Source organism: Terrapene carolina, unplaced genomic scaffold (assembly GCF_002925995.2).
Source record: "Terrapene carolina triunguis isolate 2854851 unplaced genomic scaffold, T_m_triunguis-2.0 Scaffold67, whole genome shotgun sequence".
NCBI lineage: Eukaryota > Metazoa > Chordata > Testudines > Emydidae > Terrapene > Terrapene triunguis.
In genome coordinates, this window is record NW_020664418.1 from 25,852,256 (window position 1) to 25,917,995 (window position 65,740).

The window sequence follows — 65,740 nt, forward strand, 5'->3', positions numbered from 1 at the left end:
CCAGCTGAGCAAGCTGGTGCTTGGGGCAGCAGATTGTTCGAGGCGGCGGTTTCTCTTGCTCCCGCGCTCCGGCCGCGCCGCAGGTTTGTTTGGTTTTTTTTGTTTTTTTGCTTGGGGCGACCAAAAAGCCAGAGCCGGCCCTGTTCACTCGCTCCGGGACCTGCCGCCGAAGTGCCCTGAAGACCGGGAGCGCGGAAGGACCCCCACCTAGGGCGCCAAAAACCCTGGCACCGCTCCTGCTGGGACTGAAACCCTTGGGCTTTGGCTTCAGTGCGGGCAGTGGGACTTGGGCAGGCTCAGGCTTCAATCCCCCCTCCTGGGGTCATGTAGTAATTTTTATTGTCAGAAGGGGGTCGCAGTGCAATGAAGTTTGAGAACCTCTGGTGTAAACACTACCTGTGCTGAGGGAGGGGTTCACTTGTCTGTGTAGGTAATCTATCGCCCTGAGAGGTGCTAGCTAAGTCGCTGGAAGAATTCTTCCATTGACCTAGCACTGTCTACACTGGGACTTAAGTTGGTTTAACTATACCGCTCGGGGTATGGATTTTTCACACCCCTAATCAATGTAATTAAACGGATCTAATTTTCTAGTGTAGACTAGGCCTAAGACTGATATACCTGCCCTTACCCACCCTTCCAGAACTGTCAGGTCACAGTTGCTTTTCACCACTATCTATTTATGTCACGTTCCACAGACAATGTTGTTTTCCTGAAGTGGCCAAACATTTATTATGTCTGCCTTGTGGCTGGCCTTCACATCTTGGTTTGTTTTGCCAACATTTGTGGATTTTCTGTACAGCACGTTTTCTTATTGCTTCTATAATGTTTGACCGAGATTCCTGAAATTCAAATTGCTTGCAAGCTCCCTAACTCTTGCTGACATCATGCCTAAAATGCAGATCATCATCTTAGCATCTACTTGCTTTTTTTACAGCCCCTTCTTTCGCTTCTGATAGGTTTAGGATATGATGCTGGGGGACGTTTGTCCCTCTAATATAAAACATAGGTTGAGAAGAAGCTGCTCAGATCATTCCATACTTTTTTTCTTATTTCTAATGATTAGATCTATTGAATGACTTTGTAGTTGTACAACTTCTATGATTCCTACCTGTCTAGATAGAGCCTCATACTGTGCCCCATCAAGATCGTATCTGAGCATCATGGTGTCCATTCTCAATCCTGGGCTCATGTCCTTTAAGGATGAGATTGTGCCATTAGTCACAGCCTGGAACATGCACCACCATCCCAGGAATACCCCTAGGAGGCACTGTCTCAGAGATGTCCCTCTGAGGCATAGTTCTTTACCTACTTTCCCTTGCTTTGGTGTGGGGTTAAGTAATTTAGCTGTTGGTCTAACTTACAACATCCTCTGCTCTAGCTCATCTATGCTGGCCAATACACTATGGTGGCAGAGCAAAGATTCCAGCCACTCCTTAGTCCTCCTCACACACTTCCCCACCTCCGAAACAGATGGGTGGAGAATAGTGTTTGCACAGCACTCCCTGATCCAAGGGCTGGATATCCTCTGCCAGGAAAGGATTTACGGGTTCTTATCCCCCGTATGCATCCTGCAGGGGGTATAGCCCAAGTCATAGTCTAAATCTAAAGCTGAAGCCTGTAGAAAATTGGGAGGGAAACCTAGCAGCACAGAAATCAGACCTCTTCTCCTTTCATTATAATGGGAAATTAAATTTCGCTTGAATCAATGGAAACATGCAGTCTTGCATTTTTATTGTGGGAAGGGGTAAAGGATCTTATTATTCTGTCTCTTACCTCACCCCACCCCAGATACAGCTGTATGCTTTCCAACAAACAGCAGAGGACACTTCATATTTATGATGCTCACCAGCAGGCCATCCGTATCACTCCATTTACAGTTATAAAGGCTTTCTCAAAGCCTTTAGGTGAGCTGTTGTGTAAGGTGACGTGTGCGCTGATTGGCTGACATTGTCGGTTTGCATTGCTAGTTTTTACACTGTCCACAATCATTCTTGTTACATAGGGGTGAAGGTGTGGGCCTTGAAATATAGTGTAAAACGGGGGGAAGGCTATATATTTGCAATTATGTAGTGTTTTGCTTTCATGATATTGCATTTTAGGTAGAGTGTAAACACTTGAAGGAAAAATATGGTTGAATTAGCAAAATGTAATACCGTTTTCCATCACTCTTTCCATAACAATAGGAGCCATCCCATTGCTGCTGTTTAGTAAACAATCTGTTTTTTCCGAATTGATATTTATCTTTGTTTTTATCTGACCTATGGCTGTTTCTTTCTACTGCTAAAGAGAATCCCTGCTTTGCTATCTATTATTAATGTCTTCGAAGCATTGCATTAATGATAAGGAATAGATTTTATGTTGTACTGTAGTCCTAGAATGAAAAGCCAATATAGACAAAAAGAAACAATGAGTCTCATTCTCCTCTGATTTACTTCACAGTAAATCCAGAGTATAACAGAGATCAGAATTTGGCTCAGTGTGTGCACCTAAATATGCATGCCATTGCAGTCCTCTAAGTGAAAAAATGCTACCATGAAATGTTCCAAATCACAATAGGTGTCTGGAGATGGTGGTGAATTATTGTACAAAAGATCTCCGAATTTAGCTCTCTTGTTGCATTATTTGCACACGGTATCTTTACTTTTAATTTAATTTTAAGAACAGTAAAATGCAGCTAAAAGGCATTTCTAATTCTTTAAAGCATATGAAAGAATGTTACTTGGTTGTGGTGTCCCGTGGATTAACTTGCCATTAATCTTTTCATAACTAGGTATTTTATCATGTGCAACACACTACCTACAAATACAGCATCCTTGGTCAGCCCTGAAAAAATTGGCCTGGGACTTACCAGACAGATTAACTCCTAACTGGGCTCTAGCTCTAGATCTGGGGGGAGGGATAGCTCAGTGGTTTGAGCATTGGCTTGCTAAACCCAGGGTTATAAATTCAATCCTTGAGGGGGCCACTTAGGGATCTGGGGCGAAATCAGTACTTGGTCCTGCTAGTAAAGGCAGGGGGCTGGACTTGATGACCTTTCAAGGTCCCTTCCAGTTCTAGGATATCTCCATTAATTTATTTATCTAAAGAACTCATCCTACAAACTAAAAGGCACCCTGCTTCCAAAACAAAACTAGTCATGCCCATGCACACTTCCTAACAGATTCTGAGATGTAGACATTCATTTCTGACTTCAGTACATACTAATTAATATAGGATGCTATCTTCAAAAGCATTCAACCTTGGCATAAGTCTGTTCCCAGTGAAGTCAGTGGGAGTTTTACAATTGATTTCAGGAGGAGCAGAGGTAGGGCCAGTGGTAGTACTTTTGAAAATTCCACTCTTAGTATAAACAGCCCACTATATGCTAGGGCATGAGCTACAGAAACAAAAAGGAAACCGATCAGTATGCATCTGTTGCCTTGACTGAGTGAAATGCAAAAGCAGAACAGCATAAACTGCAGTGTTGCCAACTCTTGAGATTTTTATCACGAGACTCATGATGATTGATTGTATTTTTTAATTAAAGCCCTGGTTCCTGGAGTCAGATGATGACATGAGAATCTCTGATTTCATTAAAACAAACAAGCAAAAATTTCTAGCCCTCATTATGAAGCAAAGATTGAAAATGTGGACCCCCTAAAGGTACAAAATCCAGAAGGCAAATAAAAAAGAAACCCACATTTATTATTTTTAAATCTCATGATTTTTAAACCAATCTCATGACTGGTTGGGGTTTGACTTTATGGTTTTTGAATGCTTGGGGTTGGAAATATGGAGACAGTGAGAAGTAAATCTGATTTGTACTCAGTTCAGGAGGGTGTTAGTTGCATACAGAAGAATAAGTTTTAATTGTTTTTTTTTCCTGATAACATCCCTTTAAGGAAGAAAAAGAGGAGGAATGAGGGAAAAACCCACACAAGGATAGTGTGCACAGCATCCTCTTTCACACCTATATAGGTTTCTTTAGTGTTCCATTTAGATACGCAGAGAACATATCAGTGGCTTAAAATCATTACCTACTGTTCATTCTTGGTTGATCAACAAACAGACGCTGTACACCTTAGGCTGACTAGAAAAGCAGAGACAGTAACAGTAGTAGTGCCATAGAAAGAAATAATTTTAACAAGATGCAGGTAAAAAAAAAAAATCTAAATACTGTTATGCACAGAAGATGTTTTTTCCTAAATACTCTTTTGTTACAGTTTAGCAACAGATTAAAACGTAGAAAAATTTTTAAAACTGTGGAGCCATGGAGCCAGTAATGCAATAACAATTGTACTGAACAGACAGAGAACAGCTGTTACTGCATCTTAGTCTGTTTACTTGTATTTTCCAGTGCAAGGTTGTTTGGTGGGAGAAAAAATGCAGGCAACTGCCAAAAAACAAGCATGTGAGGTAAAACTTGTAGTTGCTCTCATGAGAACATTCTCAGATTTGAAAGTAGCTGAAAAAAAATGCTGAATATAAATCTCTGGAGAGCCATTGTACTATATAGAGAAAGAGCAGAGAAAATAGAGATGGCTAAGGAAAGAGAGCAGAACATACACTACCAGAAAGACCATAAGCTGTAGGGAGGTAATACCTTGCAGGATGGATGAAGAATGAAATATCAGTTACAACTCTGAATCTCCTTGCTTGTGCTGATTTCTGTGACAAAGTGAAGAACCTCACTTAACCATTGTTTTGTTGGGTTATTTCCTTTGGTTATTGTAACCTGTACATCAAATTTTGTTATGTAAATTTAAATTAAAGAGTAAAATGCATCCCTGGTATAACTCTGTTAACCTCAATGGAGCTCCCCTGTGGATCCGTTGGCCTGGGAGTTTTTAAAGCACGGTAGGCCAAATTCTGACTATCTGTGCATGCCTTAAAATGGATTGCTGGAATGAGACTTATGTAGACAAAATTATTCCATCCTAATTCTGGCTTTAGTTCAGACCGGTGGGAAAGCTACTTCAAGAGTTTTTCCCCAAACAGAACTGCAAAGGGGAACAGGCTGAGATATAGGGGCTTGGTCCACTTTGTCTGTGCCTGGATGCCTCCTGACCCCACAATGGCCATTATTCATGCCCCAGCATTCCTGTGCTCCTGGCACAGCTTCTGACCCAAGTAATTTGCCACAGAGTTTATGTTCTGGGAATAGGATTAGTTAATGTGTTCGTGCAACACCAGCCTATAAAACACTGTATGTCATGATTAGTGGCTATTTATTTCTTAGTATTTTCTTCAGTGCCAAAGGGGAGGATTTTGATATAAATAAACATTGGTATTAGAATGTACTCATTATGGTTTAGATTATAACTCATTTGCAGTATAATCCAAATTTTTGAATCAAAACTACTTGAAAGTGCAGTTTCAGCTACATTAAGAGCCTGATCCTACAAACACTTACTACTGGCCACATTGCTTATTACTGTGAGTGGTGCCATTGACTTCTATGGAACAATAGCAGTAGTAAGCATTTGACCCAGTGTTGTTTGCAAGATCGGACTCTAAATTAGTAAAGTGATTAATTAGCTTTAAGACACTATTTAAATTGTCCAAAAGATAACCTGAACATCAAATAATGCTCTGAAAGTGACTTTTCTCCAGGAGCTGATATTTCAGATCCAAATTAGTACATTGAAGCCTGCTCAATGTCAACTCACTGACTGGAAAATCTCTCTTAATGGAAAACCTTTTCTTTGTACCTGACCATCTTATATTAACTCAGGCAATGGGCACATTTGCACTATCAATTGATAATAGACAACATCATGATTATCTAAACTAAAAATACTTTTATTCTGCACAAACTGAGCTTCATGAATTGAGGCCTGTAGCATGAGATGGAGTTCAAATTTTCAGCTGTGTTATGAAGATGCTGATTGTGACTCCAGAGTTAAGGTTGAGCTGAGTTGTGGACTCAAAGCAAGGATTCAGTCTCTTTGTTTGGCATGAAGAGAACATATGCTCTCAAAAACTATAGCACTAGTTTCTGGGTGAAATCCTGGCCCCACTGAAGTCAAAGAGAGCTCTCATTTGTACAGAGGGAATCTTCTGAGAATGTAGAAATAAACCCATTAATTAGAGTTAAAATTAATTTAAAAAATAGGTCCATGTGTAGAATTGATAACTTAATGATAGCAGGTTTTTGATTGGTGAAATTTGTGTTGCTTCTATTCATTTTTTTCAACTATGATAACTTTAAACAATGATTTAATGTTTGTGAATGATCTAGAGAGGAGATGCACCGTTGATTTCTCTTGTAGCAGTCTGGGCACCATGCAGAAAATGCAGCAGAGGAGCTTTGTGTACCACAGCTAATACACAGACACATGCTATAGGGTGTAGAACAGTTGTTCTATATCCTGTGCAAAATGTCCCACTCAGACGTTCCTGACCCATGCTTCCACGCTTTGTACCATGGTGCATAATCCAAAGGAAACAAAAGTGTGTGGTATGGGGGGCATGCTAACTGGCTGTGGCCTTCTTGTGGAAAATCCTGGCACAACAAACTTTAGTCTGCTGCAATCATTCCAGGCAAAACTTATTACTCTCGTCCAGTTGCATAACACATGCATATTTTTATCTTCTGCACAGATGCTTCCGGTAAGGCACCGACTTCAGTGGGAGTTAAGGGCACTCAGCAACTTGCAGGATCACACCCTATGTGATTTTGGACAAGCTACTTAACCTCTCAGTGCCTTGGAGTGTTCTGTAATTTAACAGACTGAGGTTTGTAGAGCAGATGTTTGGAGGAAGGGTGTTACTGATTTGTACTATAAGTGCAAGTTATTGTTAGAGTTTATAAATTCCATTTTCTGACAGCCTTGTATTTTACTGTATGATGTCACAAGCTATAACAGTACACTATATCAATATACAAGGCAGAGGAGGAAGCTGCCACAGCTGTAAACCCTGCATATAGATCTGTACAGTTAGCAATCACGTATATGCCATACACTTGCTTTTCCTGTATTCTTCTCTTCTCCAAAAGACATGGACCAGCTATGCCTGCCCTCCCATTTTGTTATGATGAATCTCCAAAAAGTGGTGCGATATGACAAGCAAATGGATCTAACTGAATATATGTTTTGAATACAGTAGTCCAAAGCAAGCTGGTTATAAGCAGATACAACATTTTTCTATGGTGACTTGGCAATGTGAGTGTTTTATGGTTGTGTATATTTTCTTAAAATGTTCATTGAAAATGGAGTTATGCTGGTTGGAAAACCATTCTCAGTAGTTCACAGTCAAGCTGGAAGGGCATATTGAGTGGGGTCCAGTAGGGATCAGTTCTGGGTGTGAGTCTGTTCAATATCTTCATTAATGGTTTAGATAATGGCATTGAGAGTACACTGTGACAAAGTTCCTCCTCTATCTTGGTGGGTCCGGCGCTTATTGGCGGATTTTCTTGCCTCAGAGATTCACCATGTGGGTTGGGGAACAGCCCAGAGACCTTCCCCTCTAGGAGAACCCACAGTCCAGGTCAATTGGGAGGTTTGGGGGGAACCCGGGCCCGCCCTCTACTCCAGGTTCCAGCCCAGGGCCCTGTGGACTGCAGCTGTCTATAGTGCCTCCTGTAACAGCTGCATGACAGCTACAACTCCCTGGGCTACTTCCCCATGGCCTCCTCCAAACACCTTCCTTATTCTCACCACAGGACCTTCCTCCTGGTGTCTGATAACGCTTGTGCTCCTCAGTCCTCCAGCAGCGCTCCCTCTCCCTCTCCCTCTCAGCTCCTTGCGCCTCTTGCTCCCAGCTCCTCACACTCCCACCACAAACAGAAGTGAGCTCCTTTTTAAAACCCAGGTGCCCTGATTAGCCTGCTTTAATTGATTGCAGAAGCATCTTCTTAATTGGCTCCAGGTGTCCTAATTAGCCTGCCTGCCTTAACTGGTTCTAGCAGGTTCCTGATTACTCTAGTACAGCCCCTGCTCTGGTCACTCAGGGAACAGAAAACTACTCATCCAGTGACCAGTATATTTGCCCTCTACCAGACTCCTGTACCCCACTGGTCTGGGTCTGTCACAACACGTATAAAGTTTGCAGATGATACCAAGCTGGGAGGGGTTGCAAGTGCTTTGGAGGATAGGATTGAAATTCAAAATGATCTGGACAAACTGGAGAAATGGTCTGAAGTAAACAGGATGAAATTCAATAAGTACAAATGGAAAGTACTCCACTTAGGAAGGATCAATCAGTTTGCACACAGACAAAATGGGAAATGACTGCCTAGGAAGGAGTACTGCAGAAAGGGACCTGGGGGTCATAATGGATCACAAACTAAACATGAGTCAGCAGTGTAATATTGTTGCAAAAAAAAAAAAGCAAACATCATTCTGGGATGTAATAGCAGGAGTGTTGTAAGCAAGACACAAGAAATAATTCTTCTGCTCTACTCTGCGCTGATTAGGCCTCAATTGGAGTATTGTGTCCAGTTCTGCGAAAGATGTGGACAAATTTTAAAGACCTGAGAAGAGCAACAAAAATGATTAAAGGTCTTGAAAACATGACCTATGGGGGAAGATTGAAAAAATTGGGTTTGTTTACTCTGGAAAAGAGAAGACTGAGAGGGGACATGATAACAGTTTTCAAGTACATAAAAGGTTTTTACAAGGAGGAGGGAGATAAATTGTTCTAGTTAACCTCTGAGAATAGGACAAGAAGCAATGATCTTAAATTGTAGCCAGGGCAGTTTAGGTTGGACATTAGGAAAAACTTCCTGACTGTCAGGGTGGTTAAGCACTGGAATAAATTGCCCAAGGAGGTTGTGCAATCTCCGTCATTGGAGATTTTTAAGAGCAGGTTAGACAAACACCTGTCAGGGATGGTCTAGATAATACTTAGTCCTGCCTTGCGTGCAGGGGACTGGACTAAATGACCTCTTGAGGTCCCTTCCAGTCCTATGATTCTATGCAGCTCCTCAGGTAAATGGTATCGTCAATGTCCAGTCAACAATGCAAATTCAAATAAAGCTTTTGTCTGAATTTTTACTGGCATATTACATCAAGGAAGGGGAGTAACAGACCTGCCCTCTGGAAATTGGGAGAAGGCTTCTGACCACATTATTCTCAAAACCACCTCTGTTTGTCATTTGTTGGAGTGGCTGGCCATAAAAACAGTTCTGCACTCCCCAGTGTAGATACTTTGGAGAAAATGCTGTGGGTTTTGAGGATGGATTGAGGTTAAATAGGGAACAATAATACCCTAAAATGAGTGAACAGAGCTGATAACCAGAGCTTTAGAACACAGCTTTTGAACATGAAGTCTCTTTATTCACAATCACAGTCATATAAAAATTAGAGATTGCTTTGAGCTAATTTGACACATTCCATTTACATTGATAAAACAGGAACCTGGATTTTCAAAGTGAGGACTTGATAACGATACTGACTAGCATAAGCTAAATAGTGTGGAAGTAGAATACATCTAACCATCTTCATTAGAGAAAGAGAGCCCACTCCTCAGAGCCTGTCTGGATTTGAACTCAGTCTGGATCTCAGAGCTCAGTGCAGTTTGAATCTGGGGTCTGGCTTTGGACCTATTTCTAATTTTAATGACTGTTTTTGTGAGATGACTTGAAGCCACCAAAACAAAAATTGCTCCCTATTAGAGGATGAAATTCATCCTGTGCAGAGTGCCCACACGAGGCCTCTTATGAGCTTAAGTAGTGCATAGGACATGTCTGCATTGCGTAAGCCTTGTGCTGCTGGCCCTCTGTGCAAGGATGAAATTCACCCAGAGAACACAGCAAGAGACATTTGGATGAATAATCTAGTTTAGGTTTTAAATAGATTCCATTAAGATTAATCAATTGGTTTGAAAACTTACTTGGAGCATTACAGCTATGAAGAAGCTGAGCAAAAGTATCAATATTATCTTTTTGGACTAGAGCTCAAGACAGAGATTTCTTACCTTTTGTCAACATGTTATCTATTATCAACCCTCACCACTTGCATATCCTTTCACAGCTGTCCAGTTAATACCCAGATTCAAAATTAGGTACAAACCACTTCAATTAACTTTCGGGCAATTCTGATATTGTTTTTCCTAATGCATAATCTTTTCAGCACATGCCTTTTTTTAATAAATGGCTGTAATGAGTGAAATCGTTTCTTTACATGGTAATGCAGCACTGGACCACTTAACTGTCTCTGTGCAGGCAGTTTTGTGACGTAGTGCCTCATCCATTAGTGGTTAGTTAGATCACTTGACTTATGGATTGTATGGATTGAATTAGCAAATCAGTGTATCATCCCATTACAATTTCATCTAGGAGAAAACTTGACCTGAAAACCACAGAAAAAAAGACAGCATTTTTTTCCCTGAAGCAAGTAAGTAATTTACGTCCCAGATTTTGGAATAATCAGCCTTCTGCTTCAGGGGAAGAAATCCTTTTTGGACTTGTTTTCTGTGCAGGTCACATGTAACTTATGAAGTGTGTACTTTTATTGAGGCACACAGTGTTTGCAGAATGGCCTATACAGTCATTCTGCTTTAAATCCGAACAGGGTGCTGATTGCAAATTCTTTCTTCTTTCTCCATATTGGTAAGTTCATATTTCTCATACATATCAGTGTCTTCTTCCAGCTGTGTATCTGAATGGTGAATTTCAATAAAAATAATATAGGTAACGGCTCCAATTACTCCTCCCATCATAGGTGCAACTGTAGGAACCCACCACCAGTTATTTCCAGCCCTGTAAGAAAGAAAAGCAGAATTACTATTCACTATGTTGCTAATACTGATCTATTGTTTGGAAGCCAAGTTATAAGCACTGTATGGTGGTATTGACTTTACTGCAATATTTCGTATAGCTAAAATGCCTATCACAGTGAGGTTTTTGTACCATATCTTACTGTGGTAAATGTTTACTTTGACCTAATGTTTCTGTAGATTGGTGACAACCATTATTTTCCTGTGCACGCTCTGGTTGAAATATGCTAACAACCACCTGGGCCTTAGGTCTGATTACTGTATATGTTCTTTAGAAAATAAGGCTTCCTAACTACCAGACCCTTAGGGGACAGGGAATTTGGGAAAGCTGGGATTTGTTGGCTTGTAGTGAAATTAAATGAAACACATTTTTTGCACTACGTTGTCAGATGATGAACACAGTAATGAGCAGCTGGCAACATCAAGTGTGATGATTGCACAGGTATGTCTTAATTTTTCTGCTTACATGAGGAATGGTTTGCAGGATCAGGCCCTATATTCACATAGTATACAATGTTTTGCTCGAGAAGTATAATATATTTTGTGTGTCTTGAAGAGTATAGTTTAACATACTAAAGTGTAAAGTATATTATGCTTGACTAGAGTGGTCAAGATTCAAGTTTCATAAGGCAGTTTATTATCTCTGTTTAAGGTGTGAGTTTTTTTCAGTAATAGTTAAAAAAAGATGCTGTCAAGTTTTATAGGCCTGAAACTGAACCTTCTTATAATGGCAATTCTCTGATGGAAAGTCTTGTAGAATCTAAGGGTGAAATTTTGGTTCCATTGAAGTCGATGGAAATTTTGCCATTGATTTCAATGGGGCTGGGACTGGTAGGTAATAGCTATTATATGTGTGTATCCTAGACATATACAATCAACAGCAGCAGTTAATTCTGAGCACTGGTCCCAGAGCTCTGATGATAATATAATGAGCTGTTTTGGCTTAATAACATGATATATCAATTAAAGATGTGATTCTCAAGCAGAAAAGAGTCACTTACATTTAATGCATACTGGAAATGAAGCATATTTTCCCCAAATACAAAAAGATAAATTAATTTGAGAAAGGATTTTATTGGAAGACGATTCTAGGAGATTATTACAAACAATGGCAAATCAAATTTTTAAATGATATAAATAATTACTCAATGCGTGACAGCATAATTTTATGTGGAAGTGAATTTACGTTTAGCCACATTACAAATACAGTGGTATTTGTTCAGTCTTCACAATGTCCATTTCATGAAATTATTCTTCTTTTACTCAGTCTTTATGCCATAGTCTGGAGCTTCTCCTTTGGAGTTGTTAAGATCTTGCTAGAGCAGAGGTGGGCAAACTATGGCCCGCGGGCCACATCCGGCCCGCGGGACCGTCCTGTCCGGCCCTTGAGATCCCGGCTGGAGAGGCTAGTCCTCGGCCTCTCCCCCGCTGTCCCCCCTTCCCCGCAGCCTCAGCTCGCTGTGCCACCAGCGCTGTGGGCGGTGGGGCTGCGAGCTCCTGCTGGGCAGCGCGGTGGCATGGCTGGCTCCGGACGGGTGGCGCGGCTCAGGGGTGGATTTACCAGCAAACATAGGGTGCCCTGGTACGGGGAGCCCCAACAACAGGGGGCCCCAGGGCTGGGCACTCGGGCAGCCCAGCACCGGCACACCCCCCGCGGGGTGGGGGGGGTGGCTGCACTGCGGGGGTAGGGAAGCAGGGAGGGAGCTCACCTGCAACCTCAGGGGAGCAGGCAGGAGGTGCAGGTGGCAGGAGTGCTGCAAAAGTGGGCCGGAGGATTCAGGAGGCGCACCTGGTGGCCGCGCAACCGGCCGGAGAGAAGCAGCACTTTGAAGGGGAAACCTCCGCTTCTCTCTGGCTGCGTGGCTGCCCCTGCTGCTTCTGAGTCCTCCGTCCATGTTCGCAGGGCCGCATTCTGAAAGGGGCTTTAGAGGGGGGGTTGGTTAGGTGGTGGGGTCCCGGGGCGGGTGGTCAGAGGACAAGGAGGAGGGGGGGTTAGATGGGTTGGGAGTTCTGAGGGGGGCAGTCAAGGGGCGGGAAGTGGGAGGGGGTGGATAGAGGACAGGGGCCAGGCTGTTTGGGGAGGCACAGCCTTCCCTACCTGGCCCTCCATACAGTTTTGCAACCCTGATATGGCCTTCAGGCCAAAAAGTTTGCCCACTCCTGTGCTAGAGTGTATAAAATAGTCCTTGACATTGTCCCACTGAGTTTGTAGCTCCATTCATTGCTCAGACTTGACTGGCCATCTGGGCTCTGAATTGCTGTGACAAGGTGTACTCAGTAGTCTTTGTTCTGTTGATCTACATGTGACGGGTTCGGTCACAGAGATCCCCTTGGGACTGTCACCTGATGTGCTGAAATTACCTCTGAGCTCGTTTTCCCTGCCAGCCTGGGACTCCAGAACCCTGTCTTGTTGATCCAGACACGCTAGCCTGCTGCAACCCAGACCCAGGGTATGGTCCACGCCCCCAAAGCTGCAGACTTAACGGAAAACAGCTCAGCAGGTACCTATCTCCAGCACCCAGACACCCAGCTCTGAATGGGATCCAAACCCCAAATAAATCCGTTTTACTCTGTATAAAGCTTATACAGGGTAAATTCTTAAATTGTCTTCCCTCTGTAACATTAATAGAGAGATATGCACAGCTGTTTTCTCCCCCAGGTATTAATCACTTACTCTGTGTTTTTTAATAAACAAAAGTGATTTTATTAAGTATAAAAAGTAGTATTTAAGTGGTTTCAAGTAATAACAGACAGAACAAAGTAAGTCACCAAGCAAAATAAAGCAAAAACATGCAAGTTTAAGCCTAATACATTAAGAAACTGATTACAGGTCATCTCTCACCCTCAGGGATGTTCCAATAAGCTTCTTTCACAGAGTAGACTCCTTCCTAGTCTGGGTCCAATCCTTTCCCCTGGTACAGTCCTTGTTAGTTCCAGCAGATATTTCAGGTGGTAAACAGGGAATTTCTCATGGCTGGCCTCTCCTTGTCCTGCTCCACCCCCTTTTATAGCTTTGGCACAAGGAGGGGAATCCTTTGTCTCTCTGGGTCCCCACCCCTCCTTCTAAATGGAAAAGCACCAGGTTTAAGATGGATTCCAGTATCAGGTGACCTGTTCACATGTCCTGTGAGACCCCAGCCTACATCCTTCCAGCCTGTCCCACGGGTACACAGGAAGGTTTGCAAGTAAACAGAGCCATTTACAGGTCATTGATTCTGAAGCACCCTTAATGGCTTCCACTTAATATGTTTACAATAGTAATACAAATTTATATTTTCTTCTCCTAACTCCAGACATAGAAATAATACATGCAAACAAATAGGATGAACACACTCAGTAGATCATAAGCTTTGTAATGATACAAGAGACCTTTTGCATGAAGCATATTCCAGTTACATCATATTCATACTCATAAGCATTATGGAGTGCAACGTCACACTACACATGCAAAACTTCATCTGCGTCTTGCATGTGTGTGCGTGTCCCTGTTCCAAACAAAGCCAGTGAAGACAGGGACATTCAGAGGATTCAGGGGGCCTTGGGCAAAGCAATTTTGGGGGCCCCTTCCATAAAAAAAGTTGCAATACTATAGAATACTATATTCTCGTGGGAGCCCCTGCAGCCCCGGGGCAAATTGCCCCACTTGCCCCCCCTTCCCCCCGCAGGGGGCCTTGGAAAAAATAAACATTTAAAAACCTTCTGCATCTCTGCACAAACCCAGTTTTGAGAAAACTTATTTTCAAGTCACCTTTACAAGGTATCACTGGTTCTCAGCATCAGCTAGTGCTAAAAGGCACTAAAGCTCATTAAAAGGGTTGGACAAATATTTTCCGTCAAAACTTTTTTTGGATTGAAAACAAGGGGTTTTAAAAAAGCAGAAAAAAAGCACGGACAATGTCTGCTTTCCTTCCAAATCTGTTGGGTTTTTTTAATTGAAAAGCTGAAATTAGTCTGCCAAAACCTGAACATGGTTTGGGGGTTCAGAAGTGTGTGGCCAAATATTTGCTGCTTGCTGTGTTTGATTGTTTAAAGAAACAATAAAAAAATTCTGCTTAAAAAAAAATCCAAAACTTTTGAACCACCTCAGCTTGTGACCAAACGCCTGAGCCCATCCAATCAGAGATTTTTCCAGGTTTCTGATACTCTGCTGGCTTCCTTGACTCATATCTGTCTCCGTAACTTTGGGTTCATTTAGGCTAGAACATAAGAACATAAGAATGGCCATACTGGGTCAGACCAAAGGTCCATCCAGCCCAGTATCCTGTCTACCGACAGTGGCCAATGCCAAGTGCCCCAGAGGAAGTGAACCTAACAGGTAATGATCCATTGATCTCTCTCCTGCCGTCCATCTCCACCCTCTGGCAAACAGAGGCTAGGGACACCATTCCTTACCTATCCTGGCTAATAGCCATTAATGGACTTAACCTCCATGAATTTATTGGTTTCCTAGAGACTGGCTCCATGGGGCCCCTCACAAACTGGAGACGGTTACTGTGGGTTTGTCTTTAGTATAGCTTATGTACATACTCCACGAACTGAGCATTTGAGCTTGTTCCAGAATCTGGGATGAGCCTATGTTGTGAAAACTGAAATGCTCAAAATAGCACATGCATGTGAATGGACACAGGGTGATAAAATTAAATTAACTCAGGGGTTCTCAAACTGGGGGTCAGGACCCCTCAGGGGGTCACGAGGTTATTACTGGGGGTCGCGAGCTGTCAGCCTCCACCTCAAATCCCGCTTTGCCTCCAGCATTTATAATAGTGTTAAATATATAAAAAACTGTTTTTAATTTATAAGGGGGGGTCACACTCAGAGGTTTGCTATGTGAAAGGGGTCACCAGTACAAAAGTTTGAGAACCACTGAATTAACCCCCCTGGAGCCTCGGTGAATGCAGGGGAGGGGGGTCTCCCTTGGTAGGGTTGGGAAGGAGGTAGGTGGTGTATGATATTGCTCTTCTCATGTGATCCCTCCCCCATGGCTCTCTTGGCTCTATCACTGTTAATCTAAAGTGGCTAATTTTAAATGAAGCTACCCTCCCCTGACATGAATCTCCCTATGGCACTGAAATTAAATGTAGACTATAATTTGGCATTTGAGAAGTGAAAGGGATGGTAGCCCTAAGGGAAAAGATAACAACTTGGCTCATTGTGTTAAATAGCTGTCTGCAAGCCTCAAACTGCAGAATGAGCTTTAGGGTAGGGAAGGCTGTGCCTCCCCAAACAGTCTGGCCCTGCCCCCTATCTGACCACCACCCACTTCCTGCCCCCTGACTGCCCCCCTCAGAATCCCCGACCCACCCTGCTCCTTATCCCCTCACGGCCCCCCCCAACCATCTCCCTGGGACCCCACCCCCCACCAACCCCCCCTGTCCTCTTACTGCCCCGACCCCTATCCACCCTCCCCCCATGCATCCTGACAGACCACCGGAACGTCCACGATCCAACCCCCCATTCCCTGTCCCCGACCAGCCCCCCCCAGCAGCGCTGTCCAGGGCCACTCCTGGGTTACTGCTGCCTCTCCCCTCTTTCGGAGCCTCAGCGCGCCGCGTCCAGGAGCTGCCCTGGCCCCTGGACAGCGCTGCAGTGGCGTGGTTCCGGTGGGACCGGAGCTCGCAGCCCCGCCTCCTTACCACGTGGCTCTGACTCAGTGGGAGGAGCTCAGGCTCCGCCGGAGCCACGCCGCTGCAGCGCTGTCCAGGGCAGCTCCTGACGCGGCGCGCTGAGGCGCCGGGGGATGGGGGAAGGCAGAGGTGGGGCCGGGGGCCCCTGTGGGGCCCGGGGCCTGGGGCAAATTGCCCCATTTGCCCCCCCCCCGGGCAGCCCTGAGTGAAGATGGGGCCCTAGTGCTCTCTATTTTATCTTCTCTAAATTATGGCCCTTACTTGCACTGGACAACTGCAGTTCTGGCATTTTCCCTCCTGCTAGGAGGGTGCAAGAACTGATTGCAAAGCTAAACTGAGATCAGGACATGCTTGAGTTATGAGTTGCCATTACCCTCTGTCCTCCTCCACTGAACCAGAGGCAAATACTCCTTTGTGACATCCCTTAGCTCCACTGATGCACATTTAGTTCTCCTGTTGCCCAGCATGCAGCTGTGCTGCCAGGTCAGAAGGAAATCATCCAATTATATCTTTGTGATAATAAAGTATTTTCTCTGCCACTACTACTAAAGGGACACATTCTGCCCACTTTATTCATGCAACTGAAGACTAAGGGTACATCCAGACTACCCGCCGAATCGGCGGGTAGTAATCGATCTATCGGGGATCGATATATCGCGTCTCGTCTAGACGCGATATATCGATCCCCGAACGTGCTCCCGTCGACCCCGGAACTCCACCAGGGTGAGCGGTGGTAGCGGAGTCGACGGGGGAGCCGCGGCCGTCGATCCCACGCTGTGAGGACCCGAGGTAAGTCGAAATAAGATATGTCGACTTCAGCTACGCTATTCCCATAGCTGAAGTTGCGTATCTTACATCGACCACTCCCCCACAGTGTAGACCAGCCCTAAGGGAGCTTGCAGGTAGTTTCCTCTGCTGCAGCTAGGGATTCCTTCAGGGCAAAAGAGTTCACAGTGGATGCAGACCTAGCAAAGCCGATACCTATGCTTTCTTTTCTGCAGCCCTTGGCTCAGGGAGCATGGTATAGGTGGGGGAGTAGGAGTGGCTGAAGTACAGTGCACTCTGGTCATCCCCAGCTGGTTCATGGTCCTTTGGGGAGCTGGGGCAGAGAATCAGGGAGCTGTAATTAGTTCAGTAACAGCTCCTCACTTTGCTACACCCAAAACTGGGCACAGCAGAAAATCTGCCCCATTGGGACAGCTCTCATAAGTAGGGGTCTAGTGAATTCGCAGAAAATCATGTCATGGATTGTGAAATCTGGTTTAAACTGTGAAATCTGGTCTCCGGTCACCCAGCTCTGAAGGCAGAGCGGAGAGTGGCAGCTGCTGGTCAGGCGCCCAGCTCTGAAGGCAGCTCCGTGGCCAGCCCACCTTACTTCTCTGCTGCTGCTGCTGGCAGCAGTGCTGCCTTCAGAGCTGGGCGCTTGGACAGCAGCCACTGAACTCCTGCTGCCTAGCTTCAGGAAGTGGTGCTGCCAGCAACAGCAGAGAAGTAAGGGTGTCAATACCACGCGCCCCACCCCCCAATAGGTTTGCAACCTCCTTTTGGGTCAGGGCCCCCAGTTTGAGAAATGCTGTGGAGAAATCACACATTTTTTGTGGGTTGGTCATGGCATAAATAGCAAATTTCGTGGATATGATGCATGGTGTAACACATCTGCAAAATTTGCTATTTATGCCATGACCAACCTGTGAAAAATGTGATTTTTTCCTCTGATTTAAGTAGATCTCCTACTCATAAGTAAAATATGTAGGGATTTGGTCCAGTATCCCCCATCTGTAATGGAACAGCAAGTTAAAAGATGGGTGTGGTTAATCAGAAAATCTGGAATGAAACTATATGGGATAAAATATATTAAACAAAATCCTGTGGAGATTTTTAAACATGGGGCAGCTGCATCACAGAGAGAACATTACACGTATGAGTGCCAATTAACTACTGTATGTTACACTTTAAAGGGAAACTCTCAGGTTCAAATCTAGTCATTTTTAAAAGAGTTCAACATTGTACAGAGTGCTTAAGCCCCTTTGCCCATTTTGATTGTTTTACAGTCACATTTTCTTTGTTTTAAAAATGCTTGTCCTCTCCCCTGTTGCTGTTTGAAAGTTTCCCAACAACAGGAGAACCTGGCTAGTTGAAGGTACATGCACAGAGAACCTAAGGCTATTAATGCACCTTCCAACACATCTCTCACCTTTTGAAGTAGGATATTGAGGTTAGAATAATTCTGATTTGATTTTTCAAAGAATTCAAACAGTTTAAATTCTGGGAATTTCTAGATGCTCCTTCACATTTTAAAACAAATGCAAAATGATGCACAAAATCTCACTGTACACAAGACCTTATGTAGTTCTTCTGGACTTTTCCAGAACAGAAGTTGGTTTTAGTTAATGCTATTAATGCTGTTTGCATCACTCAAACTAGACATGTCAGCAGAGATGTGTAGATATCTGAATGCTACCTATAACCTTTAAATAGGAGAACCTGATAGCCGATAAACCCTTAAAGCTTCGGTATGGAAATATTAGGTCTGATCTCTTGCAGCTAGCCGCCAGAGGGCACTATTACTATACAATATAACTAAAAAATCCCCAACACATTTTAAATCAGATAAAGGAATTCTGATCTGAAGAAGGGCTCTGTGTGGCTTGAAAGCTTGTCTCTTGCACCAACAGAAGTTGGTCCAATAAAAGATATTGCCACACCCACCTTGTCTCTCTAAAGGAATTCAGAGGCAGTTTCAGGGGAGTCTAAATACACTGCAGATGTAATATTGAAAGGAACAGTACTGGCTGCACAGCTCATACAGAACTTTCAGTCTGCTAGTCAGTGCTTACCTAGCCTTTCGGAATCATCGTGGGCCCTGGTTAAAAAGGAAGGTATGATAAACACAGGGGGGGAAAATTCCACTGCTGCTAGATAGTTTCAGATACTGTAGTAAAATACTCATCTGTAGCAATGTCCCTCCCTCATCACCTCTTCACATTTTGTTAACCCGCCAGCTAATCAACTGCAAGGTTGAGCATTTGTATCTGAATCTCTGGCTTTTTTTTCCTCACTGTAACCGGAACTGTTAGTGGAAACCATGTTTAAGTATGGCTGTTAGGAGATTCTAGCATTATTGCCCTGTTCAGGTGGCTAAACCTTGCAAACTTTGGCTTTCCATTGATACAGTAGACTTCAATAGGACCTACTTGTTTGAGTAAGTCAGCCGAACTGTACTACAGACAACCTTCTCTGTCCCCTTCTGAAGTATACAGAATGGTTTGACAACACAATTCTAACATGGGTTAGGCAAAACCAAATCTGTCCACAGTGATTTAGAGAAATCCTGCCACTGACCTGCTTACAATATTATTCGAACTTTAGCGTATGCAAGACCTTATCCGTATTCTGCAACCGACATACTGTACCTAAATTTTAGCCCAGTTATGTAACACTCCATTTAACCTTCTGTACTCCAACTTGGAATTATGTTGTAAATGGGTAAGGGAACAAGCATGTTGTAACTTGCTCCCCAGTTACAGCTGTAGGGTAAAGCTGTAGAGAGCAAGATGTCTTACTTAATTTATATGTCTCTAAAACTGCTCAGATTATTTTTTCTCATGGTTTCAGAGATCTACTGCAATACATTCTGTGCTCTCCCTTTTAAATGCTCAATATGGTCTTTACGGTGTGGATATATTTCCCACCTGACTATAAATCCCAAGCAAAACTAACAGAAATGATCTGAAACAGGTAACAAATGCATTTTCTTCTGAACATAGTTTTCCTATAGATTTTAAAATGTAAATGTGTATGACACCTCATATGAGGAGAGGGGAGTTCCTAGGGAATCAATGATTAGATTACTGCACGACAAGGCTTCCCAAACTTCTCCAGCAAAATTGCCTATTTATAATGAAAGGTTTTTTTCCTGGATATGAAATCTTACACTGCATGTGCTCCATTTTTTTTATAAGGCAGTGTTGTCTAGTAGATAGAGCACTGCCCTGGAACCCAGGAGACCTGGAATCTATTCCCAGCTATGCCACTGGCCTGTTGGGTGACCCTGGGCAAGTCACTTCCCAGGCACTCTGTGCCTCAGTTTCCCTGACTGGAAAATGGGGTAATGATACTGACCTCTTTTTATGAATGCTTTGAGATCTATGGATGGAAAAACGTGCTATGTAAGATCTGCGTAGTAGTATTAAATGTCTTTGTATGGAATATTAGGGGCTCTGGATATTTATCCTGTAGATATCTAGGGGCTTTAAGTAGTTGTGGTGAGTACTTGGGATTCCTACTTGTAAATAATTAGCAATACAAAACTAAGCAACCAGAGGAGCCTCCTCCTGAAGAAAGGTTTGAAAACAGTGCTATTTGTGTATGTACAAAGCAGGCACCTGGATACAACTGGATACAGGTGAGCTTTGCTTTCGGTATGTGCACATGGCTAACAGTGTGCCTAGCCAGCTCAGTATGTGCAAACCAGGGATTTGAGAGTGCATGCTGAAACATGAAAACTAAGGAGGCATCACACAGCCTAAAAATCAGGCCTTTAGATTTTTCAGATTTCTGCAATTACCTGCATTCGACTCTCAAAATAGTAGTCCAAGTCAGCCTGATCTAGTTATGTTGTTTTCAGCGTTATTGTGGCCAGGTGGGTCCCAGGATATTAGCGAGACAAGGTGGGAGAGGTAATATCTGTTTATTGGACCAATTTCTGTGAAAGAGACAAGCTTCCGAGCTTACACAATGCTCTTCTTACCTTTCCCAGACCTGAAGAAGAGCGCTGTGTACGCTCAGACTTGTCTCTTACCACCAGAAGTTGGTCCAATGAAAAGATATTACCTCACCCACCTTGTCTGATCTATCTATGGCTTTTAGTGCACCTATCACTGCAATAATTGCTGACTCTCTACAGCAGTTTTTGTTCTTTATGAAAACTGTTGTGAGAGAAGAAAGCATTTCCTTTATGCTATTTTCAGTGTTATCTGAGACCCCATAATATTTTGGGAGAGTCTGTCTGAAACTGTACCTGGTATTTGAGGAAATGCAAGTTTTATTTTCTGTATGTGCCAAAAATCCTTATTAAGACACGGTACTTACTTTATCATGTGTCAAACTTCAAGTACATGAATAGACTTCACTGGAACTATTTCATACGCAGGTGAGTATGGTATGTGCTGAAGTACCAGGCTTGATCAGGGTCTTAATCTTTCAGCAGAACAACACTTAACAGGGATATATTCACATCCCACTGATGCAAGAATTACTTACGTGAATACTTCGAAACCCCATCCTGCTATAGCTGTGAAAATCCTTGGGCTTAGGTCCCTGGCTGGGTTCATGGCACAGCCACTGTTCATTCCCAAGGAACAAGTGAGCAGAAGGATAAGAAGTCCAACTGCAATTGGTTCCAAGCCCTTTGGTACACCCATATTTTTGGTGTCAAAGATAGCAAAGACAACCAGAACAAGAAGAGCTGTTGACATCACCTGTCCAATGAAAAGAAAATATATTGAATAAATATACACATAAGCTTTAAATAGAGAGGGGGGCCGTCTGGATCAGAATCTGAACTTCCCCAAAATTTGGTGAAGTTTGGATTTGATGATCAGATTCATCCCATTACGGAGAGATGACAGAGCAGCCCAGTTGCGATCCCACTGTCCCTGTAGTTCAAGGTGATAGGAATATAGTCTGGTTTGTCCCCTATTAGCAATAAGCATCCAAAATAAAAAAATCCAACTCCACCCAAATGTTCATCATTTGTAAACACATAATAGAAAGGTGCCCAAGCAATAATAGATATAAAAATACTGAAAAATGCAAGCGGAGAAATGCAATGTAAACTGAAGCTGCTGGTACCTGGCAGATCACATTCCTTTATGCAATAATTTTGCCAACACAAAACTAATTGCTTCAGATTTCTGCTTTGCTCAGCAGTCCCTGTTGCACATTTTGATAGTCAGTTGAAGTGACTATTTAAACACAGCATCCATGCACATTAAAAATGTTGCTACAGAACCATTTGCTTATGATGGGCTTAATCCCGCAGACTGTGTACAGGCAAAACTGCCATTAGTCAGCCCAGTGTGCTTACCTGGAAATGTATCCAGGGTTCCTTTACTTGCTGTCTAGGATGCTTCTGAAGAATAAGTTTCAGAGTAGCAGCCGTGTTAGTCTGTATCCGCAAAAATAACAGGAGTACTTGTGGCACCTTAGAGACTAACAAATTTATTAGAGCATAAGCTTTCGTGGGCTACAACCCACTTCTTCGGATGCATATAGCGTGAAATATATTGAGGAGATATACAGATCTTGGGAGACAGACCTGTCCTCGCTTACAGACAACCCCCCAACCTAAAGCAAATACTCACCAGCAACCACACATCACTGAACAAAAACACTGACCCAGGAACCTATCCTTGTAACAAAGCCCGATGCCAACTCTGTCCACATATCTATTCAAGTGACATCATCATAGGGCCTAATCACATCAGCCATACCATCAGGGGCTCGTTCACCTGCACATCTACCAATGTGATATATGCCATCATGTGCCAGCAATGCCCCTCTGCCATGTACATTGGCCAAACCGGACAGTCTCTATGCAAAAGAATTAATGGACACAAATCTGACATCAGGAATCATAATACTCAAAAACCAGTGGGAGAACACTTTAACCTGTCTGGCCATTCTTTAACAGACCTGCGGGTGGCTATCTTAAAACAGAAAAACTTCAAAAACAGACTCCAACGAGAGACTGCTGAGCTGGAATTGATATGCAAACTAGACACAATCAACTCAGGACTAAATAGGGATTGGGAATGGCTGAGCCATTACAAACATTGAATCTATCTCCCCTTGTAAGTATTCTCACACTTGCTTCTTATCAAACTGTCTGTACTGGGCTATCTTGATTATCACTTCAAAAGTTTTTTTTCTCTTACTTAATTGGCCTTTCAGAGTTGGTAAGACAACTCCCACCTGTTCATGCTCTCTGTATGTGTGTATATATATCTCCTCAATATATTTCACTCTATATGCATCCGAAGAAGTGGGTTGTAGCCCACGAAAGCTTATGCTCTAATAAATTTGTTAGTCTCTAAGGTGCCACAAGTACTCCTGTTATTTCTGAAGAATAAAAATCACCTTTCCCACCCCCTGAGTACTTCATACAGTCACAGCTAGCTCTGCTTGATTCTAGTTAACTTTACGTAAAGTGTGTGTGTACATAGACACAAAGGACGAGACTGTCTGAACAGAAAGCAAAGGACAAATCTTAGAAATGTAGAGAAGGAAGTGGCTAGATTTGTTTACAAGCCTGAGAGAGAGAGAGAGAGAGAGATGTCCCCCAGTGTCTAAGTACTCATCTACACTCAGGTTTTTGTAGTAATTTAGCTATTTCAGTTAAGAGTGTGATTTTTTTTACCGATATCATTAAATTGGTACAACTCCTAATGTGGTAAGTTTTATATACCAGTATAAAGGTGACTTATGCTGATACAGCATATTCCCCTAAATTTACAGTTTAAAAAAGAGAGAGAGAGAGAGAGAGAGAGAGAGAGAGAACCTTTATTCTGGTATTACATCCCAAACCTACATTTAAAGAACAATAAGTTTACAAAGTTAAGCACTCAAAAGTTAGGAAATGCCGGAATTTTCATTGCCTGTACAACCTTAATTTGGGCCCTTTGTGCATATGACTTATGACATAATTTTTAATAGAGCTGCATGGAAAAACTTTGACAAAACAGTTTTCTGTCAGAAAAGACAGTTCTGACAAAATCAAAATACTTTGCAAAATTGAGTCAATTTCCCCAAAAGTTTATTTTGGAGAAAAACCTGGGGGGGGGGGGGGGGGGTAGATGGGGAGAGTTCTGACAGTGTCAAAACGTCCAATGTTGACATTTTTGGAATGCAATTTTTTTATTTTATTTTTTTGCTTTGAAATGACTTTTCATTTTGAATTTTTTTGGTATATCATGTTTTTAATATAAAATAAAAAAGTACTTTGTTGCAAAATATTGATCAATACACTACAATTTTTTAAAAATTCATTTGCAGAGAATTTTGGAATGTTCAGGTTTTGTTCAGATTTGAAATGAAGCCATGTTTTGAAAATCTCAAAATCCTTCACAAAATGGAATTTCCATCCTTTTGACAGCTCTAGTCTTTACATACATAATCACATGCTATTTTTCCACAGTGCTGGAGAAGGCAAACAGAGGGATTAGAGGCAGACAGCAGGTAAGAAATCATGCTGTCATTGAACGAGGAGGTGAAAGTTTTGGAAGGGGTGGAGAAAGGTGGAGGTTGTGGTGAATCTTCTCAATTTTTCTTTAATCATCAAAAATTTGTGCAGAGCAGGGTGGGGTGAAGAGGCATCTATGAAGGAGTTAAAGGTAACAAATAAATGACTGCGGTTCTAGGAGTAAACTTCTATTTAGCAAGGGATAACATACATGTACCTAATGGGCCAGAACCCCAGCAGGTATAAATTAGTGTACTCCCCTGGAGACAGTGGAGCAGTGCTGATTTGCATCAGCTGAGGATCTGGCTGAATACATTGACAAACATAAAATAGTAGAAGAATTCCAAAGACTGTGTGGATAAGAATAGCTATTATCTGGGGTTTAACATGGCTCTCACCGCTGGAAAGAACAATTTTAAAGAGTTTTGCTTGCAGTCTGAATGAAATTTTCTCTCTACAAGCAGTTATATCTTGTCATTACTATAATGCATAACAAGGAGTGACCAAAATGATAAACTTGGCCACAGTTAGACTTTTAATTGTTTTTTTTTAATTGGCCAATTTTATGTTTTTCAACATTTTGTTTCTACAATCAAGACAACAAATGTAACAAGACTAGGTTTTTTTTTGTTTTTCTCTGTGTACTTACTTGATCTGCAAATCCACTTATCAGGGACAGATGTGGAGCTGGATAAGTTGCAAAAATATGTGCGGTTGCATTAGATCCTGTAACTATAAGCTCTCCACCACTGTAGTTCATGAGTGCATCTACAGAAAACATATCCATTGCCTGGTTATGCTTACTTATCAACATTACATACAGTGGGAATTGCACATCACATTCTCATTTGGAAGCTATTGGATCCAGTTTTATTTATGGCCGAGGAATGATAAAACCACCTCCTCCATGTCTCATTTCCGCTCCTGTGCATTCAGGCACTGTAGTGCACCTCTTGTCTCTTACGGTCCATCTTTCAAATCCAGGCTCATGTGTTCCTTCTTTCTGATTGCTCGCCCCAAACGAGTGCTTGGAAAAGTTTCCTGGTCTTGAACACATTTATATTGTTCTGCAAAATGTTTCTAGACCTGACATGACATCTTCAGATATCCGATTTCAGCAGCATTCTGATTTTACTGTTGTAAAACCATTCAGGTTACCAGCAGCCAGGGGAAAATGCCACATTACTTTTTGCATTACATTACATTATATAGTCCCTTGCTGTGGTGAAGGAACACTCCTGAGAGATCTCTGGCCCCAAAAGAGCTTGCATTCCCTGCTCTGTGTGAGGGCTTTACTTCAACCAACTGCCAGACATTTCTTCTGATACCCGAACATCTGCCTGCCTGGAGAAAGGGAGTCACTTCTCTCAAATGTTGCCATTCCCCAGCCAAAGAATTCAGTTCCCTGGAAGGACCTGCTTGGTGGCATGGGAGTTGGTGCCTTATTACCCTTAATTTCTCTATCTAATTTAGTGTTTACCAATGTCTTCAGAGTTGCATTCCTTTCCCAAATTATAGTCCCTCCTAAAAGAAGGTCTAAAGCCTAAAAGAAAAGACTCTCATTTTCCTAGCCATCCAACCTACTTTTTCTTTCAAATAGCAGACAGAACATGGTTAGTTATCTCTTATCTTTTTATCTGTATGTAAGGTATTACCACTTCTAGCATTGGTCTTCATTATGGCCAAAATTTTTTAAAGTGACTTGTGATCGATTCTTGGGTGCTAAACCTGAGACACTTTGTAGGGACCTGATTATCACGATGTGCTAAGCACCCACCTTGTGAAAGTCAGGTCCCTTTAAGGTGTCTCAAGTCAGACATCCAAAATCACCCATCAGTTTTGAAAATCTTGGCTGAGAATGGAATATCTTCTTGTCATACTACAGCTGCAGCATGGTATTATGGGGGAAACTCATTAGGGCAGAAAGAAATGAGGACTCCATTATATTTATCAAAATAAGGTATTTTAATGTAAAACTTCCTGTAATTTGACTTACAAAATTTGAGGTAACAAAATTCTGGTCCTAAAGATCCAGCTTTCCAGATCTCCTGCCTGGATCCTAACCTGGAATGAGCTATTACTAGAACTGGGTCTAACTTGGGGTGGGCTCCAAGGCCATGGAAACCTGCATTAATAGTCCCTTTGCTCCACCTTCCTTTTGCTTCAGCCAATCAGCCCCCTCCGCTGCCCATGCGGTGGGGCAGGGGGTTCATAACTTTTTGTCTGTGAGTTTGTAGTGTGTTAACTATCTAAAAACAACTTGCCACCTTGGCACCCTGCCTGACAAGGAGGAAGGAAGGGGTCACCAACACCAGGGACCCATGAAAACAAACAATGAAAACAAACTGAGCATTGCTTTCTGTGCCACACTCCTGCCTTCAAGTGGTGCTATGGGAATGTAGAAATAGCCTCACCTCTCTCATAATGGAGGTCACTGGTAAGTATTGCTGGCTAGAGCCGGGGGAGACCCAAAATGGTTTTAGAAACTTCTTAGAGGTAAGAGTGCCCAGGTCTCTACTTTTTGTAATAAAAGGGCAAGCTGAAGAAAAAAAACAACTCTGCTGTGTATACCCCATGGTTGTTTTTTCTTTCTAGCTTTGTGTAGAGTTGAGATTAGTTTAACTGTGAATGGCTTTTGGGTTAGCCCTTGATTAGTTGACCCCTCCTCAGGCTTCCTCCTTCTCATTGGTGGATGGTTCCATCACAACTATCTACGAATAAAAAGGGAAAAGAAAACTTTTTAACTGTGCCCTACTTTTGTTTAATTCTGTATATCTTTAAAAATTCCATATGTACATCAGTCAGATTATCACAGAATCACGTTGTGTGAAGTACCATCTCTCTCTGGGACATCATTGGTGGTGAAGAAAAATAGCACAGGCAAATGAGGTAGAGTAAAATTATAAAAAGCTCCTAAATCCCACTGACTTTCATATAGGCTTTGGCTCCTAAGTGCCTAAATCACTTTTTAAAAAGAACGAGGAGTATTTGTGGCACCTTAGAGACTAACACATTTATTTGAGCATAAGCTTTCATGGGCTAAAACCCACTTGATCGGTAATAGCCCAGCTTAACTGATGACTCTTGTTATGGTTGGTATGGCAACACCCATTTTTTCATGTCCTCTGTGTATATATATATCTTCCTACTGTATTTTCCACTGCATGCAGCCAATGAAGTGGGTTTTAGCCCACGAAAGCTTATGCTCAAATAAATTTGTTAGTCTCTAAAGTGCCACAAGTACTCCTCGTTCTTTTTGCTGATACAGACTAGCACGGCTACCACTCTGAAACCTGTCACTTTTTAAAATGAGACTTAGGCTCCTAAGTCACTTTGGTGCTTTGGAAAAGTTTACCTGGCTTCAGGAACCACAAGCAATAGTATAATGGGAGGAGCATATATGGGTGTAGGGATTGAACAAGGACTAAAGGAGAGAGAGAGGAGAGGGCCTAGGGAAATTGGAGAAAAGAGAGTTCCTGTAATCCTAGATCCTAGGAGACAGTGGCTGAAAACAAAGAAAAAGAGCTTTCATGAAATACAAACACCTACAGAGATCAACAGAATTAAGGATGGGACCACAGAAGCATGGAGTGAGTCCTTTTAAACAAGAAGCAGTGGTTAAAGAAATGACCTAGTCCTGGAGGATTTATCTAGCCAGGGAGGACTATAAATATACAGTCTGATATTTTATTTTTCTATTATGCCTCAACATGTCATAGAGAGAAGCATGGTCCAGACAGAGTGGGGAGTAAGAAATTCCTGCATTCTAGTCTTGCCTCTAATATGTGACCCTCTGCCTCAGTTTCCATCTCTAAAATAGGGTTAATACCTAGCTCAAAGAGGTGGTGTGAGATTTAGTCAGGTGGGACTTGATCTCCCAATCTGTAGCCTCACTGAACAACGTTGGTGTTACTCATATAAGAGCTGTTGGATCAGTCCTTCAATATTTCTAAAGTCCTTGCAGGAGAAGAAGCCCTATATACATGCTAAGAATTAAATAAGTAAAAGTCTTTGTGAGAAATACATGTTCTTAGAGTATCTAATTTGCCAAGAATGAGTCATTTTTCTACATTTCAGAACTTTTTCTGTTTTCTGAAATGTTAGTATTGTCGAACACTTGGGAGGTGAGAGCCTTCCCCCATAGTTCTTCCTTTCTCTTTTGTGACATAGGCCCCAGTCCTGCAATGAATTGTGTGTGGCAGACCTCTGTGCCTGCTTGAAACTCATTGAAGCATCAGGGTGTCAGAGATTTCCTTACTTCTTGCAAGTCCTATAGGTGTGTCTACTATATACTCACCATAATAAATCCCAAAGACAGCTGCTGCTCCAACGAATGCTCCCAGGAATTGTGCTAATATATAAAAAGGTAATTTGGTCCATTTCAACCTTCCAGTTGCACACATGGCTAATGAAACGGCTGGGTTTATGTGACCACCTGAAAAATAAATCACAAAATAATACCAATAATATAGATAACACAGAGAAATAGGAGGCAGTGGAGTGTTTGTAAAAATGTGAGCACTTTTGAACACTAGACCATGTGCCTAGGTTTGCTGGGTAAGGGGTTATTTTGCTACCTCTCACTCTTCTCAGTATTTGGGAGGAGGGGGAGTCAGTAGAATGTTATTGACTGTTCATTCTGTTTCCCAAGCATTTATTAAGATTAAGAAGTAACGTTGACTTGGTCATGCTGCAAATCTTGATCTGGATTCTGGGCTAATCTGAGCTGCACTCAGGAGAAGGTGGCATTAAGTCATCTTTATGCTCCCCTCTTTGATTCTGGGGCTGGATGGGAACTGAGCCTTCCCTGGCATAAAGTAAAATCACCTCAGACTGCTCAGGTCGTGCTGACTAGAGGCTATCTGGAATTGAGATCACCAGTGAATAGACGCACCCTTATACCTCACTGGTGAATAGACGCACTCTTACCTCTCATCGCACCCTTACCCCTCCCCACACTCCTATGCTGAGTTCAGGAGGGCGTGTGGCCAGGGAGCTGCTGTGGTGACCCTGTGTAAGCAGAGGGACCTATTTTTAAATATTTAGGAATGCATTTGTGACAGGGACTGTGTAAGTACCTAGATATTTAGGAAGGACGAGATTTCTCCAATAGCTGAGTTGACTGTAACAACTTCATTATCAAAATCTGAATCGTGTTGTTTATTACGTCATGTATTATCCACTTCCCTCAACACCTTTTAATCCGCATTGGGGAAAAGTGTTGAATGCTTTTGTAAACCTCATTATTGCTGGATGTGCAGTAGATGCTTAAGAAATGCATATTTCTAGTTACAGTAATAAGCAGACCTCAAGATATTCTAAAATGTAAATATGATGAACTTGGATTTTGCTACAATACCATGTGGTAACTTCCAGGTAATGCCACATTCAGAGATATATTGAGACAAGAAAAATGATGGCCATTGTCTTTGATAAAATGTATATAAGAAAGTGACCTTTGTCAAAGGATAGCAATGGAGAAAGGGTTTCTCTCTGCTATTTCCACGTTTACTTGCACTGTGTTATCATCTTGTGAAACATAAGCACCTATGACACGTGAACAGATAAACACAGATAACAAGTAGGATAAAGACCTCCCTTGTATCCTCTCCAAAACTGTCCCTTGTATCCTTTCCAAAACTGTCATCAGTCTGGAATGAATTCTGAACTCCTCTAATTCTTCATCATAGAGCTAATAGATGGATGGGAGCTTATTTAACAATCCTTCATGCGAATTTCATATGTCCTTGTCTTATCTTTCTTTTTCCTTGCTCTGTCTGAAATGAACAATTTTCTTTTCTTTCAACAATCCCACAATCCCACACCTGTGCTTAGCGGGTACATGCAGGGGAGATGATTATCACCTGGAAAAGGAGCTCATTAGAAATGGCTGATAAAATTAGATCTGCAATGGGCTAGTCTACTGGATGGATTTACCACTGACTTGGGAGAGACTCAAGATTCTTGGTCTTTGAGCCACCTACTGCTCCTTCGAATGACGAAATAGCAGCATTGAGAGGCTTTGGAAAGTGTCATTTCCATTCTAATTCAGCCAGAAAGATGGGGAAGCATCAACAGTGAAATGAGGAAAAAATGTGGGGAGGGGAATTCTCAGGGCATTGACAAGGATGTAGACAGCCCCAGAATGGTGGGAAAAAGGGAAATTCCCTTAAAATGGCATCTAGAAGAAAGCTCGAATTATCCAGACCTTTAACCTTATGATACAGGGAGTTAGAATTTCCTAAAGTACCAATGCAAAGGATGTCAGCAGCACTTAGCCCTGGGAATGCAGGATTCTAGTGAGCCAGAGGGTTTATTAATGAGGCTATGTGGAAACAGATATTCTACAACATATACAAATAATTAGATGTTGGGTTGTCACATCCTATTGACACATCTGCTCTTTCCCAGAGAAAATTTGCTGCATGCAGAATCCCTTCTCAAAGGAAAAGCTTTGCAACCTTGCCACAGATGAGCCCCATATATTTTAGACAGGTCCACATGAATATCCTTTAAAGGTACAAAAAGTGAGATGTGCTTTCCAGGTTATTTTCATAGTGCTGCATTGGAAGACCTAACCTAACTGTATCCACATCACAAGCAACAGCTGTAGTTAATCCTTGCTCAGATTAGAACAGCATTCCTGACATACTGTACTACCAAATTAAGCTTGTGTGATACTGTTGAATCACACTTATCTGTCTGAGTGAAGGTAATGAGATCTGGCTGTTTCACAATACACTGAACCACTTCTTGGTATGAACCTAGAAACATCCTCTGTCAGTTATCTCAATGTATTGTCTGCGTAAAAACACACTAGAGAGGAGAAAACAAACAGCCACAGCAATTCCTTCCAAGGCAACTAGATTTAAATGCTTATTGCTCGGCTGAACTGCCCCTCTTTATCAGTGGTCGCAGTTTCCTCAATCGAAACTAGAGGACAAGGGAACCCTTTAACTTTAACCATGGCAGTCTCCTCTTCACTTGCAATTAATTTTGCTTAAGTTATAAACAAAAAATGCAAGCTTCCCTTTTAGGTGCGAGAGCTAACTCAGAATAAACACTAGAGCTGAAAGCAGGTATACAAACGCTCCCAGGATCAATTTGGTCAGAGCCGAATGGGAGGATATAAGTGTGCTACATGTCGGTACTGTAATGAGTTACCTCAGTGATAGGCACATTAGAGATGCCTGGATAGATTCACTGATTTTATTTATATAGAGACAAGTGGAAAGGTAGACAGAGAAACAAAGGGAAAGTCTCACAGTACAAGAAGAGACTTATTATGGGTTTGCATGTTATTCCCAGATTATGAAGAACATCTGGCATGTTTAAACCTTTTCCTTGAATCCCTTCATCTTTTATTGATTTCTGAAATGCCTGATTCTTAAAAGTTACCAAACTGACGTTATTTTACAAATCTGGGGGGGAGAGGCACGGATGGAGAGGAGGAAGACACTTGCTACTTTACTGACCTGAGACCTAGATCTGTAGTCTGGCTCAGTTCCCCTTGCTGCAGACATGGGGAAGGGGATGGCAAAGGTGTATGTATGTCACCTTTATACATCCCTGATCTAGGGCTGGCTAGTGATGCAAGTTAGAGCAACTTCAGGGTCACTCTAACTTGTACTCAGCTGGGAATCATTGTAGTAGCTGGGTATTGCAGGACTCTACAGCTTTTCCTGGCCATTACCCTAACATGGCTCCTATGCTGTCCAGGGAGCCCTCTCTGCTGAGGAAACCTCAGGGCAGTGGCTTGGCTGGTTTCTGACCTGGTGCAAAGCACTTATTGTAAGGACCAGGATCCCGAGGGGCCTTAGTGTTACGTGTTTAAATCCAGAATGGAAACTGATGGCTGAATTTATTAAATACTGAAAAAGGAAAGTGTGGGGAGGGATGGGGTTAATGGAAGATCTGATCTATCCTCTGCTATAATGGTACAGACAGCAACTTGAAGTTGCTAAATGTGTAACTGATAAGAATACCATGAAACTGGACTGTATATAAATCTGTGAAAGCTGTGGTATGAATGCTTCACAAAAAAAAATGACTTACCAGACACGCCCCCAGAGACATACACTGCCATAGTGACCGCCATTGCAAATCCAACGGATACTGTTACGGTTTCACCCATGGCCCCTCGGCTAAGGACGGCTTGGGCAACAGACCCACATCCGAGCGCCTGTAGTTCAGAAGGGAAAGGTAAAACATGAGCATGCTGGCACCAAGCTGTAAATGAGATCTTACTAGATAGTTTGTAACTCCTGCTTGCTGCCTTAATGGCAGGGGAAACGTGTTAGTCAAGAAATGCAAGTGTTTGAAATCAATGGCATGTGGACAACCAGTACTTCAATTGTGCTGGGTATTGGTTTTCATCTCCCTCAATTCAGTGGCAGAAAGCGTGGCTTGTTGTGGGTAGGAATTCTATCCACCAATGTCCTATAGCAGGGGTCGACAACCCTTCGTTTATTCACTCTAATTTAAGGTTTCGCATGCCAGTAATACATGTGAACGTTTTTAGAAGGGTTCTTTCTATAAGTCTATAATATATAACGAAACTATTGTTGTATGTAAAGTAAATAAGGTTTTAAAAACATTTAAGAAGCTTCATTTAAAATTAAATTAAAATGCAGAGCCCCCCGGACCGGTGACCAGAACCCAGGCAGCGTGAGTGCCACTGAAAATCAGATTGCGTGCCGCCTTCGGCACGCGTGCCATAGGTTGCCTATCCCTGTCCTATATTATAACAGAGAAGGATCTGGTATTCATGGAATAAAAATGAACTTCTAGGTTGGAAGACAAAGTGCAATGACAATGTTACATTTCTCTTTTTGCTTCATTAAAAGGCAGCAAACCTAGCTCTTGTCTCCTAGCTCTACTTATGTTGGGTATACAAAGAATTTTATATGGTCTCTCCCATGAAAATGCTTTTGAGCTCTGTTGGTGAAATTCAGCCCAGCACAGAGCCTGCATTAGAGCCTGCGGGCTGTGTGTCGCTGGAAAGGAACACACCTTCGGGTGCACCAGCCTCACAACATTCAACTTGATTTATTGTGTGAAACATGTTCAAGTTTATATATTTATGTTGACTTTTCTTTCAGACTAAATCCTTTTAATGCTGCCCTTTCTGAAGTCCACCTCCCAAAACAAACAAGTCCACTCCAGTGGCTGGATGCTGATTGGGGAAGATCATTCTGTCTGGTAAGATTTCAGTTCCAATAGGTTATTATAAACAATGAGAAAATGATGATAGAAAATTGTGAAATATATCCCAACAGTTTCTTAGCATGTAACTTTGTTTTGAAACTCTGGATTACACAGTTCAACCAGCAGGTAAAAGAGCAATCTTTGGAGATTTTATTGTGAGCTTATATAATGCTGTCTTGAGATCAGACAACACTCTGTCTGAATGCGAATTGCTAGAATATCATGTAAAAATATTTAAAATGCCAGGTGTCCATAAAATGGACAGGACAGTATAGAGGAGAAGAGGTTGGAACAATTGGAAAGATCCAGCGTTACATAAACAAAGGTCAGAAACAAGAATGAAAGACCAGGACTAATTAAGTTGTGGGCCTAGGTTGGTAGGAGACAAGCTGGAGCAAGTTCTGGAGAAAACAGCCAAATAGATCTACCTGTTTTCTGTTGCCCTGTGCAAACAGCCTGTAAAATAAATAGTTATACATGCTCACTAGTGAATGCCTCTTTCCTTTACCACTTATGTCTACCTTTTCAAAAGTGCTCAGCACCCAACTGCTCCTGTTGAGAGCAAAGGGGATTTGCTGTGTACTGAGCGTTTTGAAAATCTGCCCACTTGTGAATATTTTATTTTAGCACTGTTCTTGGATGTGTGGACAAGCGGAAACACTCACATGAGTGCTTCATTATCTCTGCATTCTCCACATGGCACATCATTAAAATGAGCGTTCTCCATCAGTTCACACGGGGGCGGGGGGGAGGGGGAGAGGCATTCTCACTACGTTAATGAATTTACATTTTATGCTGGTTCTCATCAAGGTCCCAGTTCAGCAAAGCACTTAGACTGATTAAGTCCATCCCAAGTAAGCAAAGCACTAAAGCTTATGCTTAGTTTTAGGCAAATGCTCAAGTCCCACATTAAACCAATAGGGAAGATTGTGAATGTCACAAAAGGCAGTTAGGCACCCAACTCTCACCACAAGTCAGTTTGTGCCTTTGAAAATCTCCTTTAAGCACATTTCTAAATGTAAGCACACACTTAAGTGCTTTGCTGACTAGGGATCCACAGCTGAACTGGGGCCTGGGGCCAACAGCCTGAACACTTCCATTTCCATGTCCATCTGTATCTAGAGGCTAAGGCTCATTGGATAGTAGCATGTGCCTCAGGAGCCAGAGTGCAGTCTGACTCACTCCTTGTTAGGGTGTGAGTGGGATCATCTTGAGCAATGTTAATTACCTTGGTGATTCACGTTCATGTGCATATTCGTTTTCTACCTGTCCATGTGTATGGGATTCTAATTTTTCTTGCTCCTCATGAACGATCACTTTCTTATCTTTACTTAAAAGTGATTCCAAGTTAGCCAGTGCTAATCACCTCTCTTAATCACTGTTGTAATGTTATTGGGAACCACCAGATGGCTGCATTGCAGATGGTCTTGCTAACTCTGTTTATCTGAATGTATATACATTTGTTCTTGGAGAAGTGTGTATTGTGAGAGTGAAGCAAATTCTTTGCACAACCTAAGCAGAACAGCAGTAAAAGCCTATTTTGCCTTAGGCCTACTCTAAACTACAAAAGGTTTGTTGGTATAGCTATCAGGCAAACCCTCCTAGTACAGATGCAGTTTATACCCAGGAGCGCCGCCAGCTTTTCTGCCGCCCTAGGCAGCGGACGGTCCCGCCCCGAAATGCCGCCCCCCACAGAGGCGGCGGAAGGTCCCGCCCCCCAAATTGTAGCGCCCTAGGTGACCGCCTAGGTCGCCTAATGGGTTGCGCTGGCCCTGTTTATACCAGCAAAAAAAGTTCTTCTTCCAGCATAGCTTATACAGGTTCCCCAAGTGAAATCACATTTATGCTGGTATAACTGCATCTACACTAGGGCTTTTGCTATTTTAGAAATGTTGTTGCCAAAAAAAATCACACCCTAACATTACTATATCTGCAAAAAGCCTTTGGCCTGGCCTGTCTGACCCGACTGCATCATCTACCCAGGTGCGGCTGTTGCTTACAGGTTATATGCTCACTCACAAGCAAGCAAAGCATTATGTGGTGCCAAAGCATTGCGGTTGTCAGGATATTTTATAGATAGGGTTGTTGTGTTAGAAAGCAGTAGTATAGGCTATAGCATTGTATCTTGTGAAGCAGACCCACAAATTCCATGCTTCAGTCTGCTTTATGCTATACTAAGAGTGGAACACTTCTGTAATGTATATTCTATCTTGTGTTTTAAGGATGATATACTTAATGATTAGACACTCACAACAAAACCTAAAACAAAATGCATTTTTAATTGTTTTCAAATCTGACTAGTTTTATTATCTTTAGCTACAGCCTGGGTCGTTCAGGCTCATATGCCTGGATTGAAGCAGCTCGAGACTTAGACCACAAGACTGGTGTATTGGAATAGTTGATAGGACCAGAGCTGGTAGAGGATGAGTAAAGCATTGTGCTCTGCAGCTACTTCATTCTTCAGACTTTGTAATGGGGATATCTGAGAAATTGCACCAGGCAAGACCTAGTGAATGACACAGCTTAGAAGTGTAACAAAAAGATCCCAGTATTGCTGTGGTACCTATGTACCTTTCTGCAGGTACAGTTTGTGCTCAGTCAGTTGGTATCCCTCAAGTGAACGGCTCGGCACAAGTTTTGCAGGCTCAAAAAAGAGACCACCTTCTTGAAAATGTGATCCAGTCAGTGTGCGAGAGAGACAACTGGGGTGGGAAGATGAGGGGAGGCAGGGAGTGCTAAATGCTGTCTTTTCTAAATATGTAGTGATGCCCTGGGCCAAGTTTTCAGCTCTAGCCCCTCTGTTTTTGTGCTTGCACCCACAGAAGCAGGCACACAAACTAAAATTTGCACAGGTAGCTAAGGCACTCAATGCCTTGCCCAGTGTGTATGTGTAATGCTTGCCCATGTGCAGTGAATGAGTACTGTCTATCGTGGGCACAGTCAATTATATGCATACCAGGAGCTAAGCTTGCAAGTACTGCAAATACCACCTCATAATATAATTACATAAGCAGCAATTTAATATCTTGGTAATCTCCACTAGTCTGAGCTGAAACTGGACTGGATCATCACATTGTAACTCAATATTTTAAGTTTCCAGGCCAAGTTCAGCCTTCAGTTACACCCATGCAATCTCACTGTTTGAAACAACTGAAATCAGTGGGGGTTGCGTGCGTGTAGTCGAGGGCAGATACCTTTATCTTATCTTGTGTTGCCAAGTTCTCATCTACTCAGCAGTTGTCTGCAGCCTCTTCTGCTTAAATTTGCCCCTGTAGCTTCAGGGCTGACTCTTTTTGTCCCAAAACAAATAAGATTACTGTCGTCAATAACATGTAGTTTGGCTGGGTGTGGGATGGCTGTCTGCACATTCTCTGCTTGCTTTTCAGACATTGAAGCTTTTCCTTTGTCTTGGGTAATATGACAAACATCAGGGGAAGGAGAACAATTGGGCTCCTTTGAGCATAATATCCTTGTTGCTCCCTGGCAGCTTGTAGAACTTTCCCAGACATTGGGGAGACTGAGAGCATACTGACTCCATCTGTGTGATAGTCAGGATTTCTGCAAAGATGTAGCTAATAATAGCATTTTTGGTATTAAAAAGGGTTTTCTGAAAGGTCTAAGTCCAGAACTATAGAGAATATATTTTCTATAGAGGCTATAGTGTCTGAGTCCTTTTAAAGTGCAATTCATAAGTATATATAAGAATGGTATCTCTTCACTCAACAGAGTTGCTTCTTGTGTATTCAGAGTCCTGTCTACTTCCTGTAGTGCCAAAACTAAGTTTATTGCTTTATACCGCTGTTAGCTACAAAGAGACAACACAGTTTAGACAATGAGCTGCATTCTTTTGCATCTTGCGCATCATCATCAGAACTATGCACTAGGCTCCAGTCAGTTACACTTGTGCAAGCCTACAATGGAGTGGCACAGGTGTCGCTGAGGGCAGAATATGATCTCCAGGATCTTTACAACTGCTGATATTGTACAAAAAGGAAAGAACTCAGCACAAACTCAGGCTGATCCCAGAGGTGGCAGTTACAAAACCCAACTTGTCCATGAAGCACTCTTAATCTGGAAGTCATTGAAAAATAATAGTGTCTGTTTTAGTCACTTTTCCGAGGACAGCCACACTTTGATACACACGTTTGCTTGCTCCAAGGATCACTCTAATGCAGTAGAACTTTCAGTGCAGATTTCTTTATGAAGGGAGGACAGCTTCTTTGCCCCTTTCCGACACCAGACCCACCTTCCTACCTTTCTCTGCAACCCCCCGGTAGACATTTTCTGTTGGCAGGCAAAATGCCTTCTCCCTCTTTCTTAGGCAAGGTGGACCTCTTTAATATTTGTCTGGATTATTCTACAGCTGCATCTGGTTCTTTGAGGCTGAGATGCCCCAGAATGCAATGCAGTACAATAGGCTAAAAGTCCTATTATCCCATGAGAGAGAGTCCTTACTGTATCCTAGCTTCATCCATTCTGAGTCTGTGGAAGCAGAAAGATTGTCATGGGAACCTATTGGGAGCTTGGAGGACCATCTCGAAGGGAAAGCTGTCTGACATGACATCCTTAAGGCAATAGCCATATTTCCCCCTGGCTGTTTAGGATTTTGCAGGATATAGGATTCCAGAAAGTCCATCAGGTGGGCAGCTGAAATGGCTGCAAACTGCCCTCTGCTGGGTTGTGGTGGGGAACATGTCTAACCAGTTGTAAGGGACAAGGGTATAGGCGGTCACAGCTGAGGTTTGCCCACCAGGGATGGGAGTTGCCTGGCAGGAGTTGGAGCAATCGCAAGGCCAGGTCCCGTAAACAAGAGTCAGGGTCAGAGTCAAGCTAGGGTCAGAGACTGGAGATCAGAGATAGTACCAGGTTAGAATCAAGAGGCAGAAATCAGGGTTGAAGTCAGGCTGGAGTCAGAGACGGAGATCAGGAGATGAGGCGAAGTCTGGTGTTCCAGCAGGCCAAAATCTGTGTGGCTGCCCCGACAACTTCCTGGGGCTAAGTAGGAGTACTTGGCCAATCAGAGGGCCACAAGGTACAGTCATTCTGGGTCCCTTGGGCAGTGCTTTTTGCGGCACCTACTCTGCACAGTGCTCCCTAGCTGTGCCTTTGCATGGCCTCCCAGTGCCACTGTGGGAATATCAGCTGCCCGGGGCTCTGCAGACCTGAGTTCTAGTCCCTGGGTCCTAACACCAGCGCAGCCCATAAAGTGGTGTCCCTGGCCTGGGATTGGGTATAGCTAGGTTCTCAGGCGATGTGCTAATTTGCGCGTGCCTTTGACAACCTCTGCCAGCTGGGTTCTGGTGGAATGCTCCAGGGAAACTGAGGGTATGTCTAGGCTAGAAATGCGACTGCAGTAGCGCTATAGTGTTAGGCGCTTATTACAGTGATGGAAGGGGTTTTTCTGTCACTGTAGTAAATCCACCTCTCCTAGACGCAGTAGCCAGGTCGATGGAAGAATTCTTCCACTCCCTTAGCCATGTCTATACTGGGGCTTAGGTCAGCCTAACTATGTCTCTCAGGAGAGTGAATTTTTCATACCCCTGAGCGACTTAGCTAGGTCAACCTAACTTTCCAATGTTGAGCAGTCCTGAAGCTGTCCCTGACCTGTGGACGCCTCAAGGAAGAGGGCCAGTGAGAACACCAACAGCCCTTCCCACAGGTTAATTCTGCTACCCTCTTCCATGGGGCATAATAGGCCTTGCTAGTGCTGCAGGGTGTGATCTGCACCTTCTTGTCTCAAGGGCTGAATCTATTCCAAAGCTTAATTTTCTAAAATGAATGCAGACAAAGGAACAGTGGACGTTTCCGATCTGCTCAAACAGTTGACACATGGAAATCTAGTCAATTAAAGAAAACTCAAAAGAACATAGCTGTAATGCAAATCAAACAACTAATTTTTTTTAAACCCTAACACTTCCATGCCCCTCCCACACACCCCTAAAAAATACCCCAAACAGGTTTTTTTTATTCTGAAATGGGAGGAGAGTCAGAGACTCCACTAGGGTCTTTTGTATTGCTGTCAAGCATGTATGAAAGTTGCTTTGCTCAGCTACTGCGGTGACAGACAGCAGTATAATCGAAAGAAAGAAAGAAGTTTACAGGTCCTACCTCTGCCTGTTTGTAAAACCACAAAAATTGGCAGGGGGACAATCACATTTTCCTATTTGAAAAAAATATTTTTTTTCCCTGTTGCTATATGAAGGATCTTCACAAGGAGGGGAAACTGGCTAAATACCTGATTCTACGGGGGAAACAGTGAAATTGATCATACGCAAATTGCTGTCAAATGCACAAAGTAAAACTGAAAATGTAAAGAATATTTTTCTGTGATCTTCTTCAGTTACGGGAATCTTAGGTGGTGGTGTTAATAATACTAGCTAAGCTGTTTTCAGACAGAGAGACAATTATCAAGTCGATGGTATCCCTTTGAAAGTTTTTTCCTTTGTCTATTTTATAGTGCTCTTTCATTTACAATCCATTTACTTGCAAAATCAGCTTTGCTTAAATCGTTATTTTCCATTTGATTTCCTGATTAGCTGTTTTTATAATAAACTGTAAGATCTTTGTGAATAGGGACCATCTTTTTGCTCTGTGTTGGTACAGCACCTAGCACAATGGAGCCTAGTCCATAACTGGAGCTCCTCAGCACTATCGCAATTCAAACCATAACAACAACAGAGGCATGTTTTAAAACAGCTAGTATGTAGGGTCAGAGCTCTGGAAGAATTCAGGGCACAGGATTTTTATGAAGCTTTTTTGTTCTTTCTGGAAAGTCTTCAGCAAAAAGTACTCCTCATCTCCATCTTTTCCAATATCTCCAGTGTTTTGGCTGATATCATTTCTAATTTTCATGGTGCAATAAAAATGTAGTCTACTAGTAAAAAAAAAATCATGTAACTACTTTAAAACCACATGGCTCTTTATCATTAGTTATATATTTAGTTTTGTCCTGCTATTGCAATTTAATCAAACTTGGAGCAATAACAGTGCCATATACATTCTTCTGGAGATCTCCTGGGACACAATCAATATCCTTTCAGGCTCAAATGGATTTCCCTCCATTTGTTTTCACTATCCAATAAAATAAGGTTTGGAATTAAAGCTGATCATTTAAGTAATTAAATAGTATGGACATAAACCCTAAAATGATTATCATTTTGAAAATGTTTCTTTTTAATGGCAAAAAACATTACTACTAGGAGACAGTGATAAACGGTACATTTCATAGGCTCTGGCAGAAATGAGTACATTTAAGCTTTAAAACACATGAAGATCTGGTTCAAATTGCTCTATGTAAAATAAAACATATATATGAGAAATATTGAGCTATAGACCCTACTTCATTTTTTAAAGTAGTGTTTTAAATCTTTTATTTTTGTTCTTGCATGTGTTATAGAGGAGGAATAAACTGTTAAATTGCCCGGGGAAACTGGAAAGGTCTGTACTCTCTCATATTTTACTAATTTAATATTGCCCTCTTCAACCCTGGATACTGAAATGCTTTTCTGTCCTAAACTAGCCAAGACAACCAGTTTGAACCAATTTCTTCGGTGAAAATTATTTTCAGGATCTCACTGGGTTTTAGACATCCAGGAGACGGTCAGAAAAGAAAACACTCTGAAGGAGTTCAGGTTGTATCCTACCTTGCAGAGGTGGAGGGTGTCTGCTTCAAATGGGGGTTGGGATGCAGAGAAAAGAGAAGGAGGGAAGAATTACTTTTTAGCTTCTTGAGAAGAACTAGAATATATTAATTTGGTGTTTCCTTGCAAGTCTCATAATTTATTCTTGTACTGAGAGGTGTCTGTCTCTTTTCCTTCCTGCACCAACTTACAAACATAAAAGCTTAAAAGAAGTAAAAGCATGTTTAACCACAGCAATGCTGGCTGGGGAGTTGTATCACCCAGGCAGTAGTGTCTGCAGGTGTTGTGCCTGTATAGGACAGAAGCTGGCCTGATGGCTCCTGGGAGAGTGGTACCTGAAAAGTGCAGTATGTACTTCCTCCAGGTGCTGGCAAATGAATGGGAATGCAGGGCCTTGGTCATGCTCCCACATGTACAGTCACACCCCATGCTGGGTGTACAATGCCGTTGGTCATTGGCCCTCAGCTGGTTGAACTTTGTTTTCATTCAAAAATAGGATAAATTTTGTAAGTTTAATTTTTTTTGAAATGTTAATAGAACAGTGTGACACGGTAGGTGAGTTAATCTCTTATAGGACCAACTTTTGTTGGTGGAAGGGACAAGCTCTTCCTTAGGTCTGAAGAAGGTAACCAGAGTGCCTAAGCTAAACAGAAGGTGGAATAGATTGTTAAGCATAAAGGGTTCACACCTGCTGTAGAAGACCACTTAAAATGAAGTGGGCAATTAAGGGCAGCAGGCAATAGGGTATGTTACAAAATGTTGTAATGAGCCAAGATAAGTGCACTTGTTAAATCTATGGTTTTTAGCATCCAGCAGAGTTATGAATTTAAGTTCTCTGGCTCTTCTTTTGAGGGTGTTGTGCAGTCACAGTTTCAAGACAACTGCACCTATTTTCTCCCTATGTCGTCCACCCAGGGGCACCCATTTAATTGTTTCCAGCTTCTTGCTGTCACTTCTTCTGGGTAGAGATTTGTGCCTCACTCCCTTCTGAGTGGGGTTTTTAAGGCAGTTCCCTGATTTACAGTGTGATACCCCCAACAAGTCAATCTGCTTAAACAGGCCAGTGGCTGTGCTTTGCTTTCTCTCCAAAGGCTATGACCAGTGTATTGCCTGCAGGTGTAAGTTACCACACTGCTGCTTCTAAGCAAGCACATTTTTTGTTAAGGTAAAAGCATTAGAGAGAGAACATATCAAAACAATAGAAGTTCCTATGTGCATGCTAAAAGGCTTACCAGAGGTCATTGCCTTCTCCAACCAAGGGGTCTGGTAGGTTTTAGTCCTTCACAACCCACAACTGGGTTTTCCCTATGGTTACATCTTAGATCCAGAACCAGAACAAAAACTGGACAGATCAGCCTATTTCTTTATAGTGCTCAGGCCTTTGAGCTTGGCCTGCTGTAACAGGTAATCAGCAGACAATGATACTCTCCTGGAGCTGGGGAATTTGCATTAACCTTTCCCAGGGGACTCCCCAGAAAATCCACTTATTGTTCCAGAAGTCCACACTTGTCTGGCATATTTTCAATATAGTCTTTTTAGAACTGCCAGGTCTGGTATCTGCCACTCCTCCCTAGAGAGGTTCCATACAACCCCAGCCCACAATAATACATAAATTAAGCATAAAAGGTTTTTCAAGAATATTGCAGGAAATTGCCATATCAGTCATAAACCATTTTAGGGATGGCTTAGAAATTAATTCTGCCATTATACAAGGGAATGAACTAGAAGTCTCACAATAATTCCTTCTAACCTAAACGATTCTATGATTTTAACAATCAGAGCGTACTGAAGGCAAAAGAGTGTAAACTCACTTTATAGTGAAAAGTTAATTTCTTGTCTCTCATTATATGTTCCAGGTTCTTGTAACAGTTTGGAAATTTTATTAGTTTAACTTCATTTTATTTATTTTTATTTTCTTACTTAATGGGCCAAATTTCCAAAAGAGCAGCGTCCAAATTTGCGCCTGCAAAATTTGCACCCACATTTTGCACCTACAGTTGAATTGTGGATGTAGTTTTGATTATTTTGCAGTCAGGCTGGGAGAGGCTAATGTACTCAGCAATGTGCATGCAGTTCAGTGCCAATTTTGCTGGCAAAAGTTATATCTGCACAAAGGACTCTGGGCCTCTGTCCTTTGAAAATGTATCCCAGTTTACTTATTGGTACCTCTGTGTTAATCAACAGAAGCCAATGAGATGGGGCTGCTGGTATTGCAAAGATGAACTGAATTCTCTTTTAAAACCTTTGCACAGTACAGAATGCTTGCAGCACCTGAAATTAAAATGTCATATACTGGAAAGCCTGACTACCACAATTTTGCACTTTGGGTAACAGGAAACACAAAGGATTTCCTGTAACTTTTTAAAAAATTATTTGCTGTGAAAAACATTTTAGGTTTGAAAAACATTAGCTAGCCTTACTTCCAGTTCTTCCACTCCACTGCTAACCATTCAGCTCAGTTAGAAAGAAAAACTACAGTGAGATATGAACTGCTGTTTGGAGCAAAAACCTAATTTTGATAAAAGTACAATTAGGGCCAGAAAAGTGACTATGCAAAAATATCCCCCTCACTCAACACAATCTGGTGCCTGTGTGTTGGGCTGACTGTCCTCTTTAGTGACAAAAGTAAGCAATGTTTTTATTACGTTTGACTTCTGTTTGCAAGCAGGTTCAATACATTTGAGAGAGAGAGAGAGAGAGGGATTATTATTTGGCTTGCAGGTCATCAGTAGAATTGCCAACAAAATTCTAGCTTCAGAATCTATGTTACTGGTAAGTTTGCAGGAGCCAGAAAACTTTCTGACCCCAGGTTGAATTTGTGGCATTGGCAGATAGGAAAAAACACAGACATTTTTACTTGTAAAATGCTCTGGAAGTTCAGGACCAAACTGTGTCAAGTTCAAATCATGAGTGATGATTATTGTGTTATTTGTACTACAGTATTGCCAGAGGCCCTACTACATAGAACTCTGTAACGTTGTAGAGCCACTTTTCAGAGTATTACCATACCCGAGCCCAACAATGCATAGAACGTTGTTATAAAGGGTGTTGCCATAGTAAATGATGTATCAAAATTTCAATTATAAATGCATTTTAATCTTTCATTTATAACCGCTTTTTTCTCACTCATGACTAACCCATCCTACTTCAAATCCCTTCTAACTAACCATTCACGTGATGCTTTCTGGAAATTGTCAATTGATAACAGCTAGTAGCTAGGTGGCTATTAGAGGCCACTGATATCTATTTAATTTATATTTTATAATACACAAAAATGACTGAACCCTATCATTCTATAAATAGATAGTCTAACCTCTCTTCAAACTTTGGATTTTTGATCATGACAAAACTTAAATCATCTTTGTTTTTAAAAATATAAAATTTGTAAGTACTTATTCCATAATGTAGGCTAAACACATCTTTCATTTAATAAACAGAAGTAAATAATCAAGATTTAAACTGGCTATTATCCAGTAAACACCACTTTATAAGGACTTCAAATATGGCTTCGCTACTGTGGATCTGCAATACAGTGCCATTCTTAATGTGCACTGGAGTTCATATGGAGTATGGAAGAAGAAAAATGAAGTCAGCTAAATTGTAATGGATTTATTGACTTGATTGTGACTTGACCAGCAGTCAATGATTGATTTGTAGCTTTTTTAGGCAGGAATAAACCAAGATGTGGTATTTTGGTGCAAACCCAAAGAGGAGTTTATTTACAATAGGAACCAGAAAAAAAAGTGGTGAATACAATAATGAAGTGCTTGCAGTTTGAAAACAAGACAAAAGATATTGATGACCACAAGATAAATAGGCATTCAGTCATTAGTCAAACAACTGCTGCTACCTTCCCTCAGCCTGTGCCAGCGTCTTCAACACAGCTAGCATATCGGATCTCCACAGCCAGCAGTCTTTATGCACACAACAAACACCCATCCGTTTCAATGGGAGTTACACAGGAGGCTTTGCAACTTCAACCGCAGACTAAAGCTGTGCAGAAGGACAGCAGCCATCCTAAGTCCTCAGCTCTTCCCCCTTCGAGGTCAAGTTTAAGGGTTTACCTGCACTGCATTTGGGGTGTGTGATTGCAGCATTTTGCAACATACATACCCAAGCTAACTTTAATCTAGCTAGCGCGGGTACCAACAGTACTGAAGCCACTGTAGCATGGACTTCAGCGCAGACCAGTTGCTTGAGTAATTACCTAAGGTTCTGGACAGGCTTGAATGGCCTGTGTTGAAGTCTGTCCAGCTGCAGCTTCATTGATCAGGTACCCACACTAGCAAGGTTAAAGCTAGCTTGGGTATGTATGTTGCAATCACACACCCCAGTTACAGTGTAGATGTACCATGAAACATATACAACATCATCTCCAACTATAATGTACAGTGAAATGTTCTCCACAATCAATAGGAGGACACAGGCAAACAACACACAATCTATATGTAGAGGGAGCCTGCACAACTGCCACCCACTTGCCCTGATATTGCAAGTGGAAGCTTGTGCTCTACTTTAGCAAGTAAACAGGCCCTGCCCCTACCTGCCTGTTGGACTCCAGAGTTATTTGCTCCATAGCCAGTTTTCTGGGAAATTGCTCTCAACAAGAACATTCTCTCGAGAGTGAAAATAAAACAGAAAATACACTAAGTTCATGGAACAAGCGAGGGAAGTCGCTCTTTTGGAGCATTTCACTGCTCCAGTTCAGATGAGCTACACTGGTGTAAACTGGAGTAAGTCTGACTTTACACTGGAGCAGCACATCACCACCACCTTGGTTCCTGTGTAGCTGCATTGGTGTAAGACACCCTTGCACAGACATGACTTTAGAAAAGGGTAAGAAAACAGAAGGGAAAAAATATATGTAGAAAGAAGGTTTAAACCAGAGAGAGGCAGACTAGGCCTATGTAGACCCCTAATGAGAGATCCACTGGAATGAGAGATCAGCTGGAAATCATGTAACCCACCGCTCTGCTCCATTGCTTCTCTGCTCTGTTGTGCCACTGTCCCTGTGCCATCTCTCCCACTAGCCCCATGGAACTCTGGGAGGAAATTTGCCACAGGCCCCACAGCGCGAGGGCTGCAGGCAGCTGCAGGAGCCCTGTCAATGTGGCTCCAGTGGAGTCTCACTGCCAGGAAGCTGTCTGTGTGTGGGAGGTTGGCGTGGGGCAGGGGTTGGGTGCATGCATGTGTGTGGGAGACCCAGATGCAACACGGAAACCCATGGAAAGTCCCAGAGATTTGGGGGCAGAACCCACAGCCTGTTTTGGAGGGGTGCAAAGCCCACCATAATGAGAACGGGGCCAAATGTCAGCCAGAACTGGAATGATCTGGTCCATACTATAGTTTCCATATCCTGGGTGTGCAAAAGTCACATGACACTGCACCTGCTGTGAAGAAAACAGGTGTCTCTATTTTTATATATGTGCTGCAAACACTGCAGACATACCATAACTGGGTGGGCTAAAGATAGACTTTCATCTTTAAAAATGTATTTAAACTACACAATGAGACTTTAGATGTTACATGTAATGCCACCAACACAAGTGTAAAAACGGGGAAATGAACAGTTCAGACATCAGCAAACCATTTGCAAGCAGAAATCTTCGGCATAATGCACGCTCCTCGTAGCACACATTTGCCTGTGCTGCTAATATAGAAACAGCACTAGTCCAAGTTTGTTTCTTAGAAATTACACACGAGGCCTGACATTCCTACCTTGATTAAGTGTAACGTTTTCACTGCCTATGTATGGTGGAACTACTCTAATCCTGGTCCTAGAGCATAACTAGAGCAGCTATGCTGTGTGCTGGGGAACACTTTGGAAACTGGTGGTGAAAGCAGAGGGGTCTAAAACTGGAGTAGGCTACACAGCGGCATCTATGACCCATTTTATATAGTGGGCCATGGCCATTGACCTATAGGCCATCAAATCCACCTATCCCAGTGGCTTCCTATGGATTTGTGGTGTGCCGTGAACCCCTATGAAGCTAGGCTCTGGCACAGGGTGTGTGAGTAGCTAGCTCTGTGTGGCATCCTCAAGGCCTGTCCTCAATGGATCCACATCAGTTCTACTGTAGGCGGAACCCTCCGCGACCCTGGTGGAAGGGCAGGTTTTGCCCCATAACCAATTGCTACTTTACCAATATCCTGAAATAAATCCTATAAGGCTTTCACACTTAATTTTTCAGAGTTTGGAAAATAATATTCCTGGTTTGAGTGAACTTTTCAAACATGGTAACATAAGAACGCATAGCGGTCTAGGATCAATGATGTTAGCCTCCCAGAAGAACTGGAGCCAAAATTGGATTGCTCTGTGTGTGTGTGTTGGTGGCGGGAGGGGGGGCTACATCTTCTTAGGGTCAGTGGGGTTGGAATCCTGAAGTTAGTAATAACATATGCAGTCTTCCACTTCTAGGAGAAATAAGTGACTGGCCAAATTATTATTTTTTTATTTTTATTATTCCATTAAACCCCAATTTGGTAGTGACTGAAAAGACATTGCGATATGTGGCCTTTGGGAAATCAATAGGCGATCTGAGCCCATTTCTAGGTGGCTATAGTATCCACATCCTACAAGCAACCCTCACAACTGGCATTAGTTGTGCCGCCAGAGAGGCTCTGGATTGAATAGACCAACTGAACTGTCTGACTCTCACTCTAGAATAGGATTAAGGCATGTCAGTGGAACAGTGTGGGGAAGCTCATACTTCTGCAGTCCACCCTGATGCTGATCTGCTCTTCGTGGATTTCTGTCTCCAGAGTTGTCAATCATGCCCCTTTCACCAGCTCAAAATTAAATCGGTTTTAATATTTTTTTTTAAAAGAAGTGAATCATGAGGTGAGAGATGCTATTGGTAGTGGGATCCCATTAAATAGTGAGGCAAGTAACTGCAGAAAAGGGAGCGCCTTGTTACAATAACCCTGTACTGTAGTTTACTTCAGAAAATCCTGTGCAGTCAAAACATCAGCCTAGTTTCTTAGCAGCTTGCTGATTGCTCAATTATCCAATTGTCTATTTGTAAGTCTTTTCAGCATTATTCAAGGCTGAAACAACTTTAAACTAAAAAAAGAGAAAGTAGGTTGTGAAATTTGGTTGCCAACCCCTGGATTATGTATTTTGTTTTCCCCATTATACTATAAAACAGACTGTACGGTTGCATTTCCTTCCACTCTTGCATAGCAGAACATTAAATAATAGCATCTGCACTATAATATATTTTCTTCACTTACATAATTTGATTAATGGTGTGGGGGAGGAGGATCGTGTGGTTAAGACATAGGACTGGATGTCAAGTGATCTGGGTTATATTCACAGGTCTGCCACAGACTTCCTGGGTGCCTCCTATAACCTCTGTAATCACGCTTCCTAATATGTAAAATATTTTCCTTCCTTACGGGGTTATTGTGAAACTTAATTGATTATTGTTGGTAAAATGCTTTGAGAATCTTGCATCTAACTGAGTCCTGTGCTATAACACTGTGCAGATGTTTTAGAAAATTGCAAAGTAGGATTGTTACGGTCATGCCGGTGCTAAGAGTTGGTTGACGTATGATAACGAATGTCATTTTCAACACTTACATAACTATGGGAAGTCTTCTAGAAGATGACATGCTTTAAATCTAACTGACATGATTACAGACAAAAAAAATACACCTTTCCATGCTAGTATTATGCCTGTATTTAGTTTGGGGTCTTGGTAGGTATTTTTATTTTTGTTTTGTTTTGTTTGTTTTCTGATGCAGTTTCACCTTGATAAAATACTTAGCAAAATCACAAGACAGTTGCATTCCATCTACAAGGAAGGATAGGGGGATTAGCACTAGTATTCTAATCCCAGATAATCCTCTTTGGTAAATCGGTGACCTGCTCTGTGCCTCGGTTTCCCCATCTATAAAAAAGAATAATACCAAACTCACTAAGGATTAGTCAGTGTCTGGAAAGCACAATGTAATCATTATTTTATGTGCTATTAGAATATTACTAACATGTCAGTGTGTCTTTGTAAATCAAATCTACATTGTGTATCTAATTTCTAATATGCAAAGATCCCAGGAAACTTTTTGAACAAGAAGTAAAGAGGAAAACATTTTGCTGCTGTGAATAAATAATGGAGGGGTCTAATATTTACCTGAAATGGAAAATAGATGCAGGTTACAGCAAATGTAACAGTGTAAAAGCCACAAACAAAATGTGATAAGCTTTCAAATCCCTGAGGATTCGGCAGTGCAACAGCTATTACATTCACTAGGAATCACAGGATTAAATCTGTGTAACACAGTGAAAAGATACCTAGTCTGAGATCTATTATCCCCTATATGCGCAATATGGTTCATTAGTCAATGCAAATAGAACTCATGCATGAGAACTGAGAAATTTATGATTTTTTTAAAAAAATAGAAAAGCAGGATTATTGAAGTGTATTGTTCACATCTGCACATTTTTCAGAAGTTGGTAAGTCACTAAAAACCTAGTCAGTTATCAAATAAAACTTTTAAGAGACAATTGTAAAGTATATTCAACAAATATTGTAGTGTCTATATTTAATAGTCATGCATATTTATTTCAAGTGACTGAAGTAATAACAAACTTACCATTAATAGAAGCAATTCATTTACTGCTGTGCACTATTTGTCAGTCAGTGACCCAATCTACTTGTAGAGTACAAGGAAAAGCAACACATGTCCCCTTACAAATACTATCCATCATTAAATTAGCGGGAAGGAAGGAAAGCAGCTGAAACTTACTATCATTACAAATGTTCCCAGGAATTCCGACAGGGCTTCTTTTATAAAGCTGTTCTTCAAGGCAAATTTCTCCTTGAATGTTCTTTTGCTTTGCCCGTTCATTTTTTGGTTCCTCTTGTTGCTCTGTAATGCCAGTTATGCTCCAATACAGACCCCTCAAATTTGCTTTGTAATCATCCCTGCTTCAGCTGAACTTTGACACTTTTACTTATACATTGAAATATGAGATTTTGACATCTGTGCAGCCAGTGAAATCATCTGACTGTGCAGGCATTGACTGGATCCCCTCAACGTGACCTGATGATTCATCATAAGTTTTCCATCCTGTGTGATATCTGAGTTTGCTGGCTTCTATTTATATTAGCAGAACTAGATAATACTGGAAACCTCACAATCAGAAGCTGATGAACTTTTTTTCTTCTAATTCCACACAGAATGGATTAATCATTGCCTTTCCCCCAAGGTTACCTTTTACCAAGGTAAACTTTTGTGTGTTTATTTCCCCAAAAGATGAGAAGGAGAGAGATTATATAAACTGCCAAATATGGAAGCAAGCCCTTGGTTTTGTTCCCGGATGGGATTAAAGTTACGCAGTTGTTGGCCATTTGATACCTTTCTGCAAAGGAGGCTGTGCCAGTGAGTGAGTGCTTGCCAAAGAAATGTGCTCTAGCCTTTCTTTATTTATTTTTTTAAAAAGGCACATTCTGTACAGTTTAGAGAGATTTCAGTGCCTATTGAAGAATGCTGCTTTAGAAGTGCTGTGATTTTGTACATCCATGGACTGAATAGTAATACACTGCTTGGACTAAATACCTTAACTCTCTAGTGATGAGAGAGCCCTGTTAATGAGAGAGCAATGAGGCAGAATAATGTAAACGCCTCTAATGAAATCTGCTTCAGTCCAGTGGCTTTTACAGTGTGGTATAGTCTGGTGAGGCACTGGAAAAGAGTGTATGCCTCCCAAATGTTTAGCTTAATTGTAGTCCCTATGTTGAAGTAAAACTGACTAGGGGCTTGATCCTGCAAGGTATTCAGGACCTTATTTCCCACTGACTTGAAAGAGAGCTGAAGGTTCTGAGCACACTACAGGATCAGGCCCAGTGTGGAATAATATTTCTACAGTGAAACATTCATCTACTTTTCTTTAAAAAGCTATTAGCATCTTGGTTGTTCCTATCAGATGTGTCACTGACTCAGCTGACACATTGATTGATTGACTTGAACAAGTTGACACATTGTTTCATCCGTTGGCTTTGTTTGTATTAAATACAGGAATACCCAGAGCCTAATCCTTGTAGGTGACTTCATGATGAGTTGGGGATGCATAGGGTCTGGTGCTGTGTCTACACATGGGGTCTTTTGGATCCCTGGCATATGTTTACACTGCATTTAGACACCTGTGGCTGTCCTGTGTCAGCTGACTCAGGCTCACACGGCTTGGCTAAAGGGCTGTTTAACTGTGGTGTAGACTTTTGGGCTCAAGCCCAACCTCTAGGATGTTCTGGGGAGGGTCCCAGAGCTCAGGCTCCAGCCTGAGTCTGAACGTCTAACCTGCAATTAAAGACCCCTTAGCCTGAACCAGCTGACATGGGCCAGCCATGGGTTTTTAATTGCAGTGTAGGCATACCCACAGTTCCCAGTGGCTGCAGTTCCACTGGTGGGTTAGATGCCCCGGTGGTAAAGATGTCTAAGCCTTGTTTATGGTATTCCTGTCTCCAGCCGTGCTGCACCCATGGGGTATTAGGTGTCTGAAATATGCTAGTGTAAATAAGGCTATGTAGAAGGCAGCAGCACCTAGGAGCATCAGGAATATAGAGTCTGACCTAAAGCTGACTAAAATCAGTGGGAATTCCCATTCCCATTAATATCACTGGGTTTTGGATCTGGCCCATCCAGAACAAGGCTTGATTCTGCAGGATCAGGATAAGGGTAAAATTCACTTCTCTCACCCAGGAGTCTTCTACTCCAATTGCTTCAACTGAGTTATTCCAGAGATCACTCTGGTTTGGTGCAACTTTGGGGTGTAATGTGATTATAGCCCAATTTATTACATTTTGGGAGACACCTTTGCACCAAAGCTACCTGTTCAGGATATTAGTTATTACAGCACATAAAAGATACAACTTTATTATGGCTATGAAAGGAAAAGATTTGCATAATTATTTGTGTAAAAAATTGCAGCAGGTTCCTGAGGACATGTTCATTACAGCAAGAATGAGGTGAATATGGTGTTTCTTCCTTGAAAGATGAGACATAAGTGGTGTACTTAAGAAAAGTAATTGATTAAGAAGAATGTCGATAGCAATTCCTTCTCTAACAGAGGCCTAGATTGTGGCAGGTAGCCACAGCCCTGAGTAGGGAGGCAATGAAGAGCTGCATTGTTCCAGAGTTGCACTGCATTTCTGTACCCCTTTTCATTCTCAGAGGGCTGTGTGGTGATCACCTCATTAATCCTCACAACAGGTGTGCAAGGTTTGGTAGCCCCATTTTTGGTAGCTGGAGATACTGTGGGGGGAGAGTTGGCTGAAGTCACAGGGTAGAGTCAGTGGCACATCCAAGATTATGAGTCAAGAGCTCCTCATTCCCAACTCCATGTTCCTTTCTCCAGACCACGCTGGTTTCCCCATAGTGCTTTTGTTCCTTGGCTAGGTGAGCATAACTCTGAGAATCTGCTTTCTCGTGCTAATACCTACACTTAAAAGATCAGAATTTGCTTTCTTCAAATATTCTTTAATATTTGCTTAAAATTTTCAGTTTTCACATATATTCCTCCCATTAAAGTCATTGGCTAGACTCTTTGCAGAAAGCCAGTACAAAAGGGGCACAAACACAGCTGTAGTGAATTCAGTTTATCATTTGAGTGATAATCACAGCAGGTTTGTTGAAGTATTCTCCCAGTTCTAACAAATATCTAGATGGCATTGGGGGGGGGGGGCGGGGAAAGAACACATTAAATGTAAGGAAAAAGAAATGCTATTAAACATTTAAAACCTTAATTAGTAATCCATGCAACCTACCTTTCCTGTTACTGCTCCTTTACTACATAGAGAGCTGGACTGCCCAGTTAAACAGTGGTCAAATGATAACACCATGATTACTGTTTTCTACTAATCTCACTCATTCTCAGGTTTACCATCTTGGCCCTGCTCGCGATGTCATAATGGTAGGAATACTGGCACTGCCAAACAGATGACATGAGCATCCTTCAAGACTGTCAGGGTAGCTTAGAGCTTAAAAAACTGACAACTGGGATGTAACTCCCCAGGTCCATGCAGTAAGCACCACTGCTCTGCACCAGCATCTCTGGACTGTGATTAATCCTGGACTTTGATCATCGCTCATGTGGAAAGGCTGCTATTACTGCAAAGAGGTGGAGAGGGTCGCACATGTGCAGAACAGCGCAAAGAGGCTAATACTCTCTGCCTGTAGTTTATTGATTTTTGCTAATGATGTTTCATCTAGACTTGAGTTTCCAATTTGTGTAACATATACAGTTTAAGTATCATTAAATGAAATTCAGGTGACTGAAAGCAGGGAGGCCAAAGCTTTTTAAAAAAGGGAAAGAATGTCTACAATATTAATGTGATCCATTCTTGAATGTACCTATACTGTAACCTCAGAACTGGGCCCCATAAATTGTCCCATTACATCCGCGAAATCTGCATTAAAGTACTTTGGCCCTATGTCTATATCCAAGCAGAATAGGAATGAGAAAGGGTTATATACAGACTGTATTATTCTACCTTCCTTATATTCCCCCTCATGCTTAGTCCTACAGAAATAAAGAATAATGCTGCTACATATTGCTCCCAGAGCTTAATTCTCAGGGGTAACAATATATACAGCACTGAGTTCTTAACAGTATAGTATTCCGAGTATCGCATAAATCATTATTGATGTAAGTGATAAACGCAACATAGCCAGGGTGAGCAAGTTTATTAACATGCAACACAATGCACCTTTCAGTATTTGTATAATATGGGCCAAATTCTTCCCTACTGTAAATCTGTTGGTTTTAGTTGAGCTACACCAAGGCAAATATGCCCATTAGCTGTATTTCCTGTCTGTATGCAAGTTTATTCACCTAACTTACATTTTCACAGAAAAATTACTACACGGTTTTTGAAAGATTTTTCTCTAGTAAGTGAATCATTGCTACTGCTGGTGCATTCAAAGAAAGCAACTATTTTATGATGAAGAGCTGAACAGATTCAAATACAGCATTACTGATTCTTTGCATACCCAAGGAACACTTTTGCAGACCATCTTTCCCTTTCTGGTCTGCCTCCATCTATCCTTTGCTGTCATCTCTGATGCGTAACTGCTAACGTGAATCAGATATAGGAGTAAAAGATCTCAGTCCATAGAAGAAACATCAGCCCCTTGGAGTGACAAACTTGAAAGATTCCTATGAATTCATGTTACTTCTATTAGTAAACACTGTAAGCATATTCCACATTGGCTATAGCCTTAAGGGCCTGATTCAAAGCCCACTGCAGGCAGTGGGAGTCCTGTAAACTACTTGGGGCAAAGCCAACAGCCCTCTGTTCTGTAAAAGGCTGAACACACCATGAGGTCCCAGGATATAACAAATAATGATAACATTTTAGAAGATACAGAAGTGCAGTGTGACAGGGTGCTGGGCACGAAGTGCTTAATCAGCCCCCTGCCACACCAGCTCCAATCAAGGGGAATGGATTGGGGCTGGCTGAATAGCCCTGCCTGCTTAGCTCTAGCCTGTTGCTGGTGAAGTCTGGCTGTAAAACCCTGTACATAGATAGCTGGTGGTGGGAAAGAACTATAATTAAAATACACAGTGATTGCATGGACCCAAGGTATTCCTGACTGGTTTTGTAAGCGCAGCAGGGGCAGAAGCAAGAGGGGCCCAGCAGCGCCTTGCTACACATGGGGGCTTGTCTGGGATATGGAGCCAGCACGAGTGCGTGGCGGCCCGGAGATGGAAGGGATCCTGCAATGGCGAGCGAACAGGGCCGGCTTTAGGCACTGCGGGGCCCGATTTGAATACCCGGCGGCGGTCCAGGTCTTCAGCGGCACTTCGGTGGCGGGGGGGTCCTTCACTCGCTCCGGGTCTTCTGCGGACCCCCCACCACCGAAATGCTGCGGAAGACCTGGAGCGAGTGAAGGACCCCCCGCTGCTGAAGACCCAGACCACTGCCAGGTGAGTAAAAAAAATTTAAAAGGCGCTCTCCTTTAGGGCGCGGGGCCCGATTCAGGGGAATCAGTGGAATCGGCCTAAAGCCGGCCCTGCTAGCGAAGCAGCAGGAGGAGATGCAAAAGGTGCTGAAAGCCTTCCAGCAATCCCACCAGCTAGAGAGGCAGGTCTTACTCACCTGGCTGCTGGAACAACAGAGAACCCTGCAGGACTTTATAAGGGAGCAGGCTAACATGCAGCAGCAGCTCCTACAGCGACTGGTGAGTCCCATGTGGGGTGATGGCACCTGGGCAACGGGATTGGGCCTGTGTAAATTGGGCCCCGCCGATGACCCGGACGCCTTCCTCTGCACCTTCAAGCGGGTAGCCCTGGGTGCCAGATGGGATAGGGCAGCCTGTGCCCTATTGCTGGTTCCCTATCTGGCTGACAATGCTCAAGCGGCCTATATGGCGCTCAGTAATGACCAGGCCAAAGACTGTGAGGCAGTGAAGGCAGCCGTCCTAGACCGGGTGCGACTAGCGGCATAAAAATACCGCCAGAAATTTCAGTCGGCCAGATGGACAGGGGGTTTGCGGCCCTGGGCATTGACCCAGAAGCTGATGGATTGGGCCACTCGTTGTCTGCAGCCGGATACCCAAATGGTGGGAGAAATTATGGACCGAGTGCTTCTAGAACAGTTTTTACAGGGCCTCCCAGAGAGCGTGCGAGTCTGGGTCAGACGACACCAGCCGAGCACAGTGGAGGCTGCAGTCAAGCTAACTGAGGAGTATGCGGAAGCAGACTTACCCCGGAAGGAGGATCGGCTGTGCAGGGACCTGGAGCCGGGGGAAAAAACCCAGAGAAATGCCCCCCGGGAAGGGCCCAGAGAGGAAGAAAGAGGAGCCCCCAGTCGTCCTGGTCAACTCATGTGCTGGCAGTGCGGATGACCGGGACATAAAAGGGGTGACTGCCAGGAGATGGAATGCGGCCTAGCCGAGTTTTGCAGCTGGACTAACATTGGAGGGTGGGGGAAGGGGCAAGGACTGCCACCATTCCGGGGAGGGTGGGGAGGAAGCCCCCGGAGGGCCCTAATGGACATGGCCTCGGCCTGCTCGCTCATCCATAGGGGGCTGGTAAAGTCACACTGGCTTATCCCTGGGGCGAGGATGAAACTTGAGTGCGTCCACGAGGATAGGAAGCACTGTCCAATGGCCCAGGTGCCCCTGGACGCGTGGGGCAGGTTTTCCTGGAAACGGGTCGGGATAGTGGAGGGGTTACTGTACCCAGTGATATTGAGGACTGACTGGAACCCCTTCCCAAAAGGGAAAGGAGGTGAGGGGAGGAGACGCATGGGAGGAAAAAAGAGAGGGACCCCGAAGAAGGGAGGGGTGCCCCCTATGCTAGTGGACCCCAGTAAAGGGGAGGACCAAAGTCCTCAGGAAAGAACAGAGGAAAACCCTAGACAACAGAGTCCGAATGGGGAAGAAAAGGGAGTAGAGGAGGAGGGGCCAAAGGAGTGCCCCAAAATAGAGCCCCCAGACAAAGAGACCCAGACCCCACTGGACAGGTAGGAGGAACCTTTGGCCCTGGGTGTCTTGGGGGAAGTCGCGGCTGACCCTGATCCCCTGCTGGAGGGAAAGGGGGAGAAGCAGGGGGGCCAAACGTGGGGGTGCAATTGGTGTGGCGACCTGTGGGTGGTGGCAGAGCTGTGGGGCCATCCACCCCCTACACAGTGTACGTTCTGTGGTAGGGGATGAACGAACCTGCAAGAAGGACCCTGGGGAGCACCCAGTGGGAGGCAAGAGACTCCCCTGCAGTAACCCCACTGGCAGAGGAGGAGAGGCCTGGGATGGACCAACCTAGTGGTTATCTAAGGGGGGAGGTGTCTGACAGGGTGCTGGGCATGAAGAGCTTAATTAGCCTCCTGCCATGCCGGAATGGATTGGGGCTGGTTGAATAGCCCTGCCTGCTTGGCAACTAGAAACAGCTGCCAGCCTAATTAGCCGGGGGCTATAAAGGCTTGTGCGGGGGAGAAAAGCCAGAGGCTGAGAGGGGCTGGTGAAGTCTGGCTGTAAAACCCTGCACATAGATAGTAAGCTGGTGGTGGGAAAGAACTATAAATAAAATACATGAGTGATTGCATCAACCTAAGGCGCCCCTGATTGGTTTTGTGAGGGCGGCAGGGGCAGAAGCAAGAGGGGCCCAGCAGCGCCTCGCTACATGCAGCCATCCCATTTATTGACATAGCTTTAAGGAGCGTACAATATGGCACTTCCTATGTTCATGTATATGACGACTGTGCAATGATTCGTTGAGAATGTGTGCTCTCAGAGATTATCTATCTGAAATAGTATGACAGAGATAACATTTCACATTGACAGGGCTCTAAGAGCTGGGCAGAGGGCAGTAGTGAAATGCTGCTGTAACACTGCTCTTGTTTCAAAATGCAAGTGTAGTAAACATGTTGTAGTTGTACAGCTATTTTTGTGTCCATGCCAATGTTATATGTTGGGTTAGTGATGGCTTTTCCTTAAACCTGCTGGTTATAATACTAATATAAGCTCCTTTTGTACGTTACACTACACGTAGCTCTATCTTACTGTATGTACTGGGAGAGGGGTGTGTAAATCAGGGCAGGATTTGTCCAGTGGTTTTATTTGAGAATGGATTGATTGAGTACAGAGAAGTAGTTTGTTCTGGCTAGTTCCCTGTCCATTTTGAGACATACACTCCCTTTTTCAGAACAATTAAGGTCCATAAGTTGTGCATACCTTTCTCTGCAAGAACAGAATATTGTTGGCTCATTTCATATTTTTTTATTAATTTCAGACCCTTGAAGAAGAAACACTTCCAAAGGGTGTTGCTATGAAAACAAAAGGTTTCTTCGTAAATACATTTGTGCTGCATGAAGAAAGCAAGACAGCCTTGAAGTATTTCCAGTGGATTTTTCTGATGATGTAAGTTCTACATTTTCCTAATCAGAATGGGATGCATTATCAAACCCTTTTACCCTGTTACAAAGATTAAATTCCTTATGGTAGCAGGAACAGTGGACCTTATTATGGCTACTGATACGACAATAAGGATTCTAGAAGGGCAGTAGATCTAAGCCTTCCTAGTGTGAAATATTATTTTAAGAAAACCCAAGGGAAGTGAGGACTTGATTCCATCTCCACAAACACAATATAAAATGCTGCATTTGGCAAGCAAATCTTTGAAGATGGATAGGGCAGCATCTTTAGGAGGGCAACAAAACTTCCTCCATTTACATTGCAAACCACCTTCCCTTTACACTGCCAGTCCACTCCCAAGGCCACCCCTCACACACACATACACCGAGATCTCCTTGTATCCAGGCACCGCTTCCTGCTTAGTGCTTCTACTTCCCTACTTCTAGTAGGTCTATCCAGCAATTAACAACTTGTGGCTGGATCATGCCAGCTGACTTGGGCTCATGGATCTCAGGCTATGGGCCTGTTTAATTGCAATGTAGACATCCGGGCTCAGGCTGAAGCCCTGGCTCTAGGATCCTGTGACATGGTCCCCCTTTATCTTCTCACTTGGGTCATCTCTAATAGCAGTGTTACACTCACTCCATTGAAAGCTCATTTAGTCCATTACTCGCCTCCTAACAGGTGAGAAGCTTCCTGTCTTGCTATTTCTAGGTGCTCTAAATCAGAGTCGCCCTCCCACTTTGTTCTCTCCAGAGGTCCCAAATTCACAATGGTTCAGTCTGGAATATCTAGATTTCCTGCCTCTCCAGAAACAGAAGTGTTGCTGCTTGGGTTCATTTTGCATGGGGGAATCTATCAGATGCTAGAATGAGGGCAAAGACCAGAAAATTGTCCAATTCACGCTGTACAGAAATGTTAGATTGCATCTGCGCTGTGCTCTTAGCACTCCGGTTTGTTTAATTGAAAAAAATTGCTCTGAGATTCATATCATGTTCTTTACAGGATATATAGGTAGGAACACTCTGACACAGCAATCTGCTGTTGCCCCAGTGCTGTATCCATATTCATTAAGGTATAATGAATCTATTAATTGAATATGTAAGTTCAGTTAATTAGATATAAGACTTATTCCTTTAGTTTAAAGGGTAATAATAAAAAATTTAAACTGGCAAACCAGATTGAGCAATTAGAGATGATAAATGTGAACTGGAAAGTGCAATATTCCAATATGAATTAGTTAATTGCATCCGTTCATTAGGTGATATACATTAGCAGAAAGGTCAGTCCATTTGAGGCTTGATGTGTTTTTCAAATAGTAAATTCAAAAAAGCAAATTGAAGAGAAGTTCAAAGTAGGAAGGTACGTTATATATCTCGCTCAGCATAGAGTATGTGGAACCAAAAGCACACCTGGCACAATTGCATAGATGTTAGCACACACTTTATAGAGCACTGACCCAAGACATTGCACATTGTCACCATCCCTGTCTGAGGTTTAGTGATGCTCAGTTGACAGCAGTGGGCCAGACTGTGCATGTGGCTCTTTGCCTGCTAGGCAGACAGAGTACACCCACACGGGTGGCTATGGTCTCAGGCAGATCTCAGGAGACCTTCAGATTTTGAGGCTATTCCTTGTGCACATTCCATAGGGGGTAACGTCAGCAAACCAGTCTAGTGGTAAATCTGTGCTGGGAACATTATGTTTAAACCATAGACTTAAAAAGATAAAACCAAACTTTGCAACTGACCCCTGTTTCTAATATGGGCCAAACCAAAACGACAGACCCCAACCCCTGCAGACTCTTTCCGCTTGCACCCATCTATGGGTTTATAGGCAACTGAATAATTTGTGGCTTGACTAAAATCCTGACTTTAGGCTTAGGATCAGATTAACTGCAGCAGCAAGGAATAGATCTGTGCAGCGTGAAATGGACACTATCACAGGTTTGAAAGCTGATCCATTGGTCTCATTTACAGTAAATAGTATATCAAATCTAGTTTTCATCATTGGTAGTTTCTGGACTTCCAATGGTCAGGAATCATTGCTGATGATTGACGTCACCATCTATTTTGGATTCTATATTGAAACCATTAGTGTAAAAGGTAAATCAAAATATAAGTATAAACCATACATGTAGCATTTGTAGAACTTACAACAGATCCAAAAATCCTCATTAAGCAATTACGATTACAGATGTGTAATATTTAGACACTGGATCCTTTTTGGTATGTAGAATCGTTTTATAGTGAATTAATATTTCTCTGTAAAATCCCTGTAGTAAGTTTTAGGACTGTACTTTTATCTGGAGTAAGTATCGAGATCATTTTGCATGCAACTTGAGGAATGTAATTCTTAAAATATTTCAAACAATAAACCTCTCTCAAATCATCAGGCTTGGAGACATTTAAAGAAGTGATTCAATTAACTCGGGGGGAGGGGGAAGTGCTATAAGGTGTGATTTATTTTTGCAGATAAATTACAATACCAGTATCTGTGGAAGAGCATTTGCTGCCATCATGGCCAGTAATGAAAATACCAGGCAATTAATATGAGACACTTGAGGCTGAAGCATTGACTGCATGAAGTTCAAATTTTAAAGTGGAAATTTGATCAGAAAAATGACTTAGTGGAAGTGGCTTTTTGGTCCTTATTTATTCTCCAGTTCTAATTCCGAAGCATATTTGATCAATTTTCCAAGTTAATTGTTTTTAAACTGCCAAAACTGTAAACTGAAACCAATCAGCCTATTTCTTTCTTACTTTGCAAGTACATCAGCACAAAGCATTACCTACAACTAACAGTCTGGAATTAGGGTTTTGCTGGCAATTTGGTTGATGAGTTTGTTCTGCTTTTATGCACCTATACTGAATCAGTGCAAGGGTAGGGAAAAAAAGTAAAATTATTTTCCCGGAAAACAAAGTGCAGCACTATACAACATTGTTTTTATAATGCCTTTATACAAACTGAATCCCCAAAAAGCTTTCTGGAGTTAAATGACATAATTACAAAGTTAATGGTGGGGGAGCAGGTGAGAAATATGAAGAGATGAGATGTTTGCAGATAAGACTTGAAATGAGAGAGAGATTTAATGAGGCAGGTTATTCAACATGGCAAGAGCTGCAGAGGAAAAGGCTCTCACACCCACAATGGTGACACCGGAGTGAAGGAAGTCCATAAAACAGGCTTATATCAATCTATGGAGGGCTTTGAAAACAAGGTCTGTTTTCAGCTGGGTCCTGAAATGAATGGGGAGCTAGTAAAGTTGTGGGGTTTTTATCATTCTTTTTACTGATTTTTATAAAGAAACAGACAATGTAAAGTACAAAAAGGTAAATGACTTACAGCTTGTATATGTTTACAAATACCAAGCAGAGTTGTTTGAGTAGCAGAGTGATGTGATCAGACTCCTTTGTGTGTGTGAAAGGGTGGTGATAAACAGTCTACGCCAGGCCTGGGCTACACTGGTGCTGTACAGCGCTGCAACTTGCTGCGCTTAGGGGTGTGAAAACGCCCCTCCCCGAGCGCAGCGAGTGCAGCGCTGTAAAGCGCCAGTGTAATCAGCACCTGCAGCACTGCACGCTCGCTCGCAGCGCTGCAAGCTACTCCCCTCGGAGAGGTGGAGTACTTACAGCGCTGCGAGAGAGCTCTCGCAGCGCTGGCGGCGCGACTACACTCGCAGCGCTGTGAATTGCCAAGTGTAGCCAAGGCCTAGAGCTGCTAGGGGAGTTTAGGAGAAGCCATTGGGTATAGAAATAGTCGAGGATCAAGGAGATGAAGGCATAGACAAGAACCTCAACAGCCATGGAGGTGAAGCAGTGCCTATAAATGTCAGTGGTGGGTCAGCATTTACGTACCTTTTGTTATTTTCTAATAATAGTGGAATACTACTACATATTTTTGTATAAAATACTTAGTGGGATTTAAGTGAACAAACTCTAAGATGACCAGGAGCTCAAGTGGATAATGATATTAATGAAACTCCTGTCAGAATAATGCCCAACTACAAATCCACCTCATTGCCTAAGATTTGGTAGGCTTGCTTAGCTATTCTCTGTATGAGCTAGACTCTCAGGACATATGAGTAGAGCCCTACCAAATTCATCGTCCATTTTGGTCAATTTCATGGACATAGGATTTTAAAAATCATACATTTCATGATTTCACCTATTTAAATCTAAAATTTCATGGTGTTGTAATTGTAGGGGTCCTGACCCAAAAAGGAGTTGTGGGGCGGGGGTCTCAAAGTTACTGACGGGGGGGTGTAGTTCCGCTACCCTTACTTCTGTGCTGCTGCCGGCGGCAGAGCTGCCTTCAGAGCTGGGCAGCTGGAGAGCGGCAGCTACTGGCTGGAATCCCAGCTCTGCAGGCAGAGCCGCCACCAGCAGCAGCGCAGAAGTAAGGATGGCCTGGTATGGTATTATGACCCTTACTTCTGCGCTGTTGCCTGCATTGCTGGGCCCTCAGTAAGCAGCCGCCACTCTCCGGCTGCCCAGCTCTGAAGGCAGCAGTGCAGAAGTAAGGGGGCATGGTATGGTGTTGCCACCTTTACTTCTGCATGGCTGCTGGCGGGGTGCTGCCTTCAGAGCTGGGTGCCCAGCCCACACCTGCCACTCTACGGCCACCCAGCTCTTAAGGCAGCACAGAAATAAGGGTGGCAATACCATGACCTCCCTAAAATAAATTTGTGACCCCCTTACAACTCCCTTTGGGTCAGGACCCCCAATTTGAGAAATGCTGTTCTCTCTTGTGAAATCTGTGTAGTATAGGGTAAAAGCACACAAAAGACCAGATTTCACGGTCCGTGATGCATTTTTCTTGTCCGTGAATTTGGTAAGGTCCTACATATGAGCGATGGTCAGCATGAGAACATAGATGACTCTCTGCTACCCTGATCCTGATCCTGAAGACAACCTGGTGCTGGGTTGGTTCCTTTGGGACTGCTTTGCCAGCCCAGGATCTTTGCAGCACAGATTACTCTAGCCACACCTCCTCCCAGCCCTAACATTCCCTGGGAGTGGAGGAGTAGGTGGTGCAGAGATGCTATGCTGGCATTATGCCTGGGATTTCTTTACATGAGCGATCATCAGAGGCCCAGTTAGGGAAGCATTCCAGTTGCTTTCTGGACTATTGATGGCCCCCTACACCTTTTGAGTAGCTTTACTTCCTAGTGGTTCACACTTGCTGACAGTAATTTGCGCTGTTGTTGCTTCTGGTGCAGCATAGGTCTAAGGCCCCGTCTACACTGGCAAGTTTGTGTGCAGTAAAGCAGCTTTGAGCTCTGTAACTCCCGAGGTGTACACACTGCCAAGCCACTTAGTGCGCAGAAACTGCGCAGATGCAGCGCTCTAAAAAAACTACCCCGATGAGAGGCGTACAGCTTTCTGCGCTGGGGCTACAGCGCTGCGGTGCCAGTGTAGACACTGTGGTGATTACAGTGCTGCAACTGGCCTCCGGGAGGTGTCCCACAATGCTTTTCTCACGTCTCTGGCCATCGGTTTGAACTCTACTGCCCTGCCCTCAGGTGACCAACTGTCAGCCCCACCCCGTACATTCCTTTGCAAATTTGAAAGTTCCCTTCCTGTTTGCTCGGTGATGCGTGCAGTGCTCTCAGCAATCCCCTGCTTGGAGCAATGCTGAGCTGCTAGACCTCATCAGCATTTGGGGAGAGGAGGCAGTGCAGTCACAGCTGTGCTCCAGCCATTGGAATTATGATACCTATGGACAGATTTCTAGATGCATGATAGAAAGGGGCCATGACCGGGACACATTGCAGTGCAGGGTCAAAGTGAAGGAGCTGCAGAACACCTACCACAAAGCATGGGAAGCAAACCGCCACTCTGGTGCTGTGCCCACGAGCTGCCTGTTCTACAAAGAGCTGGACGTGATACTCGGTGGCATCCCCATCTCCACAGCAAAGGACCCTGTGGATACTTCGTTGGCTTGCGTGCCAGTCGAGAGTGGATCAAGCCAGGAGGGGGCAATCTTCAACAAAGAGGGGGAGGGGGACCCAGAGGCAGAGGATGGTTCAGAGGCCAGAGATGCATGCAGTCAGGAGCTCTTTTCTACCTCAGAGGAGCCTAGTCAGTCACAGCAGTCGGAGCTTGGCGAAGCGCAAACAGGAGAGGAGGCCCCTGGTAAGTGGATCTGATTTGGGGAATTACTGAAGCGAGTTGTTGGGGGCAGGAGGATTGCAGAAAGCAGGCTTCTCTCCCACTTCATGCCTAGCCTGAGCAACGGAGCAAGCTGCTGATACTCCCTCACTTCATGGGAATCTCCCTCCGAGATCTCCAGGAAACTCTCGTGGAGATGCTGGGCAAGCCACTGCTGCAGGTTCCTCAGCAGAACTGCTTTGTGTCTTGCCCTATTAACGATAACTTTCCCACGCCACTTTGCTGTGACGGGTGAGGGGACCATTGCTGCACACAGGCTAGCTGTATAGGCGCCATGGCGGAAGCCGCAGGCTTGGAGGAGACCTTCCCTTGATTCCCTGCTCACCCTCAGCAGCGAGATATCTTCCATAATGAACACCTCCTGTGGAAAGTGTGGGGACAGGAATGATTATCAGGCCCATCCTACAGTGCTGGCTCTCCTCAAGTGCCCATGAGCCATGTACCCATTGTACAGCAGGGTCCTGGAACAGTGATTTACCCTGCCCTTGCGGCTACTCACCCTTTTGGGGGTCTTGTGGCTCATGTGTGCTTGCCTGGGGTCAGCCAGTTAGTGACAGGTGTGTGAGTACTGGCTGTGTTTTAAAGCACAAACAGTGTTGTCTGTGTTGCAAACAATACTGCTTCTGTAAAATGTTGCATTTAAACTTCACAGAGATGACCTTGGGAGCACAGCCTCCCTCTTTGTTATTGGTGGCAGAACGGCTGCGCAGAATTAGAAAGCGTCCAAGAAGAAGTAAGGAGGACTTTATGCGTGAGGTTATGATGCACTCTGCTGCTGAGAAAAAAGAATTGAAGGAGTGGCGGGACAGCGAGAAGAGGGACCGAAAGGAGAATGCGGCAAACCAGAAAGAAGCCACGAAGAGGCTCTTAACAGTTATGGAGCGCCAAGCAGACACGCTCCAGGCGATACTAGCTCTTCAAACCGAGCAGCTCCATGCCTGCCCTCCTCTGCAGCCTCTGTTGCAAAACTCTTTCCCATGTGCCCCACACACACACTGCCAACACACTGTTATCAACCTCCTGGCTCCACTCTCTACCCGCAGCATTCCACTCCTCCCTCCTCACAGTCCAGCAGTGGGGAATGCCACTACCCACTGCACTCAACACCCATCCCTCTGCAGCTTGGCCCTGCTGAAGTCCAGCACCCGCTGCATCGTACTCCAAAGGAGAAGTTTGGGTATGATCCTTGGACATACACAAATCTGTAGCCATCCCAGGACCCCTCCTCCTCTTGATCAGGGCCGGCTCTGGCTTTTTTGCCGCCCTAGGCAAAAAAGCCACCCGCCGCCTCCCCCGCCCCAC

The 65,740-nt window shown here is 43.1% G+C and overlaps 1 protein-coding gene across 1 annotated transcript; it reads right to left on the minus strand.

Annotated features, from left to right (window-relative positions):
- Positions 1–9,246: 9,246 nt before the first annotated feature.
- On the minus strand, positions 9,247–50,477 carry AQP9 (aquaporin 9). Its single transcript, XM_024204910.3, has 6 exons — positions 50,163–50,477; positions 32,623–32,749; positions 28,865–29,002; positions 25,217–25,335; positions 21,588–21,805; positions 9,247–10,684 (listed from the first exon to the last, which is right to left on the minus strand). Exons 1-6 carry the CDS (start codon positions 50,262–50,264, stop codon positions 10,483–10,485), a joined length of 906 nt encoding a protein of 301 aa, XP_024060678.1. The 5' UTR covers positions 50,265–50,477; the 3' UTR covers positions 9,247–10,482.
- Between the last annotated feature and the right edge of the window lie 15,263 nt (positions 50,478–65,740).

Bases quoted from the DNA above. Each gene is read 5' to 3' on its own strand.
- AQP9 (XM_024204910.3), bottom strand. From the start codon at position 50,264: ATGAACGGGCAAAGCAAAAGAACATTCAAGGAGAAATTTGCCTTGAAG. The intron at 32,750-50,162 runs GTAAGTTTCAGC...TCTGAACTACAG, and splicing joins TGGGAACATTTGTAATGATA to GCGCTCGGATGTGGGTCTGT. The intron at 21,806-25,216 runs GTAAGTACACAG...TTCATTGGACAG, and splicing joins TAAGTGGATTTGCAGATCAA to GTGATGTCAACAGCTCTTCT.